At 37.9% G+C, this 62,764-nt stretch overlaps 3 protein-coding genes and 2 pseudogenes across 3 annotated transcripts; 2 read left to right on the forward strand and 3 right to left on the reverse strand.

Annotated features, from left to right (window-relative positions):
• Positions 1 to 11,028: 11,028 nt before the first annotated feature.
• Positions 11,029 to 12,964, reverse strand: LOC143621524 (BTB/POZ domain-containing protein At1g55760-like). The gene is made up of 4 exons (XM_077092930.1): positions 12,820 to 12,964; positions 12,255 to 12,400; positions 12,011 to 12,129; positions 11,029 to 11,778 (listed from the first exon to the last, which is right to left on the reverse strand). Exons 1-4 carry the CDS (start codon positions 12,936 to 12,938, stop codon positions 11,176 to 11,178), a joined length of 987 nt encoding a protein of 328 aa, XP_076949045.1. The 5' UTR covers positions 12,939 to 12,964; the 3' UTR covers positions 11,029 to 11,175.
• A 3,539-nt stretch (positions 12,965 to 16,503) lies between these two features.
• LOC143621426 (uncharacterized protein At1g08160-like) lies at positions 16,504 to 17,277 on the forward strand. Its single transcript, XM_077092854.1, has one exon. It carries the CDS (start codon positions 16,504 to 16,506, stop codon positions 17,269 to 17,271), a length of 768 nt encoding a protein of 255 aa, XP_076948969.1. The 3' UTR covers positions 17,272 to 17,277.
• Positions 17,278 to 18,634: 1,357 nt separating this feature from the next.
• Positions 18,635 to 19,969, reverse strand: LOC143621523 (sufE-like protein 1, chloroplastic/mitochondrial pseudogene; annotated as a pseudogene).
• A 1,610-nt stretch (positions 19,970 to 21,579) lies between these two features.
• Positions 21,580 to 26,733, reverse strand: LOC143621522 (uridine kinase-like protein 4). The gene is made up of 14 exons (XM_077092929.1): positions 26,070 to 26,733; positions 25,443 to 25,534; positions 25,167 to 25,236; positions 24,879 to 24,991; positions 24,205 to 24,301; positions 23,399 to 23,478; positions 23,103 to 23,297; positions 22,938 to 23,021; positions 22,791 to 22,851; positions 22,640 to 22,700; positions 22,444 to 22,537; positions 22,281 to 22,353; positions 22,054 to 22,136; positions 21,580 to 21,972 (listed from the first exon to the last, which is right to left on the reverse strand). Exons 1-14 carry the CDS (start codon positions 26,221 to 26,223, stop codon positions 21,823 to 21,825), a joined length of 1,407 nt encoding a protein of 468 aa, XP_076949044.1. The 5' UTR covers positions 26,224 to 26,733; the 3' UTR covers positions 21,580 to 21,822.
• Positions 26,734 to 55,637: 28,904 nt separating this feature from the next.
• LOC143621521 (heat shock cognate protein 80-like) lies at positions 55,638 to 58,761 on the forward strand (annotated as a pseudogene).
• The last annotated feature ends 4,003 nt before the right edge of the window (positions 58,762 to 62,764 follow it).

Below are 62,764 nucleotides of genomic sequence, written 5' to 3' on the forward strand. Positions count from 1 at the left end.
AACCCTAATTACTCGAGCATCACTCCAACGCCACTTCACCTTCTTTTCCTTCTCGATTAACACTTCTTCTTGTTACTCTTTCCTTGGCACGCCAAACGACAAACACTAACACTTCATCACTTATCGGCACGCCTTACGAGACAAATCACCATCTTGATATCGAGATATGACAAACACCTTCTTGGTCGATACGTCGGTGGAGAGTGGCACGAACTTTGAGGAAACGTTGGCACGGAAAACGAGAAAACGATCAGGAATTGACACGAACTTCGAGGTACGATATATGAGTCTAGAGAGATGTTTTAGTGTGAGAGATGAGAGATGATATGGGATGCAAGAATGAAACCCCGACCTTACTATTTATAGGCAAAACCTGGAAGCCCTTCGCGATACGCGATGGCCTCCTAGTCACCTGCCGCGTATCGCGACGTAGCCCAGGCCAGTCTCCATATAGGTCTACCACGTGTCAGACGGTGTGCCACGTGTTGACACGTGGCAGACGACGTGCCACGTGTGGCCACGTTTCGGGACACGTGGCAAACAGTGTGCCACGTGTGGAAACTTGGCAGAACGTGTGCCAGACCACGTCATCGCGATACACGATGACGTAGGTTCCACGACGATTGCGTATCGCCGTTGACCTTCTTCTTGAAGGTTTCACTAAGCCCTTCTCGATACGCGATTTGGCTTGTCATTTGTCCCGTCGCGTATCGCTATGGGACAGAAAATCATAATTTTTGTTTTAAACCTTAAGGTTTGGAATTTTGACGTTTTTGGTCCTAGACTTTGGAAAGTAGACATTTTGAACTCAAATTTTCATGATGTTACAATATCCAACCATAACTCAACTATGTGGTACCACGCCTTCCTCTCAACCTCACGATTCAAATCCCTAACTCAATTTCAATCCACTAAGCCGTCAAGGACATGGTTGATATCGAGCTCGAGCCGCCGAAGTTATTTCATCGATAAGCCTCATTATGTAATTGTTCATGGTAATTAAAGAACTTTTGTCAACATACCCCGAGGAGCTTGACCGCTTTTATCTTAATCTTTTTTTACCACCGCCTCATCACTTATTCTACTTACATACCCCTTTTTCTATCTTTTATATTTTGGGGGTAGCATGTATACCTTATCTACATTACTTATGTTTTATTAGCACATCTATACAAAACACAATTCAACATATGTTTATGTGATTATTTCATGCTCTACGATTATGCTCTTGTGCTTAATGTTTATTTTATTATTCAGTGGTTTGGTATCCCATCTAGGGTTGTGCAACGGTTCCGTGAGAACCGAAACCGAACTGAAAATGACTAAAAGTTAGAACCGGAACCGGTTATAGTAAACCGGTTCGGTTCCAGAACTGGTAAAGTCGGTTCTCGCTAATCGGTTCTGGCCAGAACCGTTTTCGCTGTATATTTATCAAATATGTTGTGCAAACTTTGCAAATTACGAAACAAGTTTATATAATTGTATGTATTCTTTCACGGTAAAACTAATTTAGATTAGAACATGAACATCTGTTATACTTTTGATTAAAACCTAATTGTTTAAGTTAAATGAATCATTGGCAATGATAGATTAAAGGAAGATCATATCATTTTATATTAAATTACCTTGATAGCTTAAATCAAAATTGATCATGATTGCTAGGTCTTGAACGAAAAGAAAGAAGATTTGATTTAAATAATGCTTGAATGGATGCGGTTAATAAGTTACTTGATGTATATAAAAATATACATCTTTTTAGCATCAAATTATCTATAAAAACTGCAACTTCTATCAAATAACATAGCTTAGAAGGCTACTTATCATAATAAAATGCAATTTTAGATAATCCCAAGCCTCAAACGAAGAAACGAGCGAAAAGATGAAGAAAAACAAAAGAAAACACAAGAAAAACAAGAAACACGCCCCTATGCTCCAAAAAACACGCCCCCATGCTTCTGAACACAAGAAAAAACAAAAATCTACAAGAAAGGACAAACACTGAAGCCAGAAGCACGGGGTCGTGCCTTCTCAACCACGGGGTCGTGGTCACCTTTCAAATAAGACAAAAAGAATTAGCACATGCCACAATAAAGCACGAGGTCGTGCCTCAAGAAGCACGGGGCTGTGGCTGAGTCATCATGTACGACCTGACAGCATTTAATGCAACTGGACACTTAGACACGGGACCGTGCCTCAGAAGCACGGGGCAGTGCCTCTCACCTCAGACTGCCTATAAATAGAGGCTATTGTTGCATTTGATGAGTGTGCTTGAAGAAAATCTCTAAACGGGTTTCTCTTATAAAATCACCCACATTACACTCATATTAAAAATCTTGTGAAGAGTTTGAAGGCTTGGAGGTTACCATTATCATCCATCATCATAATCATCATCCATCATCATTATTAAGAAGGAAGATTCATCCGAATTTGGTTAGATTGTTCTAGTTTAATCATGTGTTTGTTATCATCATCCACTTTAATGTTCATAACCATGCTCATTATGAGCTAAACTCCATTTACCATCTAAAATCTATGAAGAAGCTTTGTTTAATTGATGATTATGTTTAACATGTGATTTAGTTTAGTAAAGTACATGGTTATTTTTCAATTATCTTTTGATGAGAAATGTTTAACTATCTTAATTCGACAACTCAAAGTTGGTGATTAACAATCATTCATGATCGACTCATATTCTTGAAAGAAAGAATACTTTGATAATCTATCGAAACATGGATCCTTATATTTTACTTATAAATGATGAGATGTAAGCTATGACCTATTTCTCTAGTTTTGGTAATTCTGAAATAACATTGTTAAAACGATTGCTTAGGTTATCATGCTAGTTAAAGAAATCATATGTCAACGGAATGTGTAATTATAACTACTTAAATCAACCAAGGGGAGGTTGTGTGACTAACCACCCGAAGTTGTTAGAATTGGTATTTGAGAATCGAAGTCAATCTTAATCTTTCTACTTTACTAAACTACTTGCCAACATAAATTGACATTCTCATGGTAGCATGACATTAGGAAGGGGTTGACTTTAATATGCGCATGTTACTTTATTTTATGTCATAGAATATGTTCACTTAGAAATGAGGGGCTATTCTATCATATATATTACGGTAAGTTTATCACATGTTTATTTTATAATCATCAAGGATTAATGGAGTGGATTCTTGATCTTAGATGGTAACCTTCATATATTTGAATTACTCATTTAGAATTTCTCTTCTTGTCACCTATATATTATATATATAAGTATTTCTCTTTTATAAAAAGTTAAAAATCAATCCCAAAATGATTAAAACTCTCCGATTGAATTAAAACGAAGGTTCATTATTAGAAACATTTGTGTCCACGGATCGATACTTGGTTCTTACCAATACTATTCTACATATACGATAGGTACACTTGCTTATTTTTTGTGTGTTTAGTCTTAGTAGAAATCACTTTTATAAATTTAAAACACGATCTTGTGCAAAGGCTAAAAACCCAATCCATACCATTTTATACCGCACTGCACGCACACATCATTACTCTATAAAAAATGAGTATTGGTAAATTTAGTTAAAACGTTTTTAATATTTCGGTTATTCGGTTCCAAGTCTAGAACCATCGGTTTTACCCGGGACCGAACCGCGAACCGTTTAATGAAAATTCTGAGAACCGAGAACCGTAATGTAACACCGGTTAGCGGTTATAAGGAACCGGTTCGGTTCCGGTTTCGCGGTTCCGAACCGTTATTTGCTTGCCCCTAATCTCGTCCTCATCTATTCTCATCTAGTATGATCATACATTACCCCAAGTACGTTGATTTTGTATCAATATGAACGGGTCTACATCTAATTAATTGCTTACATCATAAGAATTGTTATACTCATCATTGACATATGAATTGTAATTTTTATCTATATATATCTCAACAAAAACTTATGTATTCTCACCAACATTCGTGTTGACAAACTCTATTTTTATACATGCTACATGTTCAAATATTTGATGAAATCAAGATCGAAGATAGTTAGTTTTACCTTAGGATATTTATTCAAAACCCAAGAAGTATGATGTATTGATTTGATTATTGTAATTATATACTTGTTTTGATATTAATAAATTAAATAATTATTGTCACTTTAATTAGTGTCTCTTGAGCTACTGTCAAATCAATACGTTACGTCCCGGCATGTTCCGCCGCCTTTGGTTGGGTGTGACAAATGATACAACTTCCTTATTGAATTCGATTTGAAATTAACATAATAAGAAAAAGACGTCTGCAAAAAAAGATTCAAAATTAGTGCGTAATTAATGTATTCTTGAAGCGATGAAATCGCACCATGGAATCGTTGATTGAAATGTAATGTTTTACAATTGTGAAGATAGAGAAAGACTTTCAATCCACCATGACATTCGCTCAGTCTTCTCCCTGTTTCAATCCACACCAGCGATAAAGTGGGTGTGAGCAAGGTCTCGCAAGCAGAGGAAAGAAGAAAATGTTAAGATGAGTTGTTATAACCCGTGGGCTATCCGGGTTTCATTAGAAGCCCCATACCCGTCAAAGCGGTTCAAACGCATAAAAAGACTCCATTTACAAACGAAGCAATCTGGTGGCTTGAGAGGGGGCGGGGAGTGACCAGAGCGCGACACGTAGGAAATTAAAGGTTTCATTTGTATTACGGTGTTATATTATATTACCCGTTTCTAATATATATATATATATATATATATATATATATATATATATATATGATTTTAATATTATGGATTGTAAGAAAGTTAACAATTATATACTTAGGATTTGATGAAAATTGTTTCACAAATAAATCAGATGTTATAACCCGGTTTAAAAATTATATGGGTTTGATAAAACCCATGACCCACTTTTTTTAATATAAAATTGATTCTTAATTATAAATCATATATTTTTTTAAAAAGAAAATAAATATTAATTTTTAGTATATACTTATTTTATAGGATTTTCATATCAAATGTTTGATGAGATTAACTTTTTAATTAAATGAGATGTTATAACCCGTGTAAGGACTGCCTGGTTTGGTAAGATCCATACACGTGAATTCGGATCAAATGCATGAGAAGCCTCCATTTAAAAATAAAGCAATCTAATGGCTTCCATAAAAAGGGGGAGCGACCACATCGCGACACGTAGGATTTTTAAGCTTCCGTTTATATATATATATATATATATATATATATATATATATATTATACTAGTTTGATCCTCCCGGGTTACGGGAGTTTATTTAAAATTTTGTTTTTAATCGTTTTGCTATTTTATGATGATTATTTTATTTTTTAACGTAGTTTTGTTTTAATTTAATACATGTATATTAGTTTTGTTATTATATTTTTTAACTTTTGGGTTTTTTAGTTGAGATGTTTAGGTTTTTTAGATTTTTAACGAACAAATATAAACAAACACAAGCATGTTGATTTTTTTAAATGTACAAACATGAACAAAAATATTTGTCTAATGAAAAATGAGGCGTTGATGTAATTGACGATGGTGGGTAGTAATAGAAGTTAACCGACGGTGGAGATGATAAACCAGCAACGAAGAACATGTAAAACAGATATATTAAATTAAGGTTTGATAATGAAAGTGTTTATCAATAAATGAGATCTTATAACCCATTTGAGAGCTGTTAGAGTTTAGTAAGACACATAACTCGTGAAAATTATTCTTTGATAATTAAGAGGTTATTTCACAAATAATTGAGATGTTATAACCCATTTAAGGGTTATCCGGGTTTGGTGAGACCCATGACCCGTGAAAATTATTGTTTGCTTGTGAAATAGTTTTACAAATAAATGAGATATTATAACTCATTTAAAGACTATCCGGGTTTGGTGAGACCCATACCCGCGAATTCGGGTCAAATGCATGAGAAGCCTCTATTTATAAATCAAGCAATCTAGTGGCTCTAGAGAATGGGGGAACAACCTGAGAGCGACACCTAGGATTTTATGATAGGCAATTATATTGATAGTTAGATATTATTATATAGGTTATAGATAGATAGATAGATAGATAGATAAGATAACATAAGATAAGATATGAATTTTATATTAAGAATTTTTAAATATAATTACATAGTAAAAAAATCCACTTCAAATTTGAAAAATAGTTTATTTTGGGAGCATCTCGTTTTCTTTAAAATGTATTTAGATGGAAAGAAAAATTAAACAAAGTTGAAGTTCCTACGAAGTTACGGGATCATATATAAAATAATTTATTTTGAAAATAACTTGTTTTTGTTAATATATGAGAACTAGTTTGAGTTTTGTTACTGATCGTTTTGTTTGATGATTATTCGGGTTTGGTGAGACACGTGACCTATGAAAAGTATTGTTTGATGATGAAAGAGTTTCACAGATAAATGATGTTAGGACTGATATTTTTTCTGCTGGGATATATTATCCTTGAAGATATGTCTGGATTAGTTATCTTCCTGAAGAGCTTCAAAATCACGTCAAAGATCAAGGATCCTCAGAGGTTAGTATTATTAACAATTATTTCACGTGTGTAGGTTATTGTTCAACAGAAGTAACGGCTTTGTGACTTGGTCTACCTTAAATTTCGCTACTGGAAGCTCTCAGCACGTGGTCAATGAACGTTGGAAGAGTTGTGGAATAGTGGCGGATAAGTAGGACTAGTTGTTATATGTATTTTCTTTATAAGCATTGAGATATGATCGATTAAAGAAACACTTGTATTCTCCCACACACTAGATCAGAATCAATAACTCTCTCTACACACTAGCTTACTTTGTAACATCGATCACCATCTCCAAATAATTGTAACCTTTTTTGTTATTAATAAATTGGTGATCGACGAGTTGTCATCACCCGGGGTTTTTTTCTTTTGATCTGAACAAGATCAAAGAGTTTTTCCTCGTACCAAATCACGTTGTTCATTCCATTTTCGTTCATACAATCATTGTTATTAGCATAGCACTATACCTCACTTTTACGGATTTGGATACATTATCCTTAGCTGATTTTTATCCAAAACAAATGAGATGATATACCCACAAATTTGGGTCAAACGAATAAGAAGTCTTATATCACAAATCAAACAATTTGGGTCAAACAAATAAGAAGTCTCACTCTAGTACGCAGTGTTCATGTGTGGCTCCGTCATCACGTCAACGCTTATAGAGCATGCTCCCTAATAGTAACATAGACTTTGGTTGATACATGTGATAACCTTGTTAATATACCTTAAGACTATATAGACTTCTACATCATATAAAGACAATGCTCTCACAAGAGTATTATATCAATCATTTATTCTTGTAAATTTATTATAATTTAAATAATGTTCAACGAGTTTGGCGTCTCCTTTGCATAAGATCCATATTTACATAAGCACCCATTTTATTTTAGTAGATTATTTTATTAAAAATAGGTATGAACTACTAAAATCTTGAAATAAAAATAAACGGAGGATTGAGATGTGTTATTTTTGTTTATAAATCTTCAATAAATGTCCGTATCCCTCCCCCTCTATAAATATTCGAGCTGGCATACGTGATAAGAATGGAGTCCAACCCGTATCATCACTAATAAACGCAATGTGTTTTTTTTTTTTTTTTTTTTTTTTTTTTTTGCTAAGGTTGCTATTTTAGTTGTGTTTTTATTTCGTAAACGTATAATTCTTATCTATCATAAGAATGAAATATAATCCTTAAAATGATCAAAACTTATCAAATAGGGTACATATTCAGACACTCTCTCTTAAATGATATATAATTAATATATCATTAAAAAACTATTTATGTCAAAATATAATGTGAAGGAAAATAAAGAAATTTTGTTATTGTTATTATAAATAGGAACGAAAGGCCGAAGCCTATACACTGGCTGCCGTTATCAATTCTTGACATCGGAAGCAAGCATATTCTGTCATCTCGTTGAAGTGGTCGACCATGTGTTTTAGTTGCATAAAGACATGTGTGATATGTATGTGTTTGATCCTCGTGGTGATCATAATCTGTGTGATTGTCGGATTTAGTGTTTTGGGCAAGGCTTTTGATGATATTGACTGACGTACAAACATTTGCATTAGTTGTTATTTTTGGTTAGGCTTTTGGTCGTCATGTTAATCTCACTTATATGAATTGTTAAGGTACTTCTTTTTTTGGATTGTTGAATTAAACTATATATGCAGAATTGAAGTTTAATGATTATTGCTCTTTATATGTTTCTTTCAAAGATGTTAAGGTTAACCATTGAAACCGATTGAACCGTCTAAATCAAATCAAATTCAATCATTTTGGATGGTTGGACATGTTTGATGCAGTTTGGAACTCGAACCAAATTGTACGTTTAGCTTTTATTGATTGTATTTATTTTTCATAACATGTATTGTAATCATAAACTATCTGATGTTCCGAAGAAAAATTTGTCCCCTGAAGTCGTAGTTAGTGGTTCGGTTCTGAAATTTCATCAAATGAGGTTGAACCGAACCATGTACATCTATCTTAGAAGGGATCCCCGCGTTAAAGGGTGGTTGGTGGTATGAAGTTAATTGCAATGGTCTTTTTAGCTTTCAATTTTATATCAATTGTCCTTTCAGCTGTCATTATGCGTTTCAAATTAATGTTGTCATAATAGTTTATGATATTCTAATGAAGCTTTAATTCCAAGAGAAAATTAATGAAAAAACAAACATATCAAAGATCTATACAAAGGGTATAATAAAAGGTTAATGGCTATGATAACCAATTCGTGAATCAAAATGGGTCGAGTTATGTGTCAGTCAACCATAGTGGACCAGGTTGAGGTGGGTTGAAGTCCACAAGACCAGACCCAGAATAATCGAATTAACATGTGTGATGACTGTGGCATGAGTCATGTATTGGTGAGGTTAAAGCGTCGCATAAGAGGATACAGGGTCATCCCATTCCCTATTCTCTCTCATTTTCCTCAAGAGCGGAGGCGGTGTTCCCGGTTCTTCCGAATCCATCCCCCCCCCCCACCACCACCACACACACACACACACCAACCACTTTTTCTGACTTTCCCAACTTTTTTCTTGTTTTTCTACAAATTTTCACGAAAACTGATGAGTGCTTCACGAATTTCGGTAAAAATTTATTGGGAGAAACCGGGGGATGGTGTTCCCACCTGATCATGTTTTTTACCCACCCTCTATGCTTCCCACTCTATGTGCTCTAAGTGAGACGTTTGACACTAAAAAACAATAGTATAGACGAAATTTTAATTTATTAATTTTGGATACTAAAAATATAAGATGCTAATATTAACGCACGTAAAAGAAAGGCTTAATATGCACACTTTAAAATATAACGTACAATGGTCTAAACAGTAAGACCATCACCAGTGCAATGCGCTAAAATGCATCAACAGACGCAAGTGTCACATCATATTTTTTCACAAATACATCAAATTTTAAAACACTAATACTAATGCTTATATTTCCACATAATCTCCGTCTTTTACATTTTATTTTATATACTCAAATTATTTTTATTTGAAATCCATTTTTCTATTTTTATAAATATAACTAGTAATAACATTCTTCAAAATCCTTACATTCCATATCAACACTTACTATATTTACTTTTAATGTTTAAAATGTTTTATAATAAAATATTTTTTATTTTGTATTAGTAAAAATGTGATTGAAATAATAACATATAGTTAAATATATAAGTTTCTGAAATAAAAATATTACAAATTTTTGATATTTAACCTAATTACTATAATTAAAGTAATTTAAGTCAAATTAATAATAAATGTGATGTACAAGTTAAATATGATACTCCGTTTACAAGTTATTGGTATATCGTAAATCAAAAAAAAAACAAAAACAAAAAACAAAAAAACTTAGACTCATCTTAGCTGCCTATGGCAAAGCCCTCCATCTATACCTTTGTAAGTGCGGTTGCTGAATGTAAAGGCTTCGATGTAGACATACTTAGGGAGCGTTAAATTCACATAATATTTCGGAATTGAATTTGGCATTTTCATGGAAATAGAATTTTAATCGGAATTCTATGTGTGTTTGGTTATACGCTTAGTAATAGAATTGGAATGAAGAATTGTCTTAAAAAGACAAAGTTGCCCCTTCCAATATATTACCCCACCCATCATCTGGTCTAGGTGGAAGAGAGTGGAAAGCGCATGGATAATGTGGCAAAAATAGAGGAGAAATGTGGTGAGACGAATAAAGATAATAATCTAATAGGTTTATCTGTTAAAAAAGAAGAAAAATGTGTTCGGATAGAGTGATGTGGCACTGATTTGTGGTCTTGGGGACCACTCCAACGGGGATGGTTTTGATACTTTAGTAGTGTTAGCATATTAGAGTTTTGTCTGTTTTGGTGACAAGGATGGCTCCTTTCATCATCTCCCTCTTGTCTAGTAACTTCGATGAGAAGCGTGGCGACACCCAATCTTCAAATGATCGTATACTATACACGCCAGGCCTCAAGCGATTTATGTCGCGTGCCTGCGTCAGCACCACACATCAACCGCCTCACACACCAGACATACCTAAGACCAACCATGTTTCTACCTCATAATTTGTTAAAATAACCTCTAAACAAAAGGAGTCTCGTCGAAACAATAACATTAATAAGATTCGCCTCTCAAAAAGAAAAGAGAGGATCAGAAATACAAACTAACTCGCTCCAACATCAACAAATTATGGTTGCAATAGGTCCAGGTTTACATTAACTTGTTTTCATTTGTCATTCAGCTAATGAAGATGCATCCCAAGAATCCAACTTGGATCAAAGTCTCAAGGAATATCCTTTCTTTATGATAAAAAAGGTGCTTCATTATATTCCACTTTATATATAATCCCATATACCTTAAAACCAAAAATCACATCTCTTCTTCTCTCTCCTTTGAAGTTCCATGAAACATGACAAACAAACATGTTCAGACCCATGATTCAGGCAACAACTGTTTTGGAACCATGAGCCAATTCATCAAGCTAAGGTCCTATGAAGGTCAGTAATCTTAAACACAATTTAAGTATATTTTTTCATTTAACAAACTATTTTGTACATGTTACATAGACCGACTGCAATTCGCCACAAATTACGTACCAAACATATCTTGGCACAAGAATAATGTTACACATATGTATATATCTATATATTTCCAGCCTGAGCAAATTACTCAGAAACCTTTCCACACAGAAAGCACTTCATTAAACACTTCAGCTACCAATTCCATGTCAGCAGACTGTATAAACGCGTTGAATTCTTCTAAAATATCATATATCTTACCAAACTTCACAAGATACTGCATGCAACATATCTTCAACTTTGGAAGATGATACAAAGAAGCATTTTGAAGCCGTTCAAGCACGTTACTCGTGTCAATATCTTGTAACAAACTTTCGTGGCACGCGTCTTTTAAATCCATAACATCGTATTTATCAGCGGCTCGAAGAAGGTCGAGTCGGTGATCAAGAAAATCTTGATCTATGATGTTACCGTATATGTAGCTTAAGAAAACTTGACAGGCATTAATTGACATGTCGGTTATGTTTATGACCGACATTTCCTTTTCTTTTAAGTCGTGGGAAAACATGCTCATGAAAACCGGTGACCTGGCAGCAAGCACGGCCCGGTGGGCCCCAATGCTTCCATCCGATGTGTTTATGATGATATCCGTGTGAATACTTTCTGATAACATTCTTCCGAGTGAGGAAATTGCGGTTGATCTTAAATCATTTTGTGTAAATCTTTCGGTCCACACAGAACAAGATTCACCTCCCTGTTGCAGAATGTCACATTAAGGTAACTAGCATTTTAATTTTGAACTGTGGCCTAAATGTAACTACTAGACTAAAAATGTTAATTTGTCAACCGACGACAACACATCTAGATGCTCAAAGTCATAACTTTCAGTTCAACAACCAATTGCTGATGCTAATTAATTGTGCAATCTAAAGTAATATAATTAATGATAAAACATGATTAACAGAAGAGATTAGTGATAGGATTACATTTGCAGATGCAGTCTTCAGGTCAAGAAATTCAAGATCAATGATGAATTTTCCTGTAAGCGGAACCTCAAGCGCCCAAACGAAATCTTCACTGTTTTTTAACTGCTTATCCCTAATTTCTGCAATCACATAAACCATAGATATCGAATTCACCAAATATGTTGTCAAATAATTCAACGAATCATTAGTGCAGATAAATGATCTTGGATCATAAAGTTGACTAATAGGAAGTCAAAGTCAATACCTGGATGAACTAATGCCTTACGACCTCCCAATAAAGAAACAACCCGAATGATGAAAGAAGCAATCGGAGGACCATCTTTAATCGAACTTGTTATCTCCGGGAACAATTTAATGAACAAATTACGATTCTTTTCAATAACCAGCCGCCTTCATTTAATCAAGAAAACCAAACATTAATAATCCCAAATTCAAGAATTTTCACAAAAACCAAATCAATTCCTCCAAAGGGTAGAATCTTAATGTAAAAAATTCAAACTTTTTTGATGCTTTAAACATTAATCATTTTAGATATGATGTCACAAAAACCTAACATTAATAATCCAAAATTCAAGATTCTGACAAAAACTAAATCAATTCCTCCAGAAAGTATAATCTTAATGTAAAAATGAAAACTTTTGATGCTTTAAACATTGATCATTTTAGATATGATGTCACAAAAACCTAACATTAATAATCCCAAATTCAAGACTCTGACAAAAACTAAATCAATTGCTTCAAAGGGTAAAATCTTGAAGTAAAAATGAAAACTTTTGATGCTTTAAACATTGATATAAATAAATTTTTACCAGTTCCATTTTCCGATCTTGAAAGGATCAGACTTGCGGTAAGTACAAGAAGCCAAATTGCCAATACGCCATTGAGCAAGGCGGGAGGTGGTGTCAACACGGTAAGCGTTATCGGTCATGTTCGTGAAGAAATCATGGAAACAATTAATAACGAGTATAATACCCAGCAGGTTGTAGGTTAAGGTTTAGACATGTAAAGATACGAAATTGGGTTTACGCCATTGATGGGTTTGTGATGTTTGATGTTAATTGTTTGTATAGTAGCAGCAGCAGCCAATGGTGGTTGGTGTTGACGATGGATAGATAGTTCACTGATTATTATTGTTCTGTCTGTTTTAAAGTCGTTTTTGGTTGCACTCAACTTTCGTCAATCGATTTCCATACAATGATAAAAGGGATATATTCCGACACCCGTTTCGTTTGTATATACATCCATTATACAAGTCGTATAGAGTTACACTACTCGTATAACTTTTTCGTATCTTACATTATACGAAATAATTGTTCACGTGATATATTATTCTTCACAAATTATGTGATATGATATAAGATTTAGCAAATTATTTGACACGATAAGAGATTCCTGTTCCACAAGACTAGTATGAAACCATCCAATGACATCCAACAAAAACTAACACATACACGAGTCGTATAAGCCTATATGACTCGTATAAATGGGATAGTGTGTCTAGATGGTGATCAGCATGGATGTTTGTATAACATGTGAATATTTTGGATAGCTATTTTATAATTAGTATCAATTGGAAATGCTTTAATGTACAAATTCCGATTCGTTTTCTTAGAGTTAAATTGGATAACAAAAAGTGAAATAGGAAACAAAATGCACATTCAATAAATAAAAGGCATGTAGATATTTGAAATAGTTTCACGTATTGTATAGCTATGTAGATAAAAACAAACATGAAAATTACTTAAAAGTATAACTATAAGTAATTATTCTTTATATCGTTTTACCTTTTCGTCTGAATACAGTATATTCTACAGCATTGATTTTACATCTTATCTTGTTTTCAGAATACATTTTCATTGATTTATTAATTAATTAAGGTTTATTTATGATTAGATTTGATATAAACCTTGTACGAACGTGGGTGCAAAGAAAGAAACATGTCCATTTGTTTAGGTGATTAGAATTTAGAAGCAAAGCATCACTTGAAAACCAATCCACCAAGGAAAAAAGTAAAAGTTGTTGGTGGGTTTATGGATAAAAGAAAAGATGAGGGGAGGTATTTGAATCTTTTTCATGACATCAGTTGGATTGTGGATCACGCAAACTATTTTAATAACTTGTAATTATAAATATCTTCCCGTTTTGGTTGTTGATTTAGTAAAATATGGCTATTAGTCTTTAAGCAATCAAATCAATTATTGCTTTAGCTTTATAAATACTAATTTAAAGCAATAGATATGACAATTATATTTAAAAATGTTTAATATAATCAAATTATGTAGACGCATGACCAAATGCTATGCCTTTTAGTTTTGTTAAACAAGATACCTACTTTATAAATTTTATCGAACAATAAGTTAGTAGATTTCTATAATACAAATATATGCGTTATTAGTTAGTTTGAGCATGGCCAATGTATGCCCCCGCATAGGGTTTCATTTGCCTGAGGTTTAGCGCCCGTCCTATGGGCTACATAGGAAGATACTGTACTTAATAAGACAAAGGTTTGATAAGGACGGTTTTGATATACATATAGATTGTTAGCGGCGTTGATCAATAAGAAAACGATCTGGTTAAGCTTATTTATATGAATGTCATGTGCACTTCTTACATGTATAATGAGATCAATGTATATTAAGTGCTAATGGATTTTACACTCGTTTAGACCTTTTACATATTTTCTCACAAGGGTTCATAGCTATTGTTAATCAAATATTTATACGTGTCAAGACCAAAACAATGTTGTTAAAAACATTGTAAATAACCGAAAGCAACTAGATTTCTACGACATTTACCATAATCATGATGACTCATGGTCCTTTGTAAACACACGTTGTGAGTGACATGTGTAGGCTCTTCTCGAATCTCGATTCCTTTCAAAATAGGTAACACAAACAACTTAGAATGGACAATTCCATTTGTAAAGAAAAAGAAAGCACGCATCCAACATATTAAGCTTTTATTATATACTATTTTAATGTTAAAAGGTGTGCAGGCACGTGCAAACTCAAGTATTCGGGATGGGTCGGTCACAACCTCAAAAAACACTTTTTGACACTAAATCCAATTGAATTTTGACATTGACCTCCATTTTATTTTATTTTATTTTATTTTATTTTATTTTATTTTATTTATTTACAACGGTCACATTAGATCATAACTAGATCACAAGAAGTCATTTATATGATGCTTAGAAGACTAATGGGCCTTTTAATGTGTTAGTTAATTGGTTTAGGTTCACAAAGTCACATTACAAGTCACTTGTATAATAATAAGTACACTCATGAGTCATATAAGTAATAATTCGTTAGTGAGTTAGTTTTGGTTACGTAAAGTCATATCAGGTCATTACAAGTCATTATAACTTACAAGTGCTTACATGTTCATGCACAACTTATGATAATCCATAGACTTTGATGGACTTGATATGATCCTGGCCCAACTAGCCTATTGAAGCCCAATGGGATAAAAACCCAAATGGCTATAACTTGTGATAGGCCCTTCTAATTGTTAGGCCCATCAGACTAAGATCCATTTAGACTACCTTGATACTTGATTATGTGTGCTTGACACTTAGACGGTGATTATATATTTATGTGTGTGTACACACACATACACACACTATGTTAGAGATGACTAATTACATAATATTGTTTTTATTTGCAATTAAAATCCAATTATTGTGACTAGACTCAACTTAGACATAGACTGGCTTAGTATGTATAATGTTGAAAGCAAATTCAATGAAAGTGTGGCCAATATATTTAATAACTATTAATTATTAAAGCCCAATTAGGCTATTTAAACACAAGGACCAAGTAGATCAAACCAATTATGGCTCAGCTAAATGCATTATGCCGAATCTAACCTATTAGGAATGTATGTTAACAACCCCAATATGATCCGTTAGGTTTACGACCCAAGTTGCAACTCGAAGACAATCGACCCAATTCATGGTTAGTAAGTTAAAGCCCAACTCGTTTAACCATCAAGTAACCGGCCCATTTAGTTAAAATAGAACAGGTTAAAAGGCTTGTGCCCGTGTCAAATCCACGTATATCCATGCCATGTTCGGGTTTATAAGTCTGACATAATATTATGTTTTCAAATATTGGGTTGTTGCCGTGTTGGACCCAACTCAACTCAACCCACAAACACTAGTTAACAACAACTCTGTTCACAATAATCAAAGGGACACCTTTTTCATACTTTTATGTACCTCCAAATAATAATACTAGTCTCCAAATAATTTGCTTGTCTGTCCCTTGGCTCCATGCCAATTTCTTAACTAGCAAGAATCATTCAATCAATCACAACCATTCATCCAATCTCAATCCTACTTTCAAAAAGTTCATATAATCTCTCAAATTCAAATTCAGCATGGCCCCACCACCTCAATCAGCCTACTTTCCAATCCCACCTTCTTAAACTCTATTTCCTATTCATCTCATCCTTCATTCCTTCATGTAGTGGTTTTCCCTCTCATAAACATCATGCCCCTGCCCGAACCGCCATCTCTGTACTCTACCCCCGACCCACACTCCCGAGCCACCACACCCGTAAGACCATCAAGACATATCATGATGACACCAACACATATACAAGCACAAACGCCAACACAAACACAAACACCCGACTATCTTTATGAAAGTTTCCCCAAAACAAGAAACAGACTCCTACTAAGAAACCATAGACGGACCGACCCCGCCATTTGGTGCTGCGCGATCGTATGTCTAATCTTCAGCATACTCATAATCCTGTTTGGGATCACAACCTTAATCATATTCCTAGTGATCAAACCGAAAAACCCTGTCTTTGACACCAACCATGCGAATCTCAACGTCATATACATTGACTCACCCGGGAACTTCAATGGAGACTTCACCTTCACTGCAAACTTCACAAATCCTAACAGGAAACTTAACGTGAGGTTCGAGTATGCGGCTCTAGAACTGTATTTTGAAAACAGTGTGATCGCAAAACAGACAATTAAACCGTTCAGTCAAAGGCAAAGAGAGACGGGTACTGTCCAGCTTCATTTCATATCGAGCCTCGTGTCGCTGCCAATGAATCATGTTATGGAGCTTAGAAGGCAGGTGCAGAGTAATAAGGTTATGTACATTGTGAAGGGGAGGTTTAGAGTGAGGGTGAGTTTCGGGTTGATTCATTTCACTTATTGGTTGCGTAGTCAATGTGAGTTGCAGATGAGCAGTCCACCGTCCGGAAACCTCATGGCAAGAAGATGCACAACTAGGAGATGAAATCATATTATTTATTATTCATCTCTTTTCAACTTTTGCTTTTATTCAGTAGTTTGAACTGAGATCTAAACTCGGTTCAATCGTATTTCGTGTGTATAATTGACAATTGTGCACTATATCATCATCATCATCATCATCATCATCGTACTCAGTATATCCCACCAATAGCAATGCTATGGTAGGGTCTGAGGAGGGTAAGATGTAGACAGCCTTACCTCTATCCCATAGGGATAGAGAGGCTGCTTCCGGTGAGACCCCCGGCTCGATAGTAGTTTTGCATCAAGCCTTGGACATAAGGCACATAGCACTCAATCATCGGGACACCGGCTGATTGGTGCATGTGCCCTTGTCTTTCGGCTATCAACGCCACCACATGATGCCTGATTAACCTTCCGCCACTTTTAACGTTATTTTCACGAGATTAGTAAAATAACGTCAAAATTAGTGCAATTTTACTTTTGCCCACCCGAGGGTTCACACATATATAGTATATATATATATATATATATACCTACAAAAAACCTTTAAAAATCTGTATACAAGGCTGTATTTACTCGGCTTTGCGTTTCACTCAACGTCAGATCAGTGGCAATGTTTTGTACAGAAGTGAGGACAGATGAAAGTTAAAAGTTTGAACTATGAGGTGGCTGTCAAAGAAAGTGATAAACATGAGATCTTGGGTGTCTTTACACTTTACCCATTACCGAAAGCAAGATTATTGGAGAACATGAAATGAAAGCATAAAGCAGATATCATGCTGGAGAAGATGTGTATTTTTGGCTTTTGTGTGAACCTACAAGTTACAAACTTTAAAGTTGTGAAATTTATTACAAATGCTACAATATGCATAAAGATAAAGCAAGATTCTAAAGCAGTTTTTGGATCAAAACAATGGGCATTTTTGGTTCAAATGCGGAAGTGAGGGACGACTACTGATACAGATGGGCTCAATAGTTAGCAGACTCGTACTTAGATCAGCTGGAAGGGGAAAAAATGGCCAAACTTATAAAAGGACGTAACTTGAACTACGTTTAGATTTATGGGCTTATAAGTAATGGAATGAAAGGTCTCGACGGGCCAGATCATGTGGAAAGCCGTCAATTTCGAGTAACCTGAACTACGTTTTACATAATTTGGAACTACTTTTTACATGTAAAAATGAGTGAATATTTTCTTGTAATTCATGTATGTATTTATGAAGTCAATTTCGGATTCAGGCAGACCAGTTTTAGTTTTACAATTTTGGTTCGAACTGATATATTTAGGCATATCCAGTTTGATGTACTGTTTTGAGTATTAATTAAATATCATTAAGCATTAAGATTTATGATTACAACATCAAGAGCAGGAAACATTAGACCAGTTTACAATCAAAATGAGGTTTCATGTCAAACAAACTGGTCATCTACATGTGTAACATTATGCATTATCTAATATCGATTAAAGCAATAGAATCATACAACATATTCAAGAATGATATGAAAATTCTCATAGCTATAACATAAACTAAATCAAGACAAAAGGTATACCATCATTCTCCTAAAGACCAACTTCAGCAGGTGTCTTTGCCTCAATCGACAACGCGTGCAATCCACTCTGCAACTCACCATCCAAAAGCGAATAAATCAGCCGATGTCTCTTAACCAAACTCTTACCTTCAAACTCCTTAGAAACCACTCTCAGATTAAAATGTGTCTCCCCGTTACTCCCCTTCACACCCGCATGACCCGCATGCTGATACGAAACATCCTCCACTTCCAACTCAACCGGCTGCAACTGCTTACTCAGAATCTCCCTAATCCTCTCCCCTCTACTCCCTAAACCCGAACCTTTAAAATCCGACACATCAACACCCGAATCATCACTCACTTCAAAATCCAAACTTTCCAAACCCGAATCACTCGTTTCCGCCTTCTCAACATTCCCAACATTCGTTAATTCAACTCCTTTCTCAGCTTCAACATACAACATCAAAGCTTTCCTTTGCATCAACTGAAACATATTCAAGAACCCGTTGTTTCTCGAAGGAGACAAGCTCTGCTGCAACCCCAACTGCACAATAAAATCGGGCGAAATTTGAACAATTTCTTGGACCGGGTAGCCCGAAAGACCCTGAACTAGTAAAGCAGCCAACCCTTTAGTAATCAAAGCATCAGAATCAGCTTCAAAGATTACATTTTTATCATCAAGATTGTCAAAATACGCCCTTAACCAGACCTGGGAAACACAGCCTTTAACTTTATTGTCCTCAGTCTTGAACTGGGCGTCTAAAGGTTTAAGATTTTTGCCGTAGAATAACAATTGCTCGTATTTGGCTTTTGGGTCTTGTGCGGATTGGAATAGTTTGATGATTTCTTGAAGCTTTGGTGGGATTTGTTGAAGGGTTTGATTGGAAGATGGTGATGATGTGGGTTTGGTGGGTGTTGATGATCGGACGGTGAAGGATTTGGTGAGGTGGAGATTTGGTAAGGGTGTGGGTGAAACTGGGAAGGATGATGGTGGTGTGAGATGGGTTTTGAAGATAGAGGATGGTGGTGGGAGAAGGAGACTGGTGGAGATGCGACGGTAAGATGAGCAGAAAGACATGTTCACGGCGGCCGGAAAGTTGTGGTGTGTGGAGATTTGTAGATGGTTTTATCTAGAAGACAATGTCCCACGTGTAATATTATACTTGGCACAAAATATAGAAAAGTAATATTTTTAAAGATGAACACGAATAAAGCGCGGTTATCTGGTTAATCTAATGACAAAAGACGATGAAATTATATGTATGTGATTGCAAACAGTATTGGGGAGCTCAAGCCCACCATCTCATGTTTTGGAGAAAACTCGTGAGCCGAAGGCCAACTGCGATAAAACCTGGTTGGGATCAGATTGTAACTTGAGACCTTGCAGACTCTATCCCAAATCTTCACTTACTCTCCAATGTTAGTCGAGCTAAAGTTTATTGATTTTAACTAAAGATTTAAAATAAATATCATCATCATCATTATCGTACTCAGTATATCCCATCAATAGCAATGCTATGGTAGGGTCTGAGGAGGGTAAAATGTAGACAGCCTTACCTCTATCCCATAGGGATAGAGAGGCTGCTTCCGGTGAGACCCCGGCTCGATAGTAGTTTTGCATCAAGCCTTGGACATAAGGCACATAGCACTCAATCATCGGGACACCGGCTGATTGGTGTATGTGCCCTTGTTTTTCGGCTATCAACGCCACCACATGATGCCTGATTAACCTTCCGCCACTTTTAAGGTTATTTTCATGAGATTAGTAAAATAATGTTAAAATTAGTGCAATTTTACTTTTGTCCACCCGAGGGTTCACACATATATTTAAAATAAATATAGTGATATATTTTCATAGTATCAGGCTAAGTATATTGAAGTATAGATGGTTTTAGTTGTTGAAAAAATATTAAAGTATAGATGTCTTTAGTTGTTAAAAAATTGCTTTCTTTTAGAACAAACTTTAGGTTGAGAAAAGGAAAACAACATAAAGTATTGTAATGCGTTAATGTTTTTAAATGTAATAGTGGATGGGCGGTTATGTAATGTACTTCTATATTACAATTGAAGCAAAAAAAAATAGCAATAAATTTAATGTGCGGTTATCGTAAACGCATCTGTCACATCAATCATTTCAACTTTTAAATTGTCATTTAACTTTTATAACACCTGCATTTACTTCTCACCGGTTCATGGCGTTTACTCCTTGCGTGACCATATAAAAAGTCAATTAGAGCGAATGATTCATTGTGAACAAATGTTTAAATTGGTAAACAAACTATTAGACCTATAACACCCTAGTAAACAGGCGTTTTAACCTTACAAATTATAGAATTATAGACCGAGCGTACTCAAGCGTTGTGGGGCAACATTTTCGCCTTGAACGCCAGGGTTTTAACCTTACAGATCATAGAATTATAGACCGAGCGTACTCAAGCGTTGTGGGGCAACATTTTCGCCTTAAACGCCTGGGAACACCGCCCCCCTCCAGCGTATTGGGGAGCTTTGGCCTTCAAAAACCCTCTCAGCGTTGTACACAACGCTGGTTGAAGAAGATAGTTGGGCCAAGAAGGGGAAGCAGCCAATGAAGAAGGAATGTGATGGCGTTTTGGCTTTTTCCACTACTGATGGTCTAGATTAGATGGTTTGGGTACAGTACTATAGTTGAACTTATAATAAATAAGATTTGACATGAAAGAATGGACTTCGTAGATCAAATAGTAAACAAATAAGATGTTTTATTCAAATTTCTTAGTAAATATATGATAGCAATGTATATGCTTGAATGCTACATTTATATAGGTTTATGATCAACTATCAAGTGTCATCCACGAGCTTAAGTTAAATGATCATATAGCCTGTTATAATATACCATATAATGTGTATACCAGTCCAACTCTTCCATGACTCAATTCAACCAAATCCACAATAAAACACAAGTAACAAGTTTCAGGGAACCCAAAACGACCTCAAACCCGAACCCAAACAAAATTCACAGACAAACATCTTTCTATGACACGGGCTGGAGTTTTAACAGCATCGTTCATTCGTCGTCAGTCCCAAAATATCTGTCCCCAAACTCTCCCATCCCGGGAAGCACACGAAACTCTTGATTCAACCCTGTTTCTATCTCTGATGTCACTATCTTTATTCTTGGAAACCGTTTGCACACTGCATGCACTCCTTGTGGTGCCTGTAAAATGTTAATACCCAACGATATCAGTTTGACTTATTTGGTCAAAAGGTTGCGATCATGAATAGACTTTTGACTTACCGAGATCAGATTCAAGAATATGATATTGGCCTCGGGTACCCCTTTCTTTAAAAGCAAAGAAATAGCCTGAACAGCTGAATTACCTGAACACATCACTTCCAATTATCAGCACAAACAAATTCTAAAATAACTAGTTAGCAGGGTACTGGTAAGGCCATGAGTATTCCCTGACAGGTTCTCATGGTCGCCAAATAAAAAGTAATTTGTGAAAAAACTATAAAACTAACCTGTTCCGAGTATAGGATCTAACAACAAAACATGTCTGTCGGATATGTCTTGTGGCAACTTTTCGTATATTAACTGCATAATAATAGTTCAACATTGTTTTATCGCGTATAATTTGGGTGAAAGCAAACAAAATGCGTCTAAATAATAATATTAGGTGCAAACCTGTTGACCGTTATCGCCTTCTCTATGAATAAGAATCTTTCCAATCTTTATACCCTTACAACATGCTCGCAATGCATTTTCCATACTCTCACCACTGGAAACAGAAACACCACATAATCTCTTACAAAAAAAAAACAACTTCTAGCAAAAGGAGAAAGCCCAAAATAAAATATGATACTGATTTGAGTTTGGATACCTCCTGATAATAGAAACACCACATAATCTCTTACAAAAATCTACTCCTGTGTATACCGACTCTGTTCACAAAACAAAAATACCATGAAGCAAAATAATTAGTTACACAGTGAATTAGCCAAATACGAAAGGTTAATGAAGAAAAAGCTTACCAGTTGGAGTTACCACCTGCTTTTCTATAAATGGTAGATGTCCCAAACCATGCTCAACGACCTGATAAAACCAAATTAGAATTATGCAAATATTAATAAAAAGATTAGTGAGGTTTTCAAATTCCCAGAGTAGAATCAAGAACTCACCAAACGGATTAATCGGTCTGCATAAAAGACAAAATCATGTTTTGTTGTTTGAGCATCACGAATAAGTGTATGCATGCCACGTATCTGCATGAGAACAAACAAGAGAAAACCATATGACAAAAGGAATATATGATGATCATGAAACATGGAATTTGAAGGTGGTACCTGAAAAGTAGAGTGAATGACATATAAATTAGGATATATTTTACAGAGATCATGTTGACCGAGTTTTGTCCGAATATGTTGGACAATTAAGTCGATTGCAACATGATTGTCTCCTCCGCGAGGTATGATGATGTCAGCATACTTTTTTGTTGGAAGTATGAAGTCGTCGAATGCAGGTTTCACGAACTTAGAATACTGCATATAACCCATAACTAAACATATTAATACAATTAGAAGTTTTAATCTTTAACATGATATTTTTTCTATTTACTTAGGGAGAAGAATTATCAACTAACCTGATCAAGTACCACACTAATATCTCGTCCCTTTTCGCCTGTATCACGCCTTATTCTCCTTGCCAGGCGTACATCAGCATCTGCACTGAAAATACAATTGTAAATACTTATAGATGAGCGTACAAACTCAATAAATTCAAGTAACTTGACAAGTTAAAACTTCAAAAAAAAAATTCCATTAAAGAAAAGAACCAAATATCAATCTATGATATTAAATGAAACCTGGATTGGTCAATGAAGAAATGAGAGGTATAAAGCACCCAAAAGTGTTCCATGAATTTGAGTAGCATTAACTTGAGTCACATGGCATCTTATAAAGCAAAAGAACCAAGATGCCATAGACTATAATTTGTGTTATTTCTCTGTGATAAAAAATCAACCCCTAAACACCACGAATATAAAAGAGTTCACCAACAGGCCTTTTCATTCATACTATATGAGGTAATTTAAGCTTCCAAATATCATGCATGCGAGAATTATATAAGTAGAAACTAGAAAGAACTGCGATCTTCTGCCACCATTATATATAACAATATGAATGTTAAGCAGAGAGAACCACATTCTGATTCATTCATATTGAAATACAAACCACAAGAGCACCAAATTCCTTCAAATTCAGATTCATGACTTTTATCTACTAATCTCACAAATAAATTTAGTAATGAGATATACAATGACTCTTAGTCCTTGTTTGTTTTTGACTGGAATTATAGCACGGTTGGTGAAGGTTAAACGATTTAAATTGGACACTAGAAAAGAACCGTAGTCATAGAGATAAAATGGATGAATCAGAAGAATCTGTTAACCTGTATCAACAAAGATCTTCATGTTCATCATTTCACGTACACATGGATCATGAAAAATGAGTATGCCTTCCAAAATTATGACATCTGAAGGATTCACCTGTCATGTGTTTCATATAAAGTTATGTTAAGTTCTTAATTACACTACAATACACCACAAGAAACAGGAGAGAATGGTATAGCTAAAAAGAACAAATGAATGCACTTGGGCTGCAAAACTAGTTAAAGCAAGAAATAAAGAAAAAAAAAGATAGACTGATGGACACTAGCAGGCCCTCTATTTTGATGTATTTTAAGCAACACACTGGTTTCTGTTTTACATCACTGCTTAGTGACAACAGGAATGATACTGGATTCTGAAAGCTTACCAACTCTAAGCATTCAACAAAAGAAAAACAGAGGGAGTATATACAACATGTTTGGGTAAATTTATGATTGAAGTTTTATGGAGGCATGCAACTGATAGAAGACGAAATTCAACTACATGATTTGAATTAGTTTGTGAAGTTTTTACTACCAAACAAGGCAAAGATGAAAAATCAAAAGAAACAGTTTGACAAGTCAAATTGAGGGGAATAAACAACTGCATCGATGCGTTTTAAAAGACAACAAAGATAAACTTTTTACATGATGAGCCAAACTTTTACACATTTCCAAAGTAAGTTATAAGAACTAACCCTTCGAGAGACATTATTTTTGTAACTCTTGAAGTCATATTTTGGAATATCCACTGCTCTTCCATGCTTCAACATCTCCACAACTGATAATAATTTCTTGTTATCAAAAGCATCTGGAAAAGCAAATAGAGAAGTAACATAAGAAGCGTGAAAACACAAGCCAGTTTAAAAAAATTACCACAAATTAGAAGTAAGGAGACCCTCCTAAGTCCTAAAGATTGGAGGCGGTAAATGATGCATGTCAATAACAATAATAAATAAAGTAGTCATTTGAAGTAGCAAACTCACCTGGATGATCGAAGTTGTACTCGTGAACTCTAGTAAGTTCTTCGGCTGACAAATTATGATAGAAGGAATCCTGCAAACAACCATATCACTTAGATAACCAGCTCTTGTGTGAACAAAATATAGCAGAAAAGCAATAAAATAGACCAATAGTTGATTAGCAAATAACAAGTTACAAAATAGAAGTATGCGTCAAGAAAGATGATTATATTATCTGAACAAGACCTTTCACATACTCAATATGTTAATTTAAATATGGTCAGCAAAGAAAAAAGATACCTGGTTTACAAGTACAACACGCTGATCATGAAGCTGTTCAATAATCATATCACAAACTGTTGTTTTCCCAGAAGCTGCACCTCCAGCAACCCCTGGTTGTTGATAATTAAAATTAATAATAGAAAAGAATCATCATAAATAGCATAATATGCATGACAGTCTTAGGCCTTTCAAAGAATAAATTACACATATAGTGCATAGACACCTGCGGGTTTTGTGACAGGAGGAGTAACTAAATCAGAACATATACGAAAGAGATTTGGACGGTTTTAGGCATCTCCTTACACTGCGAATAAAATTTGAACCGAATCTAATAAATTTTAAGAGATATACAGAAAATACTCAGCTAAGAGAAAATCTTGTTAAAAACATAGTTATTTCATCATTAGAAAAGATTAGCAGGAATGAAAGCTTGCAAATATATATTTTCTTCGGGAATCATTCTGAACATCTAGCCGATTCCGATGGTAAGGTTGATGAAGGTGATATTGACATCCACAACTGTTGCTTAAACTATTATTTTTAGGTATAGAAAGCATATTGAACATGAACTTACTTATAAATAGCAATCTGATAGCATGCCAAAACTATACAAGTAATCAAGAATGTTCTTTCTGCAATACATACCGATGATAAAAGGCTGTTTATGAACATTTTCATTCACGGAAGTCGTTGCCTGCCCCACTTGTAAATTCTTTGCCCGCATCCCATCCATGTGAAATCCAGAAAAATGTGCATTTGATGAAGACTCTATTAAATATTCTACTGGTGTAGACCCCATTTACAATAATAGCCTGCGGTGCAAAGATGAGCAATCATATATCCAGGCTATAGATACAACCACTAACTACAATAATAAATTAATAATAATAATTAGTATCATTATTATCAATACTATTAACAATAGTATATGTTACTTCTTTATTGTTTCTTGGTTCAGTATTGTAAGGTTTCATGCAAACCAGTCAAGGAGGGCCCCTAACATTATTCCATCATCAATGGTTTTGGTGGTCAGTACAAACATTTTCACTCATACTTCTCATAGTCATTTACCATTCGTCTTCATTTTAATACAATTATCTTAAAATCTAAAAAAAATATCAATTCACATTCCTACGATCTGACAATCGACTTAACCATGGCGAACTACATCACATGAGCAAAAAGGATCGGAGGCCATTCAAAAATCGAGCATTTCAAAGGTATAAGACTTGAGCATTCTATTAATTTTCAACACATAACCACCAATTTCAAATTACTCTTCAATATAGTCATGATGCAAGCACGGTTGTAAAAATCAAGACTAGGCGCCGATTATTCACTAGTCTCCACCCCACTGATTAATTTTGAGCTAATTGGCTAATTAATTGGTTAATGGTCAAATCCGGCCAAACTCGGGATTCAAAGTCGGGATTAATCAGACTTAGTCGACGTTTTCTGTCGAGGGAGGTTCCGGACAAAAGTGGCGGTTTCCGGACAAAATGTGTATGCGATATATATAAAACTGAAAATTATACATTAAAGTTTGATTCGATTAATCGGTAGTCTCCACCTCACCGCCTGACTAGCGACTGCTACAACACTGGATGCAGGCATTTGAAATCCACAAAGATAAGGGTCTCAGTGAGATGAGATGAGATCTGCATCTACCAATATAGTTGAAATATGAATAAACATATAAAACCTATAGTTGATGCAAAAAGAATCATCAACAATCTTCTCAACTCCATGTTAATCATTGAAATCAATTCGTAATCCAAAGCAATCTCAAATCAACTACAATCATTGTTCATCATCATCAACAACAACAATTACATTAATAATATTATTATTATCAATAATATAATCATAACGAATAAAATGAACGCATCGGCGATAAATCAATCAACAGTTATGAACGTCAGGCACAAAACGATATACAAATAAAAACAATCTCATAATAAGAATAATATGAGGGATCAAATTAAATTAAAAGAAACAAGCAGGAAATGAAACATGAAATGCGAGATTCAAAGAATTGAGAATATACCTTCCGAGATTAGAGATTTAAAAAGTGAAGCACGGGGGAGAAGATGTTAATGTTATTACGAATCAACTCCCATTCATTCATTCATTCATTCAAACGAGTGAGTGGTTTGATTTGATTGTAAATGTAATAAAGGGCCTTGAGGTTGGATGAAATTACGATGATGAACCTAACGATTTTTTCATTTTCATTTGGTTGGACTAAGATATCGTAACTATCAATTAGGTGCACAGCTACCTAATTAACACAAGACAAGAGATATTCTTATTTCTTAATTTTACGCACCGCTAACCTGACGTGGCGCTTATTCTTTATGGGGCCCACTCTCATTTTTATTCTTTTTTTATTATATGTAATGATATGCGGTTTTATAAATCTTCAAAAATCGATGTTGTTATCTGCAAAAGTTCTTAACTTGAAGTTGATATATAAAGATGTTGATGATGTTTGAGAAGATTATTAGTAATCAAAGTTTAAGGTTATTTTTGTGTATTTATTTATTGGGAAAATTCCTAAAATAAGCGTTTATGAAAACGTTTTTCAGGTTTTATGTGCAATTTGCAAGAAATTCTCAAAATATGTATCTAGTTGTGACGAGTAGTTTGTATAACCAATTAAAACTTGACATGTGTCTTTAAACTAACCATAACAAGCAGATTTTACTAACCATTTACTCGTCACGACTAAATAAGTTTTATGTCTCGTAATCAACGCCCACGAGTAATTCATAAGTTTTTTAGTCGCGACGAGTAGATTGTAAGGTTAAACTAGTCGCGGCGAGTTAACTACTAATAAACTACTCGTGCAGGGAATGTAAACCAGGTAAACTAATCGTCGCGACTAAAGGACGTATGAATTACTCCTGGGCGTTGATTATGAGGCATGGAACTTATTTAGTCGTGACGAGTAAATGGTTAGTGAATCTGCTCGTTACGGTTAATTTAAGGGCACATGGCAAGTTTTAATTGGTTCTACAAACTACTCGTGTGTAATCATAAACTGTTCGTCACGACTAGTTTATAATACCTATTTTGAGAATTTTTTTGCAAATGACACATAAAACCTTAAAAATGTTTTCATAAACGCTTATTTTGAGAATTTTTCCTTATTTATTTTGACAAGTTTAATTTGATTAGATAGAGAGTTATTTTCATTAAATTAAACACTCGGATATTTATTATCTAAGAAATCTTCTAAAAGAATTTAAATATTTTATTATTATTAAATAAAGATTTACAAATAAATTAATATTTCAAAATATATTAATACTTTATTTTAAACAAAAGATTTTCGCTAAATAACCGCAACTCTGATATATTTACAAAACATGTACCATCTATTGGTTACACGCTTAGCCCTAAGTCGGGGTATGACAGGTATCTTCAATTATCTCCTGATCTCTAAGCTTATTCAAGTAGTTGTATAAGTCCTTGAGTGTGGGTTGGCAACCGGGAAACTGCTCTTGTACGGTTGTTTGAATTTGAAGGGGCTTCAAGTTGTTACGATATAACCTTGCAACCAGATCAACTTCATCGCTGGTAATTTTTTAGAGCTGCGCGTACCCCCGCCTTATAGACAATGGGATCGTGGTTATGTGTCTCGTTTACCACTTCAAGCCTCCAACCTATAATTGACGCGTCGTAACTGCCTAAGAGTTTAAGTGAACAACATTTTTTTGATACTACCAGTACGCCTAATCGTGACCTTCAGTTTTGGTTCCCCTCCACGATTGTATGCAAGGTCCACACCGTTTTTCCTTGACCGCTGGACCACAATAACACACCCATGCTCCCGACCTCTTTTTTTGGCCGATTCCTCCAACTCATTACGGAACTCAAAAATCTAAAACCAGTTACAAATACAATTTTAAAACATGTTAAAAAACCATAACAATAGCTTAAACAAAACATATGGTGTCTTACAGTATTTGTTTTCATCATTTGGGTTCCCCCCAGCAACATAATTATCAACATCATGTTCATTTCCCTCGTTATACGGTGAAACTTCTACTGGTACGTAGTACGAAGACTGGATTCCGTAATATGGTTGCTCTACTACAGGCAACTGGTACATTGGCTGACCGTAAAATTGTTCAGGTTGACTCTCGTAAGCGAAATACTCATGAAAAACATAATGGTAACATATATTAGTTAAAACTCAAATAACGACTTTATATTTAATAAAAATACAACGAAACATGGTTCAGATTTGATAACCCCGACGTGCTAGGCTGATCATAAGACTCTTCATCCCGACTATCGTAATCCTGATACTCTTGACAAACGTAGTGGTAACATATCTTAGTTATAATCAAACTAACGGATTTATATTATATCAATATACAAAGAAACATGGTTCAAATCAAGTAACCCTGACGTACTAGGATGATCGTTGGGCGCGTATCCCGACTCCTCCTTGTTGTCAGGAAATAAATTGTCAAACCACAACATTTTATTTTTTTGCTTTTGATTCTCGAAAGTTGATGGTGAATTGGTGATGCATGTCATGCATGTTAATGTATGTAACATATATACAATAAAGATAAGAGAGGGGGAGCCGTTGAGCTTAATTATTTAAAATGGACCAATCCGTCGCGTATAGCCCTATACATGGCGTATCGGGTGCATCATATAAGACAAACACCCTTAGGTAGTGTTTGTTATGCAGCAATGATAGGCGGGATTGAATGATTCATTACGTGGGAATGAAATAAGAGGTGTTTGGTTGTACAATGGAATGGAATCATCTATTACACATGGAATCCCATTCCATCAAAACTATTCATTCCCAACCCCCTTCTTTTTTTTCATTCCATTCCTCCTTCATCCTACTTTCTCAACAACACCATCATCTAACAACAACCACCGCCACCACCACCACCACTACCATAGCCACCACCGCCACCGTCTCCGCCACCACCGTCGCCGCCACCACAACCTGACCGCCACCTCCACCACCACCACCTTACCACCAAAGCTACCACCGCCACCATCATCGCCATAACCACGACAACCATTGTCACCGTCGCCACCCGACCATAACCGCCACCACCACTATCACTGCCTGGCCACCACCACTCTACCACCACCATCAGTACTAATGCTATCATCGCTTGACCACCACCGCCACAACCACCACCCCCCGCCGCTTGACCGCCAACACCACCACAGTCGTCATTTCAGTTTTTTTTTTTGTAAAAAAATATATATTTTGGATAGGAATATTTTTATTATTTCTATATCATTCCTAAAAAATTTTTCGGATACCAAACAACATAAAGTAATTATTCATTTAATTTATATATGTTAACCAAACAAGACAAAGGAATAGTAATGATTTATTTCATTCCATTGTCTATTCCATTACTTCTTCTATTCCATTTCCCTTTCATTCGATTCATTTCAATCAAACATACCCTTAATACGCGACGTATAAAGCTATACTCCACGTATTAAGGGGTGTCCGGAGTTTCATGATGGAACCCAAAAATATCTACTTTGTTTACCGAAAGTTGTCAGAAAAAATATGAGTGAGGGCCATTACAAGTACCAAAGAGGTGATGAGTGAATATTGAATAAATAGTTCAGATAAAACAAAGTTATTTCTAATATCATCGAAATTTATTTATTTTTTATTATAAAATGACCAATGGGTAATTAAAAGCAGACCTATCATATTTGAACCATGTGTCCATGCCAAACGATAACAGCCTGTGTAAATGAGATATAATTTATAAATGTTAATTTAAATAATTGATAAATATATTTTAACAATTTAGAAGTGTCCTGTACAACGTAACGAATTGTCAATGAAGATTTAAGCTTCATTCCAAGTTCGAATATGACCCAAACAATCTTTATTCACAATTCAATTCAACTCAACCTTTTATAAAAAAAACTAATTTTTCTTTCTTTAACCTACACAACTTAACCTAATCTAAATTTTCACTCTTATTCACAACCCAATCTAAACCAATTTTTTTATTAAATATATATGATATGTAATTATTTAAGATATAAAAAAATACATTTTAAAACTAATAAGTTTGTGAACCAATAGTTTTGTATCTGAATCGTATTAAAAAAACCATATATATTTTGGAATAAGTTAGTAATTAAAAAAAAATTATATTGAGATGTTCAAAAAAAAAAATAATATGCCGTGTATTTATATTTTATTTTGAAGTTAAATATTACAAACTAATTAAATAATTAAATTATTGGGGGGAAACTAATAGTTAAGTTTTATGTTGCAATCAATTATTTTATGACATGTGGCATAAGAACCCACTCAAGTTTGGTTGCACCCAGGTTGCTTCACCAACCAGGTTGACAACTTAGGTTGGTGTGAATTTTTTTTTTTTTTTTCTAAAACTTTAACTTTTATCTTATTAGTGATTAACCCAACCTAGATCACCAATCAAAATGGTCTTAGCACTATCTACAATTGAAGACATATAAGGCCGTCTTTTATCATTGAGTTAACCAGGTGGCCATATTTTATTTATTGATTGTAAGAAAAATAAAAAAAACAACATAAGTGGTGGTTGAATCAAGTATTCGGTGTACGCTCAAATAACATAGGCCCGTTTGATGGATTTCCCCTTCTCGAGGATTGTAGAAAATCTCAAAATAGAAAAAAAAGGATCATTGATGATAATATTTTATATAGTTTTATCGACAAAAAAGCTTTTTGATATCAAAGAAAAATGATTTTACACAATGCGAATATCTTAATTATTATATGTATCACTAGTTTTTTCCCCCATATTACGGGGTTGTCTTATATTATTTCTTCTAATATTTATTTATTTTTTGAATTTATATTTTTTTATTGTGTAAAAGTTAATAATATATTTATGGTTTGATGATAAATTGTTTCACAAATAAATGATATATTATAACCCGGTTTAAAAGATATATGGTTTTGATAAGACCCAAGACCCGTTTATTTCTTTTACTATAAAATTGATTTTAGAATTATAAATAATATATATGAAAGTTAATAATATACTTATGGTTTGATGAGACCCAACACCCGTTTATTTTTTTACTATGAAATTGATTTTTTAATTTAAATAATATATATATATCATTTTTTAAAATAAATAATATATTAGTTTTTAGTATATCCTATTTTATAGGATTTTTACATCAATAATTTGGTTAAAATAATTTTTGATTTAATGAGATGTTATAACCCGTTTAAGAAATATTTGGGTTTGGTAAGACCCATGCCCATGAATTCGGGTCAAATGCATGAGAAGCCTCCATTTAAAAATCAAGCGAATCTGGTGACTTCAAAAAAAGGGGAGCGACCACATCGCAACACGTAGGATTTTTATGTTTTCGTTTATATATATTTTAGATTATACTAAACCAAAACGAATGAGGCCACTTTCTAATTATAATCATAGACAGACATAAAATATTTAAAAATGTTATAATTAAAGTGAAACATATAAACCGGCTAATTGCCTGCCAATAGCTTATAGTTATCCCAATAATTTAATTTTATGAAAACATGGATCCCTAAGTTCAAAAACAAATGGGATCGTAGCAAGGTGAAATGTTTAGAGCACCTTCAATGTACGGTATCGGGCATATTCGAATCATGTGTGGCTCTTTGATGCCGAAGAGAAAAGAGAGACAGAAAGAGACAAAAAATTTCGTATTTTTGAACTTTAGTGAAAGTAAGATGTGACGGGAGAGAGGAAAGGGAGAAAAAGAAAAATAACTCGGAAAAAGTGGTTTATGAATGAAACACTAAAGGTGATCTTATTACTATTTTGGATGTTTTGAAATGTTTTTTAATAAGATAGCACTCATCTTGTATGTTGGTACTTTGTTCTTAGATCAAGTCTTTAATGACTTTCTTGTCAGATTTTCTTCCCATGTCTCCACTTTAGTGAAAACAGATTCAAAGTCTATAACATGAATTACATGAGAATGAACCATATTTCATGTGGTTCACGTTAGATGATTTAAGGCAATTAACCGGTTTATATGAGTTTAGTTATAGTTTCCCTAACTAAACAACAAATTGTGTTTAATTATAATTTCCATGTCCATAATTCATAGCTCAAGTGGTTGAAATGAGACACCAAATGATTTTAATTTAAAAATGGGGAGACTTTGGGTTCAAGAGACGCTCAAAGAAGCTAGAAGATCGCAACTGATTATCTAACTCCGACGCTCCGAGTAACCAACTCAAGCAGACCAACTTCAGGTAACAACTATACTACTTTTGTTTGGTTTATTGTTATCACAATTATCTAAATTATATATGAGACATTAAGTTTTATTTTCGGACTCGCTTTTTACATGTCCCATGCCTTGAATTTTTATCTTTGTATCATTGAGGACAACCTTGTCCTTAAGTTTGAGTTGCCACTCTAATGCTCTATCATTAGTACATTTCTTTCATAATTCTTCATTGTTTTTCATAAACCTCTTGTACACTAAAAAAAACATCACTAAAATACTAAATGATGGAAGTCCGTGGATATCTGAAAATGGTGGCTTATGTATAATCAAAATCAAAAGTTTGGTTGTTACAGAGGTAGGGTACTAAAAAGACCCAAATACCCTTAAGTAACACCCGCGGGTCAACCATAAACATGTCACAAGTCACCTGCGGGACATAAGAACCATCCGCATAGATCATCTGAGGAAGAAACACCCTCGAAGCACATGCGGAAGCATCATGGCACCCTCAAGAGTCATCCGCGAGAAGGAATACCCTTCCGCATAAATGACCACGAGGTAATGCCCCGGGACAGCTGTTATCAACTAATTACCCTCTAGAAGATCTTTCAAAGATGCTTTCTTAAGCAATACGTGATTACTCAGCCAATTAGCTAGTAACACGTGACAAGGCCGTTATAACCGTGCACATGGCCAATATTACCCCATTAACCAGTAATAGGGTGACACGTGTCCTGGTTGTTATACATGCACATGCAACGTATAAGTTTAACCTATCATATAAGGACACGCGTCGAGACGGTTATGAGGCATCTTCTAAAAAGGACAGCTGGCCCAATCACTTCCCTACACCCTTCGGCTAAAAATACCCTCTCAATCATCATGAGGTATCCATTCACCACCCCTGTACTCTCTCAATTTACTTAAGTACTTTATCTCTTCGTCAGAACGGTACTTATTCTCACGCCGGAGGGTGGTTACGGGAAGATCCCCCACCTTGTCCTTCTCGTAACGAGCTCACGGTGTTCTGTTTTGTAGGATTCACGTCACTGGACTTTAGGGATTGTATTCATATCGTGTTGGCAGTAACCTTATCCTACCCCGTGGATTCATCGGATCTAGGACCCATTAGTGGGGAGTAGATCCGTGTTTCTTCATTGGCGCCATCCGTGCTTTCGTTAGAACAGCAGAAAAATTCTCCGTTCTCTTTACGATATGAGTCAGTTACCTAAAGGGCCGACGGAGAATCAAGCGCAACTTCCACGTGATCTCAACCTTGAAACACGTGAAGGAGCAACATCTGTGTTTGCTCGAATTTCGACCCCTGTCGCAAGAACTGACACCGTCAACCCAGGAAATTTTTCCTTGGGTGGTTCGACAGCTCGGGGGTTGTTTGCTCAACAAGAAGGTGTCACTCCGGTAGACGCCGGAAATGTTGTTACATCAACTACTGACTTGGGGCATGTCACAGCCCCAGGAGGTTCTAACTTGAGAAATTTAGAACGAGTTGCAAGAGAAGTCCACCGAACTCAATCGGAGTTAGGTTTGGAAGAAGATTCCGGTGATTCTAATCTAAGAAAAACTCACCGTCATGATTTCAGAACCGAAGAAACTTTGTCTCCAGACGAGTGGCTTCGTGTTCAACAAAATAGTCTGAAAGCAGAGTATGAACGTCGGGTCCGGAATGAGCGTTTCCATGGCCGTACCCTGACGTATGATGAGCCTCCCAGGAGATCCATCTCTCCTCCCATAAGGGGAAGCCACATTCAGTATAGTCAGCCACCGGAGCGGAACATGAGTGAGACCTGGAGGTTACTTCCTCGTCCCTGCATAGATATGCGGGTATCATCCTATGAGGACGAACTGGATGGGTACGACTCAACTTATTGCCCAGAAGGCAGTTTTTATAGCGGGGATAGCCGTCTTCCTTCGTATTGAGGAGTTAGCTATCCGCGCCCAGTTGTTCCCATGCGGAGTATCATAGCAATGCTGAGTATGATTTTTCCAAACCATATCGCCCGGAATCTTTCGCAGAGAAATCAAAATTCATTCCGAGCATCGCGACAGCTCCATTCCCGATTAATGCAAAGATTCCAACATCCGTTGGAACATATAATGGAATGACTGATCCTAGTGATCATCTGTTAAGGTTTGAAGCAGTTGGAGGAGTCAGTGGTTGGACTCTTCCATATTGGTGTCACATGTTCGCGCTAACATTCACCGGGGCAGCGCGAGAGTGGTTTGAAAATTGCCATGTGGAAAGATTACAAGTTGGAAAGACTTTGTAGTAAAATTCTCTCAACATTTTAGTCAACAAAAGAAACATACTCGTGACCCTTCGGAAATACTAGATGTTACAAGGCGAAATAATGAGTCTATTGAGGACTTCATTACTCGTTTTACTAACGAGAGCCTTAACATCGGAGGAGTAAGCGAAGATATGCTACGGGGAGCATTCTGTAAGAACGTCCATAATGATGCTTTAATCCGTACTCTCATAGGAAGAGATGGAATGCCCGAATCATGGGATGAAATCATGAAGGCGTCAAAGTTGTTTGCAAGAACTGAAAAAACTCTAAGTTACAGTAGCCAAAAACAATCACCAAGGATCGAGTTTCAAACTCCGAGACCGAACAGGCAAGCTAAGGGACCAATATGGTCAAGATTACAGCCAAGTGGGGAAACATCTAAACCTTTTGATGCAAGATCATTATTAGAGACCAAGATCTAGCCGCTAATACGATACATCAACACGAAATCGATACTTTAAATATAATACTTTATTGATAATTATGGAGTAAATACATTATGGTAGAGATAAGTTATGGAGAGAATAACTTAAACTATGTACAAGTTCTCTTCTAAATTATGAGCATAAGCTCCCTATTTATAGGCTATTTACAATATACGTTAAATACAAAGACTAAACCGCCTATAACTTATTCGATCGCTACGGACACCAAAACCGTGCACTAACAGACTCCCCCTTTTCCGTAGCTATCGAATACTTTATCCTTGAATACTTTAACTGCAAATCACCAGTCACAAACCGTGCACTAACAGACTCCCCCTTGACTGATGATTTTCGGGCTTGTGCAGACAAACAATCTTTAAATCTTTTTCAGCAAACTAATAACATGTAGCTTCTCATATCAAATCTCCCCCTCAAAGTGAGCAACTCTTGGAGATTATTCCGATCATCCACTGGCGTATGATATGGTTAAATCTTTCAACAATCAGCATCAAGTCATCAGCTATCTGTCAGCACCGGTAAAGAAAAACATATCTTTACGTTTAACCTCGTCACACATCTTCATGAACAACTCGATCATTCAACATCTTTCACTTATGTTTTCCCTCTCTTGATAACGTGTATCCAAATATACTCTTTGAAGCTCTTCCACATCTTGTTCGCAAAGATGCACTAATGTTTAGGCATAAGATTCAGAGTTCCAACCTTCATTAATAAACCCAAATGATCAAATTCTTCACTCCAATGACAAGACTCGTATATTCTTCAATAAGATCAACTCGTTCGAGAATCGTCCCCCTCAACAGAAGTAATCCGCCATTTACTCGTACCCAACATAGTCAGGATCAAGTCCCTTAGAAAGAAGTAAACGAACAGACACTCGTATCTCACATAGTCAGGTTTCAATCTTTGAACAAATCAATCACCAATCAAAGAACAACTACAGTCTTGAACTCAGTTAAACGCAGCTTTTCAAACACGAACTACCACCCGAATTGCAGTAATTTTTCAAGAAACCTTGCAAATGTAGGAAGATACAAGCCAAATAATCTCAAATGAAAGTTTTATCTCCCCATTTTCTTGACAAATTCGGTAAGGTCTTAAATAATCTTCAAGATTCTCAAACTAACACACTCCTCCTTAAATTACACGAAATCTCCCCCTCGGCCAGTCGAAACGCATAAACAGTCAGCCGGAAAATATATTACCAAAATTTGCAAGAAGAGTCTCCAATACATTAGGAACATCCTAGAAAAATTTCGATTAAGAAAATTTTTCCGATTTTCCCGCCAAAAATTCATCGAAATTTTCGAAAAAGAAATATTAACGCCAAAATTTTCAACAATGAAATCTCACTTACGAGGAGTATTCTGGAAAAAATTTGCGCAAGAAAATTTTTCCTGCCATTTTTTTTAACGAATTGCCTCTCTAATTCATTATAAATATACACTTCATTCGTTAACTTAGTTTGTCATCTCCATTCGTTAACTTAATCACCATTCGTCAACCAGTCACTCATTCGTTATACATTTAAAGAATCAACTCAATTTGTTATAAATTACCAAATCCAATTCGTTATAACAGTTACATGAATGGCCTCCCATTCGTTAAGATTTCACTTCGTTATAACAGTTAATGAATCACCTTAATTCGTTTCCAATACCTTAACGAATCACCATGAAGAATTAACTTAATTCGTTATCTTTAACTTAACGAATTAACTTAACGAATCTCCTTAATTCGTTACATTTAACTTAACGAATCATCTTCACGAATTACCTTAATTCATTATGTTTACCTTAACGAATTAACTCTTAATTCGTTAAATATGCCTTAACGAATTAACTTAACGAATTGCCTTAATTCGTTATCATTATCTTAACGAATTAACTTAACGAATTGCCTTAATTCGTTATAATTACCTTAACGAATTGCCTTCAAATTCGTTAAAGAATTTCATAACGAATTGCCTCCTAATTCGTTAAACTTCCTTAACGAATCAGGTGGTTAGATCTGAACATCTCGCCGGAAAAGGTGAATCGCCGGAAAATACTGTTACATCGCCGGAAAAACTAGATCTGGCCGGAATCTGGATTTTGAACTTCATCCATGGTGAAAGCATCAAAACACCATACATTACCATGAAAATCACACCGAACCCTCAGTTTTTCACCACGATTCCGAATCCAACAACAATTTACCTTAACAATTACTTATTCATCTCCAAATAACTTAACCCATAACATGCTCTTCAATGGTGAAAACTTCAATTCACCATAATTAACCACCAAAATTCACAGGAACATGTGAATTTCAATTCTAAACACGAATCCATCATCCAATTAACTTAACAATCACTAAATCATCATAAACAGATTCAAAAGTTAACATACTCTTCTATGGTGAATCACTCAATACACCATAACTTGACACCAAATTACACAGGAAGCTTCATCTTCCATCAATAACACGAATTCACAAACAAATCCACCAATAACATACTAAATTACTCCAAATCTAAACAAAACCCGAAGAACACGAAAACTCAGATTTACCTTATTGATGCATCTAGAGCAGCTCCTGCTCTGATACCAATTGAGAGAACGTCATAGAGACCAAGATCTAGCCACTAATACGATACATCAACACGAAATCGATACTTTAAATATAATACTTTATTGATAATTATGGAGTAAATACATTATGGTAGAGATAAGTTATGGAGAGAATAACTTAAACTATGTACAAGTTCTCTTATAAATTATGAGCATAAGCTCCCTATTTATAGGCTATATACAATATACGTTAAATACAAAGACTAAACCGCCTATAACTTATTCGATCGCTACGGACACCAAAACCGTGCACTAACAATCGGCAACAAGGGTAAACATAATTTTCCAGCTCGTTCCACCAACAGTTCGACCCAGTTATCAAAAACTCCCTCAAAAATTCTCACCACTGAGAATCTGACTTTCCGGAAACCTCAACAATTCCAAGGAAGTCATTCCTTGATACCTAAAAACATTGCTCATATCATAACGATGTTGGACACAACACGAATGAGTGTGTGGCTCTCAGAAATGAAATTGAAGCAGCTGTTAAAAATGGTAAACTCGAACATTTGGTTAAACGAGTACGAGCAGAGACTGGCAAACCTCCCACAAAGGATAGCCAGGGCCCAGCTAAAAGGCAAATCAAAGATCTGAATGTCCACATGATTCAAGGGGGACATTCGGGTAAGGGAAAGCGGAGGGAATATTCGGACGAAGAATGGAAAAATGAGCCCGTTATTTTTCCTCGGATCAAAGGGGGTCCGTGTAACAAAAACCCGCTGATAATTACTACCGAATTTGGTCACTACCGATCACAATATGTGTTCTTTGACATAGGTAGCACGTCCGACATTATGTACGAACAGTGTTTCAAACAATTGGACGAAGAAGACAAAAAAAGATTACAACCAATTCATGCTCCTGTTTCTGGTTTCGGGGGGGGGGGGGGGAGATAACGCACCCGCGCGGTGTTATTACTTTCCCGGTCAGACTAAGTGACGGAATACGTTCGAGAACATAAGAAGTTGAATTTTGGTCCTACCAACAACTTCTAAACATGACATTATTTTGGGATGAGAGGCGATCGGAGATTTTAACGCCCACCAGTCCACAACTCATGGTGCAGTAGGAGTTCCAACTCGCACTGGTGTGGTGATAATTCATGTAAACCGACATTGTTTTACAACCGAGAGTTCAAGACCAAGAAAGGTTTCGAGACAGGCTCAGAGGACCGAACCTGAGAAATGGGTTTTGAATAAGAAGTTTCCGGACCAGACAATTACAATAGGACCTGCTATCTCGGAGATAGTGAGAACCTTTTTAAAGCAAATATTGACCAATAACATTGACATTTTTGCTTGGCAACCCGCGGACATGACCGGTGTCCCGCGGAGCATCTCGGAACACAAGTTAAGGGTGAATCCGTTAATCACCCAATTGTGCAAAAGAGACGAAAGATGGGTCCAGAACAAACGAAGGCTATGAATGAGCAAGTACAAGACCTTCTTCATGCTGGGATCATACTAGAAATCAAGTACCAAATATGGGTAGCCAACCCAGTGATTGTCCCAAAAAGCAATGGAACATGGAGGATGTGTATAGATTATAAAGACTTGAACAAAGCATGTCCGAAAGATTGTTACCCGCTTCCGGAGATCTACTTAAAGGTAGATGTTGTGGCCCCATTTAAATTCAAGTGCTTCCTCGACGCTTACAAAGGGTATCACCAGATTCATATGGCAGCTGGCGACGAGGATAAGACAGCGTTCCGAACTGATCAAGGAACATTCTGTTACAGAATGATGCCTTTCGGATTAAAGAAAGCGGAAGCCACATATCAACGACTGATGGATCAGGCTTTCAAAAGTCAAATAAGTCAGAATCTCGAAGTCTATATGGATGACTTGGTAATCAAAAGCATTGAAGAGGATCAGATGTTAAGAGATATTGAAGAGACCTTTGAAACACTAAGAAGCATCAATATGAAGCTGAATTCGGCTAAATGTTCATTTGGCATGGAAGAGGGTAAATTCCTTGGAGTCATAGTAACAGGCGCGGGCTTTAAATCCAACCCTGATAAGGTTCAGGCTATAGCCCGCATGCCTTCACCCCCTTCCCTCAAAGAGGTTCAGACACTTAATGGAAGACTTGTGGCGTTAAACCGATTCTTAGCGAACCACGCGGCTAAGTCTCATCCATTTGTGTCAACACTTAGAAATTGCCTCAAAAAGGCACATTTCAAGTGGACTGCGGAGGCTGAAAAAACATTCTTAGAAGTCAAGGAATGATTAATGGAGCTTCCTACTCTAACAGCACCATACGCGGGTGAACCTCTGACACTATATTTATCTGCCTCAGACATTGCCATAGGGGTCGTTCTGCTGACTGATAGAAAAAATGTTCAAACTCCAATCTATTACGTCAGTAGAACGCTATCAGACCCAGAAACAAGGTATTCGATGTTGGAAAAGTTGGTTTTGGCATTGGTTTATGCCGCTCGACGGCTCCGCAGATATTTCTAGGGCCACCCTATTAATGTGTTAACCGGGTACATACTCAAGAACGTGTTGAGTAAACCCGAGTTGTCCGGATGTCTGGCAAAGTGGGCTATTGAATTGGGTGAACACTCGATCGAATATAAGTCTAGACCAGCGATCAAGGGGCAGATACTCGCGGAATTCGTCACTGAAGTTCAACAGTGCAAAGAGCAAGAATGCCTAATCGAACAACAACCCCAAGCACCTCCGGAACAAGGGCAAGTTTGGTCATTGTTCACGGATGGAGCTTCCAGCAACGAAGGTTCAGGTGCAAGTTTAAGGCTAGTCAACCCTGTTGGTGCATAATGTCAGTAGTTCATAGTCTAGTGTCGGTAATCGAGTCAGTAATGATTAATTATGTTTTATATGTCTTAAGCGAAGTTACTAACAAGTTCGCTGTTTAGGCGAACTTGTTAGTCAAGCGAAGTTATGGACAACTTCGCCTGAACATGCCAGGCGAAGTTGTCGTGTATTTTTACACTAGGTTACGGATTGTTTGGGGTTGTAAGAGTTCGTGTGATCATTATCGAAGTTACGAGAGCTGTAACGTGAGGACGAGAGTTCGTGTCTGTAATAGTGATATTGTATCACGTGTTTCGGTTATAATATAACGTGTTTGTTTATCGTATCGTGTTTGATCTATTCGTGTCTTCTACGCTCGTAACGACCTACGCAGGGATTCCGCACCTACGTAGATCGAGATATCTCGTGTTGATCCATCCGGGGAACCTACAAACCCTGAGGGGCATGAATTTACGTACGCCATCAAGTTGGACTTCAAAAGTACCAAAAATGAGGCGGAATACGAAGCCTTCCTGGCAGGACTGCAGATAGCGAAAAAGCTGGGGGTAAAACATTTGGAGGCTCGGGTGGATTCTATGCTAATTGCGAGACAAATAAATGGAACATACGAAGCCAAAAACGATGTCATGGCTTCTTATTTGTCACAAGCAAGAGTCTTGATTCGCCAATTTTCCTCCTTCAATATTGTTCACATTAAGAGGAGCGAGAACAAATCGGCGGACGCTCTTAGCAAGCTAGCTTCAACGAATTTTGAGCATTTCGCCAAAGATATTCGTGTAGAAGTTCTAGACCATCCATCCGTTCCACAAAATCAAGTCCTGGTAATCCAAACTGGTGTTGAGTCTTGGATGTCACCCATTATAGCTTACTTATCTTCCGGAGCACTTCCAGCAGGAAAGGCTGAGGCTCGGAAGATTAAGCACAAAGCTCTGAATTACCAGTTGACTGACGGCATCTTGTACCGGAGATCATTCCTTGGTCCACTATTACGCTGTGTAGACGCAGAAGATGCAAATGTATGAGAATGTCCAGTTAATCCCATGTTATTTCATTAAGTTGTAGTTTTTATTGACAAAACCGAAGTTCCGGATAGGCACTTATATTATAGTACATAAGACAAAGTGCACCGGAAGAAGCGAAAAGACTTCTTATTATTGATCAAAAGAGATTACAAAACAGGAGGAAAGATTTACAAAGGAAAGTACATATACATCTACGGGGCAATATTTTCGTCTTCCGCAATATCTTCGGCTTCTTCATCTTCTTCCTCCTCCTCAAGATCCAACAGCTCCTTTAATTGCTCTAGGGCATCTTCCTTATCTGCGAGCTCTGATATATGGTCGGAAAGAGAAAACTTCAAGGTATCAAACTCCTTAGTTTTCTAAAGAAGGATAGCAGCAATGTCCTTGCCGGCTAGAACGTACTCCTCCGGAACTTTGCTCTCAGAAAAAACTTATATCCTTCCTCAAAGCCCATTTGTCGGCCTGCTTGTTCGGAAGCACGGAGGAGCAACGCAACTCAATTTCCAAGATCGTAACTATTTCGAATGTCAGTAATAACCTGTTGAGTCAAATAACCATGCGTAAGTATAAACAAACACATTATGTTAATAAAAAATTCGGTACCTTGGGAATCGCTGTTGACAGAAGCCATTTTTTATCCGCCTGAGCCCGGATAAGGTCCATCTTATGACCAGCACATTCTAGAGCTTGGTCTCGATTCTTGGCATTCAGGTCGGACAAGCGTTGATCCTTGGCCGCTGAGTCGGCTTGCAGGGTCTTGATTAGCTCAGCTTGGTCATCAAGTTGTTTCTGGAGAGCAGCTTTAGCTTCCTCAGCAGCAAGTTGTTTGGTTTTCGCCGCCTCCATGGCCCGACGACTATCTTGGGCGTCATTTAACGCGTTAAGGGCCTCTTTCTTGGCACCGAGCAAGTTTCGCTCGGTTTCCTCTAGCTCGTCATTCATGGCCAATCAATCACGACGTATCTCCTGATTGGTAGAAACAGTGTTCGCCATATGATAAGAGTTTGACTCTAGGAGTTCCCGGCGGATGCGACGGCGTTGCCGCTCCTTCTCCACAGGAGGAAGAATTTCATCGAGATAATCTTGCCAAACGTCCGCATCATTCAACACTGAGTCCCGGCGTAATGTCCAGCGAGGTCTATGTGGAGCAGTATCCTCCTCCACTTGAGATGAGGAAGCCTGCCCCCATAAGGAAAAACACTAACCCCACCTTGATCCCGGAAGAAATGCTCGGGATGAGGTGGGGATGTGGGAAGTCGATCGGATTCACCAGCCTCTTACTCCTTGACAGGGGAATTGTCTGATAAGTCGATCGGATCCTGAACAATGTTTAGCGGCGAAGTTGGAGGAGTCGGGCGACTGGAATCCTTCAAGCCTGAAAATTCCAAAAAGAAAAACTTGCTAAGTTCCCAGGAAATAACGAGTTCGATTATAATCATAAGAGCTCAAGGCTTACCTTTAGAAACGTCTTGGGCAGAAAGCTCCCAAAGACGAGCTCCCAGGTCTGGGAATTCAACCTTATTCTTCTTCTTTTTCTTCTTCTTGGGTGCGGCATCGGAAGCATGTGCCTTCCGTTTTCCAACCGCCTTTGAAGTACCTGCTTCTGTAACTTGAGGTTCACCCTCAACGGATTGAGGACCACCTTCCTCACCTGTTGAGGGATCGGCGGTGGCCTTCGAATCTTTCTTGTGGGTCAAACCTACAGCCGAAGGTGAAGGGTTAGTAGCACCAATTGATAATCCTCCTTCACAAAGTGATGATTCCTCACTACATGAAAGAAGTACTACCACCCCGCTCGAAGTAGCGGCGGTTATAGGTAGAGGTTGAAGAATACCTTCACACTTTGTGACAAACTCCTCACCTTGTGCGAACAATGCCTCGGAGACAAGAGGCTCCGGGGTAAGAGTAGTGGAAAAAACGAAGTTACTCCGCGTACGTTCCAAGAATGGTACATCATGCTGAGTAATGGGACGACGAACCATCATGCCCCCATCTTGTCCACAAGAGTAGAAAGGATCGTACCTTCACCTGCAGTCAAAGAACGTTAAAGAAAATAAACTAAGAACCCGGAAAGTTACAAGTATGGGAAACGGACATAAACGACTCATCTTGGCGTGCACCATGGCCCCCTCGTGAATTGGGCGCATGGGTGTCGGAGTCTTGATTAAAGTAAGAAACCAGGTACAACCCTCGTGTTCGGAAGCAAGAACTTCCGGTAGTTTATCTTTCGGCTTCCGATGAACCATGGTAAACGGGATAACATCTTCCCGGATCCAGAAAAATTTGGTTTTCTAGCCATGGATACTGCGGAGCCACTCAAAACCAATATATCCCTTACCGGTGGTGGGAAAGCTGTACCAGCCTTCACGATAAGTCATCTTGTATAGTACGGCAAACATGCTGACGGACGGATCATAGTTGTGTGCTTGGCAGCAGAACTCGAAGTGTCGAATTCTTAGCATCCTGAAAGGAATGAATCTGGGATAAATGAATCCCATACGCTGTCAAGACCAGTTGCACGAACTTGGTCACAGGAAATCGGAAGTTCCCGGTGGTGAAATGATCCAAATAAACGGCCATCTTCTTCGGCTGGGGTGCCGTTGCGATGGCCCCTTTCGACGGGCGTTCGGCTTCCCATTCCGGAGGAAAGCCGTATACGTTTTTAATATCGTCAAAATCTTTCTCCTTGATCTCGCATCCAACTTCATCAATAGCAGGGGGATTTTTATTCTAAGCAGCCATTCTGTATATGGAAATAGATGTAAGAAAGAAAAAGTTCTCTGATAAAATTGAAGGAGAAAATATGCAAGTGGTAAGAATAGATTGAAGGCGTCAAAGCCTATTTATACTCATCACAATTAATGCGACCGTCTGACTGATAGAAGAAAGAGAAAAGATGGACCACAGAATAACTAACACGTCAGGCGGGAGATTCAAAAAGTGCGTACAGGCTGTCAAATAGGCGTTTTACACGTCTTGTCAGCCACCGCCTAAAATTATCACTCCGCCACGTCACCGATACTATCTAATTTATACAAGTTCAAAATTTAAAAGAAAAGATATCTCGCAAAGATATTATCAACACATACAGTCCTTTTCATTAATATCCAAAAAAGAGTAACTACAAAAAACATGAAAAGAAATTACAAGTACGGTTTTAACTCCTACAACAATCCTACGAGTTAGGGGCCGAAGTGCCTTCTGGAGCATTGGGGGAAGCTTCCTCAGACTTGTCATCATCAGACTCGTCCTCATCAGATTATTCGTCAATATAGACCCGCAACTGCTTCACGCCATCCTCAGAAAAGGCAAACTCCGGAAGCATATTCTGCAGCGGAAAGACAAGATCATCATATTCTTGAACCCGCATGTCTAACTCTTGCTTAGCGTCAAGACCATGAAGCGGGTGGCTCTTAATAGGTTGTCCGGATTGGGAAAACACCAAATCTTCATTAAATCCCTTCACCCGGCCAACGCCTTCCAAAGCAGTTGTCAAATTCATGAAGCAATCAGTAAGCTCCGTGCTCCTCTTGATGTGACGGATGACCTATAAACGAAGTTTGTTAAACATCATGAAAGAAAGTAGACAAAAGTTAAGCAGCATCCAAGAGAAACTTACTAAATCAAGACCACGGTTGAGGAAGTATTGCCTCTCCCGCTCAGCGCGTTCCGCCCTGCCACGAAGTTCTTACAATTCGGTGGAGGCACGGTCGCCAGCTTCAGTCTGAGCTTGCAAAAGGGAGTCATATGCAGACTGCATCTCGACAATCGTCTTGTCTTTCATTTCAAACTGTTCCCCTTGCAATCTTAAAGCTTCCTCGAGTTCTTGGATTCGGGCGCTTTGTTGAGACACTTCATCCTGTGCCTTCGCCAACTCGTCCTTTTTCCTCTGAGTTTCAGCTCGGGAAGCTTCAAGAGTGGCATTAGACCTTTCACAGGCATCTTTCCACCGCTTAGAAGCATCAACATTTCGTTATTTTTCCTTCTTGAGTGCAGCTTCGGCATCAGTCTGTTTCCACCTAGCTGAACTCGCTACTTTACGGTGCTCTTCGGCTTCCTTCTCCGCAACTTTCAAAGCCTCGGTGTAGGTCCCCCCGGGGCGTCGCCGATCGATACGAGATCCGCACGAGGTCTAGGAGTGCGGAATCCTCCTAGACTCGTTTATGGTGTACAGACGAATAACACAAACACGTACACGATCAAATACACAAACAAATACAAGAATGGATAATCAAATCTGCAGATTCATATATAAAATAATCACGTTACATACCGTAACATAAACAGAAACACGACTGACCCGAGGTGAGCTCTACCTCGGGTCGTCTCACACGACTCTAGTCTCTTACTCTCTCTCAATAAACAAGCTGCTCAAACACACACTAATTTCTGGATACCTAAAACTAAACAAGACACAACTATATATAGACAAACATTCACGGGCCTGGGCTTCAGTAGGCGAAGTTGTGCTAACTTCGCCGTTGGCGAAGTTGTGATAACTTCGCCTAAGGCAGAAGTTGTTACAACTTCGCCGTTGGCGAAGTTGTTCTAACTTCGCCTAAGGCGAAGTTGTGCTAACTTCGCCTGTGGCGTTCCGCTGGTCAGAATTGCATAGCGACGGTCACAAAATGCACCAACAGTCTCCCCTTTGACCGTTGCTCTCAATTCTAACAAACACGAAAGATCATCTGTTACAAAACATGCACCAACAGACTCCCTCTTAACTGATGATCTTCTGTTTGCAGTCAACCAGCCGTGTCTGAAACTGTCCTGTAGCTTCACAAATCTACCAATCACCCAGCGTCTTCCATATCAGATCTCCCCTTCAGTGTAAGCTTCTCCGACTATAACGATTGAGGTCTTTGTAATGCATGCATCCTCGTGCCAATAGATCATCTCAACCAATCACGTGAGTCCATCTGACTTCACCAACACGTGAAGTTGGGCTTCCTCCACAACTTCACCAACTCGTCGGCATACGATAAGGTTTAATCTTCAACTACTCAACATCAAGTGATCAATTTCATCACAAAACCACCTTGACAGAATCTAACACATGACCATTAATTCATCCGAAGCATCTTCAATCACCAAGGATAACGATCAAGAACATAAACACTTTAGTTCCCGATTACATCCAACTTGTTCCAGAATTTTCACTCTAATAAATAAGCATCACGTTTCAGGATCCAATTCTCGAACGCCTTGAAAATAACATAAATAATATGCTCTGACCGCCATCCAGTAATGACAAAAACCTTCAGTTGAATTTGACTTTCTTCAATTGGTCAACCTCGAACAACAACAATTTCATTGCCCACAAACACCCGAATATGTGTCAATATCCAGTTTCAAACAATATCCCATTCACAACCTCAACTCCAAATCCAGAGTTGACACGTATTTGTTCACACGTAAGACCAAGAGATAACAAGATCACTCGTTGACGGAACAACATCTCTGGTCTCACAATAATCGTGTACACCTGGCCATACAGACGAAAACTCCAAACAATTTTTTTTTTTTTTTTTAATAATTTTTTTTTTTTTTTTTTTTTTTTTTTTTAACTTCACCTGGCTATAACTTCGCCTGGCCATAACTTCGCCTGGCCATAACTTCGCCTGGCCATAACTTCGCCTGGCCATAACTTCGCCTGGCTGCTAACTTCGCCTGTTCATAACTTCGCCTGTTCATAACTTCGCCTGTTCATAACTTCGCTGAAACCCTACGAACAGTGACGGCAACTTCGCCTGATGAACAATAACTTCGCCTGATGAACAATAACTTCGCCTGCGGCGCTGTTCGGCCAGAAACGCACAGAAACGTGCCAGAAACACCAAAACGTAGATCTCGAACCATAGCATAAGAGCCTAATGCTCTGATACCACTTGTTAGTCCCGGTGCTGATCGATACGAGATCCGCACGAGGTCTAGGAGTGCGGAATCCTCCTAGACTCGTTTATTGGTGTATAGACGAAGAACACAAACACGTACACGATCAAATACACAAACAAATACAAGAATGGATAATCAAATCTGCAGATTCATATATAAAATAATCACGTTACATACCGTAACAAAAACAGAAAAACACGACTGACCCGAGGTGAGCTCTACCTCGGGTCGTCTCACACGACTCTAGTCTCTTACTCTCTCTCAATAAACAAGCTGCTCAAACACACACTGATTTCTAGATTCCTAAAACTAAACAAGACACAACTATATATAGACAAACATTCACGGGCCTGGGCTTCAGTAGGCGAAGTTGTGCTAACTTCGCCTATGGCGAAGTTGTGATAACTTCGCCTAAGGCAGAAGTTGTTACAACTTCGCCGTTGGCGAAGTTGCTCTAACTTCGCCTAAGGCGAAGTTGTGCTAACTTCGCCTGTGGCGATCCGCTGGTCAGAATTGCATAGCGACGGTCACAAAATGCACTAACAGTCTCCCCTTTGACCGTTGCTCTCAATTCTAACAAACACGAAAGATCATCTGTTACAAAACATGCACCAACACTCGGAAGTAGCACCAAGCTTCCCGCCCATCGTCCACCATTCCCGCAGGATTTCCTGACTACAGGCTAAGCTGTTAGTCAAGGAAATAGCCAGATCAGTATGTAGTTCCTGGCGGGAACGAGTTCGTTGATATGCCATTTCGGCAGGAGGCATACAGTGCTCAACGAAACTCATACAGGTCTTGGGATTAGAAACCCGAGACCCGTTGACAATGTCCCATAACGGGACGAACAAATCATAGTCTCCCCCAAACTGAACGTTCTCAAAGTACTGGGAACTGGAAGTCCCAAGACGAACAGGAGTGGAGGAAGACTGTTGAGGCCCGCCTTGCGAGGAACCCCCCCAGCCTCGTGGACAGATGGTCCAAAAAAGAAATCATCTTCCCCGCCCGGTGCGAAAGGTGAGGAAGTAGGATTGAATTGAAGACCAGATTGTGGAGGAGGATCATCAACCCTGAAGCCTTCTGCAGTGACGTCAAGGTTATCATGCTGAGAACCAGTGGCATCCCCACCTTGAAAAAGATAATCCAATGACCCGGTAGTCATTGGTTGAACGTTAGACCCCTCCACAGGAGGGGTAACAGGCTTGACCGCCTCCTTCTCCAGACGAGGCGACGGTTGCTTTTCAACATTTGGTGTCGGCGTTGACAGCTTATCAAATATGCGTCCTTTAGCAATGGACGGATCTGCGTAAGAACACCATACTCAGATCTCATTACTATGGTTGACAAAAATTAACAAGCAAGAACTCACTAGTCACCGCCCCTAATCGCTCCGCAAGGTTGGGGGTAGTGGTTTCCTTGGACGATGTGTCCGAAGTTTCTTCGTTATTGGCCCATTCTTGGCGTCCGCAGTGCTAGTACCCGCGTCACTCACCTGCGCAGCACGGAGAGACCTCTTTCGGTAAAGTTCTGACAACAAATGCGAGACAGATGAAACTTCAGAAGCATCATCTGAGCTTTCCCCCTCAAGGAGGGCATAATCGTCACTTACAATGACGATCGTCCCGTCGGAGGTCAGCGCATTAAGAGGAGGAGGGTTTAGAATATACGCACTTGTTTCAAACATAGCCTCCGAGACAATCGGTTCGACACACACTTTGACAGGAAAGAGGAAAAGTTTAGCAGTCCTCTCAAGGATAGGCGCATCCTTTACGTCACGGATAGCCTTACCCACACAGCCCTTGCCATCATCTAGGGCGTTCAACATTGGTCCAAAACCTGAAAACAAATACAAACATTAACAATAAAAACTCAAACAGGGAAGGATAAAAGAACAAGGTATTAAAACTCACAGCCGTCTAGCCCAATAAAATAGGCTCCATGAAAGGAGAAGGCCACAAGCGGCTCATGCCCGCCCACACGAGGGCTTCCTCGGGAAGTGCTCGCTTAGAGGTTGGCGGAGTAATAAGCTTGAGAAACCAGTCACGCTTATCATGAGCAGCCGGAGTAATATCAATGAGAGTGTCGATAGGAGAACGACGAGTCATGTCCTCGGGCACCACATCCTCTGAAATCCAGAAGAACTTTTTCTTCCAGTCCTTGGAAATGTCCTCAGTAACATTGCCGATAATCCTATCAGGCAAACTATGGCACGTAAACCACCCATTTCGGTTAGCCATCTTGTAAAACACCACAAATCGGTCCAGCCGGGGTACTATGTCATATGCAATACACACGAACTCGAAGTGACGAATTCGCATGACGGCGTGTGGGTGAAGTTGAGATAAATGAATCCCAAATGCCTTGACCACTCGTTGGAAGAACTTTGTGATGGGAAGGCGAAAGTTCCCATGAACAAAGTAGTCGGCGTACAACGCCATCTTCCCGGGAGGTGGGAAGCTGGCGATAGAACCAGCAGATGGGAACTCAGGCCCCCATTCCGGCTGAATACCGTAGGTCGTGATGAGTTTCTGATACTCATCCAAGTCCCATTGGACTTCTATTTCGTCAACTTCAGATTGAGCAGACGCCATACGAAAACACTCGATGGAAAATATCAGGATTAGCTTAAAGGAATCAAAGAAAGATCGAAGGATTCAGAAAAGGAAGGCAAGTTCGTAATAAGAATTCAAAGGCGATAAAACTTCAAAAAGAAGTTAACTCTCTCTATTTATACCCACCGCAATTAATGCGATGGGATGCGAACAGTGGAGAGAGAAAAACCGCCCAGTAACAGATCGCCACGTCATGCGGGAAATTCAAAAAAGGGAAAAAGTTGTACAGTCGGGTACAGTAACAGCCGTCACAAACGTCCTGTCACCTGCACACGCGCCTGCGAGTGGCCAACTTGTCCTTTTTCATGATTATCCACAACAACAACAGATATTTCCCACCAACTTGCAAAATCCCCAAATCCACATTAAGTCCAGAATTTCACCCGCATAAAATACTTCACACGAAAGAAACACTAGACTGGGGGGACTTACAGAGGTAGGGTACTAAAAAGACCCAAATACCCTTCAGTAACACCCGCGGGTCAACCATAAACATGTCACAAGTCACCCGCGGGACATAAGAACCATCCGCATAGATCATCTGAGGAAGAAACACCCTCAAAGCACATGCGGAAGCATCATGGCACCCTCAAGAGTCATCCGCGAGAAGGAATACCCTTCCGCATAAATGACCACGAGGTAATGCCCCGGGACAGCTGTTATCAACTAATTACCCTCTAGAAGATCTTTCAAAGATGCTTTCTTGAGCAATACGTGATTACTCAGCCAATTAGCTAGTAACACGTGACAAGGCCGTTATAACCGTGCACATGGCCAATATTACCCCATTAACCAGTAATATGGTGACACGTGTCCAGGTTGTTATACATGCACATGCAACGTATAAGTTTAACCTATCATATAAGGACACACGTCGAGACGGTTATGAGGCATCTTCTAAAAAGGACAGCTGGCCCAATCTCTTCCCTACACCCTTCGGCTATAAATACCCTCTCAATCATCATGAGGTATCCATTCACCACCCCTGTACTCTCTGAATTTACTTAAGTACTTTATCTCTTCGTCAGAACGGTACTTATTCTCACGCCGGAGGGTGGTTACGGGAAGATCCCCCACCTTGTCCTTCTCGTAACGAGCTCACGGTGTTAGTTTTGCAGGATTCACGTCACTGGACTTTAGGGATTGTATTCATATCGTGTTTGCAGTAACCGTATCCTACCCTGTGGATTCATCGGATCTAGGACCGATTAGTGGGGAGTAAATCCGTGTTTCTTCAGTTGTAAAAATGGAGATTTATGTAATTGACGAATTATGTAAAAATGACTTGAAACGTAAATTTGCTTGATTGTTTATTATGATTTTCTAAAGATCACTTGAAATGATTAATTGAACTAGTGAGTTTAATTGATGTAAACTAGTATTGGATTGTGTACAGAGAACCACTAATTAGGTTTAGTTAACTTTTTAAGACGGTCATGTGAATTTTTTTTTGTCGTAACTGTGAATAACGAATCTAACTTGCCAAGACTAGTATGTAAAGCTTTAAATCATAATTTTATCCTCTTTAATATGAGTATAAAATTGTAAAAAAAATTTTAAAGGCTTGTCATTTAAAAAAAGAGTTAAATGTCATTTTAGTACCTGTGATTTGACCAACTACGCAACTTTAGTACCTATTCTTTATTTTGTGCAAATAGCTATCTCAGTTTCAAAAACTTGCATTTTTAGAACATTTTTTCTTACCCCGTCTATTTTTTTCGTTAAGTCAGGGATAATTTGATATTTTCATTATTTTCTTTGTTTTATTATTTTCTTTTAAACACTTATATCTTGTAAACCCTATATCCCCAAATCAGAACATCAAAATCCAAATCCTAAATCCCCAAACCCTTTCTCCGTATCATCATAGGGTTTGAATTTTTACGATATTAGGGGATTTAAGATTTGGATTTTGATGTTATGATTTGGGGTTTTAGGGTTTACAAGATATAAACGTTTAAAAGAAAAGAAAAAAAAACATTGAAAATAACGAAGTTATCAAATTATCCCTGACTTAACGGAATAGACAAGGTTAGAAAAAATGTACTGAAAATGCAAGTTTTTTGAAACTGAGGTAGTCATTTGCACAAAATAAAGAATAGGTACTAAAGTTACGAGTTAGCCAGACCACATGTACTAAAATGACACTTAACTCTTTAAAAAAATGTAACACATGTAACACACAGTGCAATATAATTGTCTTGTTATGTCATCTAACACAATGATGCTATCTTATCTTAAACGATGCACTTATGCGACTAATGAAATTACACAGTCTTGTTATGTTCTCAGGTCTAAAAAGGTGTTTTTGATTACAAAAAGTAGGTTGTTATGCCATTTTACACGATGGTGATATACTTATATAGTTGTCAATTGTCAAGAACTACGATCATAAATGGACGCAAATACACTTGCCCATAAAACCCGCATATGTACGCATGTCGTGTTCCCATTGCTTTCTGAACATAAACGAATAATATTGTAACGATGGTTTATAAAACGTGGGTTTCATAAGTTATTATCGGTGCTGATGCTTATTAGATTTGAGTATTCTAAAGTAGAATACATAAAAAACGTTGATGTGATTATCTTGTTGGATGTTCTATTTGAGGCCCTAGTTTGAAAACCAAACGTACTTATTGTCGGGTTAACAACCCCTTTTCATGTATCATTGATGGTGTGTGTCTAGATTATGTGGAATTTATATAGCATGAGACAAATAAGAGAACTTTATTTAATGTAGGCCAAAGATTAGAAAACAATTATATTATGTTAGTTATTAGTGGCGGAGCCAGGAACTTTTTTCTATGGGTTCGGGATTTTTCGCTCTTCGATTTTTTCCAACGTCAAAGTTTTCGGACCCGGATGGGTTGGGTCGGTCATTTGGCCAAATAAATAAAACGCAATATCACTACCTTAATAAAAGTACATCGTCACCATTAAAATAAAATACAAAGTCATATTAGATAAAAAAAAACTTTGCATGGATGTTCTAAAATTAAATGGCGTACTAAAAATATCACAAAAACGACGACACCCTAGCTAAAAAAACGACATCGTTATCTCTCTCTTAAATTCAAGTTTTTTTTTTGTTTTTTCACCGGCAAACGGTGAAATGTTGCGGAGATTTTGTGACACTGGGTTCGGTCACTGAAAAAAGAATTAGTTCGATCACTCGTTAAATCATATTTATAAGTTATATATAAAATTGAAAATAGATTGGGTTCGGTCGAACCCGGTGACTTGTATATGGCGATTAAACATGAATTCACTGACTTTTTGGCACAACAGACGATAAATCTAAGAAGCATCGTTATACAATATCTGAATATGTGGTTCCGATTGTAATGTGTTATGTGCAAGTACATGAGTAGGGCTAGCGAGCAAGGGACCGGGTTGTGAAACTCATAAGAAATTCGATCGTTGACGACATATTTATTATGGTTGGAGTGATATACATTACATATTCTGTTTTTACACCAAACATTTTGTTCAAATGGATGGGCACACAAAAAACCCAGCTTCTCAAAACGAAAAACATCAACCCAACCACTTCACTTGTTAACACATCAATTCATATATAATATAAATAATTACTCTTCTTATATTCTGGCTATTATTAAGACAAAATTTGATCACCAAAACTTCATTTTAACATGTTTAACTCTAAAGATTGATATTTTTGTTGGTTTCATTCACAACCTAATAAAATAGATGAATGGGGGACACGTCACAAAAGAATATTCAATTATTCATCTTAAAATACAAAATTATATATATTTATTTTCAATTATGGAATACCGTAAATTAAGATGTAACAGCCGTAGCCTGTCATTCGGGTTGTGTAAACTATAATCTGGTTTTTATGGTCAATAATATGTTTGGGTTAATCAGGATTTTGGTGAAAACGATAATCGGGCTATATGTTTGGGCATATAAATGGGCTGCATTACAAAGTTAAAGTTGGTTATTGGGAAAAGTAATTTTTGTGTGGGCCTACAGACTATGTAATAGGCCTAGTGAAGCTTCAAATTTGTTTACATTATTTAAAACAAAAACCTTTAATAAAATCAGCATATTATATTATTATTATTATTATTACCGACCTGTAGAAACTTAATCACCAATTTTCAAAACTTAATAACTAAAGTAATAATAATGAAAAATGACATAACTTGTATCAAAAGATCGATTTTAATTCCTCCTCTATAGAAGGATCTAGAAACCCTACGCTTAGTCTTTTATAGTGATCAATCGATCACATTCATTTTAAGCAATTGTGTGACAATGGCAGACACTGAGACGTTTGCGTTTGAAGCAGAGATCAACCAGCTGCTGAGTCTCATCATCAACACCTTTTACAGTAACAAGGAGATCTTTCTACGTGAGCTCATTAATTAGTAACTCATCCGATGTATGCTTATGTATTGATCAACTTCTGTTTCTTAATTGACTGTACCGTAAAGTAATTGAAAACGTTACATAATGCTTCATTAAATTATTATTATTATTATTATTATTATTATTATTATAAGAAACAATTATATCCTATCTATCGGAGCAATGGTTATACTTACGAGTGTAAACTAGCCAAGCCAAGCGGCTCGGTTTGAGCTGAGTTCGGCTAGTGAGTCAGGCTCAGCTTGAGTCATTTTTTATAAAGCTCGGGCTCGTTTATTTTTAATTCCTTAATTTATATAGGCAAAGCTTAAAAACACGCAAGGCTCGACAATCCTAAACAAGCTTCCCATACAGGGCTCAATAACTAAACGGACTCAGCTCACTTTGAGCTTTTTAGCTTGCGAGCGTCTAGGCTCTCGTTTGCACACCTATTTATTTATATGCCTGATTAATCTCGCTGGATGTTTTAGCATTGAAGATAAGTATACAATCTCCTCTTTTCAACCTTTATTGAATAATTGATGACTTTTGATGTGCAGACATTTGTTTATCTATTTAAGCATTCACTGTATGGTTTGATATGTATTTGTAAATAAACTTTTCAATAGAAACATGTTAGAGACTGTTAATTTAAGTACCTTAGCGAATCAATTAGTTTTTTTTTCCACCCCATCATGCCAACGATTATCAAAGTAATGCTGCTAATGCTTTGGTAGTTAACATGTTTCAGTGACAATCCATGTGCCTATAGGAACATCTATGCATTATATATAGCAGCTATACGCCTATACTAATAAGCGTTAATATGGTGTCTTGCTATCTGATTAACTAATAAATTCCTCGGTTTGCATAATCTTTTCACCATATGGTTCTTTAAACTTCAAGAACAATTCATCTGTTATTATATTGCTAAGCAGAATAATTTATATACCATTTTAGGCTCTGGATAAAATACGTTTTGAAAGCTTGACCGACAAGAGCAAGCTAGATGGACAACCAGAGCTTTTCATTCACATTATTCCTGACAAGACCAACAATACTTTGACCATCATTGACAGTGGAGTTGGAATGACCAAAGCTGGTGAGAAATAAATCTAATACAGTTTTTAACCCTTGTTATATTACACAGATAGATGTTATATTACTTATAACAATATATTAATATTTACTATACTTTTTTTTATAGATTTGGTGAACAATCTTGGTACCATTGCAAGATCTGGCACCAAAGAGTTCATGGAAGCAATAGCTGCTGGTGCTGATGTTAGCATGATTGGACAGTTTGGTGTTGGATTCTACTCTGCTTATTTGGTTGCTGATAAAGTTGTGGTAACAACCAAACACAATGATGACGAACAATATGTCTGGGAGTCGCAAGCCGGTGGATCGTTCTCTGTTACTAGAGACACTTCTGGTGAAACCCTTGGCAGGGGTACCAAAATGACACTGTACCTAAAAGAAGACCAACTAGAATACCTTGAAGAACGCAGGGTCAAAGATTTGATCAAGAAACACTCTGAATTCATCAGCTATCCGATATCTTTATGGGTTGAGAAAACCACCGAAAAAGAAGTTTCTGATGATGAAGATGAGGAAGATAAGAAAGAGGAAGAAGGGAAAGTGGAGGAAGTTGAGGAAGAGAAAGAGAAGGAAGAGAAGAAAAAGAAGAAGATCAAGGAAGTGTCACACGAATGGGACTTGGTAAACAAACAAAAGCCCATTTGGATGAGGAAACCCGAAGATATCACCAAAGAAGAATATGCTGCGTTTTACAAGAGTTTAACGAACGACTGGGAGGATCATTTGAATGTAAAACATTTTTCAGTTGAAGGTCACTTGGAGTTCAAAGCCATTCTCTTTGTCCCCAAACGGGCGCCATTCGACCTCTTTGACACAAAGAAGAAACCAAACAATATCAAGCTTTATGTCCGAAGAGTCTTTATCATGGACAATTGTGAAGAACTCATTCCCGAGTATTTGAGTTTCGTTAAGGGTATTGTGGATTCCGAAGATCTTCCACTTAACATCTCTCGTGAGATGCTGCAACAAAACAAGATTCTGAAAGTGATTCGCAAGAATTGGTCAAGAAATGTATCGAGCTGTTCCAGGAGATTGCTGAGAACAAGGAGGATTACAACAAATTTTACGAAGCTTTCTCTAAAAACCTTAAGTTAGGAGTCCATGAAGATACTCAAAACAAAACCAAACTGGCCGAATTGCTAAGGTACCATTCAACCAAAAGTGGTGATGAGATGACCAGCTTGAAAGACTATGTGACTAGAATGAAAGAGGGTCAGAGTGATATTTACTACATCACTAGTGAAAGCAAGAAGGCGGTTGAGAACTCACCCTTTTTAGAGAAACTGAAGAAAAAGGGGTACGAGGTGTTGTACATGGTGGACGCGATCGATGAGTATGCAGTGGGTCAGTTGAAAGAATTCGAAGGAAAGAAGCTGGTTTCTGCAACGAAAGAAGGTTTGAAACTTGATGAAAGTGAAGATGAAAAGAAGAAAAAGAAGCTTTGAAGGAGAAATTTGAAGGTCTATGCAAAGTGATGAAGGATGTGCTGGGTGACAGGGTCGAAAAGGTGATAGTTTCAGACCGTGTGGTGGATTCGCCTTGCTGTTTGGTTACTGGTGAGTACGGATGGACCGCCAACATGGAAAGAATCATGAAAGCACAGGCTTTGAGGGACTCAAGCATGGCTGGTTACATGTCAAGCAAGAAGACCATGGAGATCAACCCTGAGAACCCGATAATGGAGGAGTTGAGGAAGCGGGCTGATGCTGACAAGAACGATAAGTCTGTTAAGGATTTGGTGATGCTGCTGTTTGAGACATCATTGTTGACTTCTGGTTTTAGTTTGGATGACCCGAACACGTTCGGTAACAGGATCCATAGAATGTTGAAGCTCGGTTTGAGCATCGATGAGGAGGGTGGCGATGGTGACATTGACATGCCTGCTCTTGAAGAAGGTGATGCAGAGAGCAAGATGGAGGAAGTTGATTAGGTTTGAAATTTTATGTTTGGAGTTATTTTGTTGCAGTTAGGAGTTGAAATTCTTTTGTTGATGTTATTCTTGATCAAATAACTTGTTTGGAAAATTAGTTTTGTTATGACAGTTTTCTTCAACTTGGTTGTCATATTTGTGAAGTATGTATAGTTTGGGATGAAAATAACTTTTTAACAAGTTTATTGGGGGAGGAAGGTATCCATCCATTGGTCCCATATAAGAAGCGTGCAAAACTTATAAAACATGATTCCATCATTTTGTTAACTTTCTTTATTATGTGAAACAAGATAATCAAAGAAAAAGATAAACATGATGAAAAGATAGAAAAAAGGATAAACTAGATATTTTGAAAATAACTAAATAGATAGTTTGTAATTTAAATTTAAATTAAACGTTTTGAATTAAAATTCTTTTTGATGATATTTGAAGAAACGTGGATCGACTCACTGGTAGACGATCTACTTTCCTCGGGTATGATTATGCTATCTCACCGATGGTTTCTCTTGGATCTGGGTTCTTCCACCTACAAAATGAACAGCACCGTCAACTTACCCCTCAGAAAGGGACAGAGGGGTCCTCTTTGGGGTAACCCTACGGTGTGAGAATAAGTATTTGTGGAGAAGATTTTTCTTTAAGCAGTTTCTCAATGTATTGACAAATGGGGTAGATTTGCTTGCATGGTTCGCTAGGAACCTGTTGATTGAAACCAATCTACCATTAAGCTTCTGAACTTCTTTCATGGTGGATGGCGAGGGCATGTCAAGGATGGCCTCCACCTTCTCAGGGTTCACCTTAAAACCATCCTTGGTGACCATTACACCTAGAAATTTTCCCTCTTGCACGCCGAAAGCGCATTTGCTCGGATTGAGCTTCATGTTAACTTCCGTTAGGCGCCCAAGGGTTTCTTCGATGTCTTTGAGCATTTGTTTTTCCTCCCTACTTTTGATCACCAAATCATCCACATAGACTTCTAGGTTTCTTCCGATTTGCTCTCTGAAAACGGCATCCATAAGTCTTTGGTAGGTGGCGCCCGCATTCTTCAAACCAAAGGGCATTTTTGTGTAGCAAAAAACACCCTTGTCGGTTCTAAATGCGGTCTTGTCCTCATCTTGTGGCGCCATTTGAATCTGGTGATAGCCTTTGTAGGCATCCAGGAAACATTTGAGTTTGAATGGCGCCACGGAGTCCACCTTTGCATCGATGTTTGGGAGAGGGTAACAATCTTTTGGGCACGCTTTGTTGAGGTCCTTGAAGTCAATGCACATCCTCCACGACCCGTTACTTTTCTTTACCATCACAGGATTGGCTACCCACGTCTGGTATCGTATCGGGCGGATGATGTTTGCGCGCAGTAAATCCTCAACCTGCTCATTCATGGCCTTCGCTTTCTCATCCCCCATGACTCTCTTCTTTTGAGCAATTGGCTCAACAGACTTGAACGTGTTGAGAGAATGTTGCGACAGGTCTCGCGGAACCCCAGTCATATCAGAGTGTTGCCACGCGAAGACCGACATGTATGCTGTGAGCAACCTTTTCATTCTCAACCTCGTGTCGTCTGATATTGTTGCGCCAATTGTGATTTTCTGCTCCGGGAATTTTGGGTTTAGAATCCATTCCTCTGGCGCATTGTCTGCCATTGGAAGTTTCATTCTCCCCTCCCGCGGAGCACTTGTCACTGCGCACAAATGATCTCGGTATACAAAAGTTACACCTGTTGGTGTTGGGAACCCCAATGCGCCGTGCGCTGGCGACGGTATGGCGTTGAATTGGGCAATCGTTTCCCTACCCAAGATCATATTGTGGCATGAAGTGGTGGGCAAGACCAAGAAGTTGACAACTTCGGCTCGCTTGTGTTTTTCATCCCCCATGGTTAGTTCAAATTGTATTTGACCTAGGGGATGAATGATTTCATTTGAAACACCCGAGATCGGGGCATTCACAATTTCAAGCCTTGCCTGGTCTGCCGGATCCAGTTTCCTGAAACATTGCTCATACATGATGTCTGACTCACTGCCAGTGTCCACCAGGACTTTTGACACTTCGTAATGAGCAATGTGTGTAGTGATGACCAGAGGACTGCTAATTGAAGGGCCTCCCCTGATTCTTGGGAAGATGACTTGTTGCTCGCGCCAATCTCCTTGGATTTGCGCGCTTCTCTTTCTTGATACTTGCCCTTGCCTTCCTCCCTCGGCTACACAAATTCTTTTGTACTTTTTGCTGGCTGAGGCTCCTGGTTGTTCGTTTTCTGGTCTTGAGTCTTTCACCAGGTGAGCCAGCTTGCCTGATTTCACATCCTTTTCGATTGCATCCTTCAAGTGGTGGCATGCATCAGTGTTGTGCCCTGTGGATTTGTGAAATTCACAGTACTTGCCACTGTCTGATGGTCCCTTGTAGTGTAGTGGCTTGGGGCTTTTGAATTGGACATTCTCCGTGCTTAACACCTGTGAAGGCGTTTTAGTGAGGGGAGTCCATATTCTTGGCAGATGTCTGCTGGGATCTCTGCCGCCTTCCCTCTTGTCACCCTCCCCGCGATTACGAACATCTTTTTGGGGCTGGGGTGAGCTTGGTTGCGCCTGCTTTTCTGCGGAAGAAAAACTGGTTGGTTGCAACCTGGACCATACAGAGTTCTGCTTGCCCCTCTTTTCTTTGCTGCGCGGTGACTCAGCTTGATGCGCTCTTTCTCTTGCCCTATCTTGGGCAATTTGTTTTTCATTCCTCACGAAAACTCGCGATGCTTCCATTAGTTTTGCCCAAGTGGTGGGCATGCCATCTCTGCTTACGAGAGCTCGGCGGAGTTGATCACTGCGCGCGCCTTGTATAAAGGCCACGCGCAGGAGTTGCTCAGTTATACCTCCGATTGCCAGAGACTCCTGATTGAAACGAGTGATGTAGTCTTCAATCGTTTCATCATTCCTGCGCACGCAGTGCATGATGTCATCAGGGTCGCGCGTGTGTCTGCGCTGCTGTACGAAGTGGGCTTGGAACTTTCCAAGAGTTCCTCGAACCCATCGATTTGCCCAGTCGGCAAGCTCTCGAACCAAACACGCGCCGCGCCCGTGAGGCAGCGAGCAAACATGTGACACCATGTTGGCATCGTCCAGCTCTCTAGGTTTCCCGTGTTGTAAAAACCTTGTAAGAAATCATCTGGATCTGTTGTGCCGTCATATTTGCCTAACCCACTTGGCATCTTGGTTTTGTGCTGGATAGGAGCCTTCGCGATGCGCTCAGTGAACTTTGAATGTTTCACCAAGATGGCTGGTCTGTACGGTGTGGTTACGTCCACTTGCCCTCTAACTGGTGGGCTGAACGGTATTTGCAGATCCAGATCGGCTCTGGCTCCAGGCGCCATGTTCACAGGCGCGCGGAGCTGTGAGCCTCCTGCATGAGTATCTCGCGTCTTCCTCATGCTGTGCACTTCTTCATCACTGAACTCAGTGTGTGCAGTGTGAACAGAATGTCCTTCTTCCGGCGCGCGCGGCCTTTTTGTTCCATGAACAGTTTGCTTATCAAACGCTTGCCTTTGTGTTAAGTCGGCTAGCTTTTTCTGTTTGACCATCTCATTGTACTTGTCCATTAGACACCGCTGCTCGTTTATGAGCCATTCGTTAGGATCATTTGTTTCATCTTCTGGACCCATTGGTCCTTTTTGTTTCGCGCCGGCAAGATTTTGTAACGTAAGATCGTCTGGAGGAGTTTCAGTCTGGCCATGAGGAGTTGTGATGAAAGGACGGTTACTGGTGGCGCGCGTAGAATCACGCTGCGCCCTCATAAACTGTTGTCCCTCATTAACATCCTCACGTTCAATATCCTCCAGAGCTTGATCAACGTTACGAACGCCAGAAACCATGGTGATTTTTTTTTTTATATATAGATCTGATGAGATCTGATTGCCGTTGTAACAGTGGATGGCGCCAATGAAGAAATGTGGATCGACTCACTGGTAGACGATCTACTTTCCTCGGGTATGATTATGCTATCTCACCGATGGTTTCTCTTGGAT

Source organism: Bidens hawaiensis, unplaced genomic scaffold (assembly GCF_021521415.1).
Source record: "Bidens hawaiensis isolate Kalapana, Puna unplaced genomic scaffold, B.hawaiensis_p1.1 tig00002866_1, whole genome shotgun sequence".
Lineage (NCBI taxonomy): Eukaryota > Viridiplantae > Streptophyta > Magnoliopsida > Asterales > Asteraceae > Bidens > Bidens hawaiensis.

Coding starts and splice junctions, on each gene's coding strand:
- LOC143621522 (XM_077092929.1), bottom strand. CDS start 26,223: ATGGGGTCTACACCAGTAGAATATTTAATAGAGTCTTCATCAAATGCA. Junction 24,992..25,166: donor GTACAACTTCGATCATCCAG/GTGAGTTTGCTA, acceptor TTGCTTTTCCAG/ATGCTTTTGATAACAAGAAA. Junction 22,137..22,280: donor AGATCCTATACTCGGAACAG/GTTAGTTTTATA, acceptor TGATGTGTTCAG/GTAATTCAGCTGTTCAGGCT.
- LOC143621426 (XM_077092854.1), top strand. CDS start 16,504: ATGCCCCTGCCCGAACCGCCATCTCTGTACTCTACCCCCGACCCACAC.
- LOC143621524 (XM_077092930.1), bottom strand. CDS start 12,938: ATGACCGATAACGCTTACCGTGTTGACACCACCTCCCGCCTTGCTCAA. Junction 12,401..12,819: donor AAGATCGGAAAATGGAACTG/GTAAAAATTTAT, acceptor GATTAAATGAAG/GCGGCTGGTTATTGAAAAGA. Junction 12,130..12,254: donor TAAGGCATTAGTTCATCCAG/GTATTGACTTTG, acceptor ATGTGATTGCAG/AAATTAGGGATAAGCAGTTA.